This window comes from Lonchura striata, chromosome 2 (assembly GCF_046129695.1).
Source record: "Lonchura striata isolate bLonStr1 chromosome 2, bLonStr1.mat, whole genome shotgun sequence".
Lineage (NCBI taxonomy): Eukaryota > Metazoa > Chordata > Aves > Passeriformes > Estrildidae > Lonchura > Lonchura striata.
Genome location: NC_134604.1, coordinates 17,243,970 through 17,314,787, shown reverse-complemented (window position 1 = coordinate 17,314,787; position 70,818 = coordinate 17,243,970). Strand labels below are relative to the sequence as shown.

Below are 70,818 nucleotides of genomic sequence, written 5' to 3'. Positions count from 1 at the left end.
AGCACCATGTGGTAGAGATCATCATTCTTCACTGTCCAAACCCATTCTATAATTATCTGCAGGAAGACAATGCCATTGAGAACTGGCCTCATCAGCAAAGTCAGGGTCTGCACCTTCTCCAGGAGGGAAAACAGCCCAAGGAGGAGGACAAAGGCTGGTAGGTGTGGGCTCTGCTGGCTCTCAGGGCTTTAGGAAGGGCTCTGAGATGTAAGCTCAGAGTTGCTGTGTCCCATACTAGTGTGCAGCACTGCCCAAGTAAATTTTATGTTTCTTTTGAGCTGCCATGAGCTGTATCACACAGTCAGGTGACAGCACACTGGATTTTTCACCAATGGCTCATCCAAACAGATGAGGTTCTCCACTTTCTTGTCCTATAAATGTGCACGGATTTTTCCTCAGGTGGGCTCGCAGAACTTATTATCACATTGAGCCCGGACAAGTGAAGAGGCAACATGAGGATCTTCAGCTTCCCCCAGCACCAAAAGACTTCGTGTTCTTAGAGATATTCACGAGCAGTCAGCAGCTCTGTGCAGCTAAGGGAAATCCTTTCAGGGCTGAATTCTTTAAAAGCAAAGCCTCAGGGGTCAGACCTAGTCTCTCCTACACTTTCCAGGTAAGTGCTGCTGGTATATATTTTAGTTGATTTCCAGCAGCATTCCTCTGGAGTTAATTATGCAGCTGTTAATTACAGTCAGACCAAATCCTCCACATGCAGCACACCCAAAACATTACCCCATGAAACTGCAGCTTTGCAGTTATTGCACTTCATTTTATGCAGTTTCCCTTATGCTGCCCTGAATGCATTTTAATTCTCTGGCCAGGAGCATTCCAATCCCTCAGTAGCAAACAATAAATGAATCTTAGGAGGCTCTAGTGTACTTAGGAGGCTCTGGTGAACCTATGAAGAGGCAATTTATTTCTGAACTTGGCACTAGGCACAGTGTGCCTTGTAAATGTCAATTTGTGTATGTGTGAGCATATGACACTGCTCAGCAGCACATGGCTGGGGCCAAGAATTTGACTGTCTCTGGCTGATTTGAAAGCCTAAAAATATTCTTTTTTATCAATATCCACCTTTTTGTGCTGATTTGTAGCAAAACCCTAAGCAGGCGGTGGTTTCATGGGAGTGTGGAATGGCCTGCCATAAACAGTGTGATGACACATTTTGCATCACTGCATACTTTGATTTGTCACTGTTTGCTCTAAATCTGCTGGAATCAGAGATATTAACAATCTCTTTTATTGTTTTGTCTTCATTTACATGCAGTGCCCAAAGGGCCACTGGCAAGAAGAGATACAGCTAAATAAGCCAAATGCATTGTTTTTACTACTGTAGTTCCTACTGTGGACCCAGTTCTCCTCCCATTGACGTCAACAGTAAATCTTCCAATGGATTCAGTGAGAGCCAAAAATCTCTGGTCACACCCTATTATGTTTTATACCAGCAGTACTGTGGGCTCCAGCTTCAAATTCTAGCTCTTATTCCAATATGGGAAATGCAAGGGACTTTAAAAGAGGGTTTGATTATAAATGTGTGCATTTACATGGCAAAATGTTTAATTTATCATTGGAGAGTGACAAAGGTTGAGTGCCAAAAGAAAATCTTCAGAAGTACTAAGCAAAAAATTCAAAGTTTCTAACTTTTCTTAGAACAATATGATAATAGTGCACTATGATAAACCAGTAGAATGCTTAAATGACACCCTAAGTGTGCATCTTGGATATACCAATTTTTCTGTCTCTTCAGCCCTTTCCAGCTTGGTGACTCTCAGTGCTACCTTATCACTTTCAGCTTCTGAAATTTCAGCTTCCCACTGAAACAGAATTAATTAACTCTTAATTTCTCTGTTTAGTGTTCATGTTGATCCCTTTTCCTAGTTCTGTCACCCTTTTTCCTTCATTCTTGGCATTTTTCTGCTCACTGCTTTCCTTCTGTGTTTGCTGCCTCTCAAAGACCTCTTTGTTATGAACTCAGCCATTTAGAGTCACCCAGCTCTTCACACCTGAAAAGCTTTTTCTCTCAATTGTCAACTTCCATATTTTCAAGGCCAAAATCACATACTTTCAGGACTGCCCCTTCTCCCTCCCCTTCCTTGATTCAGCTTTGTTTCCCCTTCCTTAGTACTTTGATATGCCCCCCATAAATTAATTGGCTTTCACTGACACCTTCTCCAACAGGAAAGTTCAGTCTGACAGACTCTGCACTGGCCAGACTCTTCCCTGTCCCCACTATTAAGTCAGGCTGCAAACCAGGGAAAAAGGAGATTGCATTAATTTTGCACAGTGATATCTCAGTACACATCACACTTCAAACTTCTCACCTTCAAGGGATGACTCCAACAAGTAAACCAAGCCTACAAAAACATTTGTCATATCAAGAGATTTCAGATGCTGAGCAATGGGGAGTAAGATGATGTCACATTTTTTGTGAGGCTGCAAACTGTAGGGGACAGTCAGCAAGGTGATACTCAGCACATCCCACACCCCATTTTCCTGACAGACTACTCTGTGACACTGAGGAAAAATTATGTCACTCAATGAAAAGCTACAGAATCCACCTTCACCATGTGTTAAATATTCCTGCAAATGCTGGTGCAAGGTTTAAGGGTATCATTAGTGGAAGTCAGCAGTCATGGAAAGTGTACTCCTTCAGCAGGGAGGCTGGACTAGATGCCTTTCAAAAGTCTTTTCCTGCCTGACCCATTCTGTGATCCTGGGACTTGCAAAATCCTGAGGATGCAGGAAACAAACACTTAAAATGCTCTGCAATGTCCCTTGCCTTCAACGGGTCAGCAAGTGAAACCTCCTGTACACAAACCAGAATAATCTCTGGCTATTGAGGATCAACATCCTGCAGATCAAGAAAAATCCCAATATCACACAGACCAACCTGCTGCCTGGAAGGAAACACTTCCAGGAAAACCACCTTTGAAACATGAATTTTGCAATTTCTGCATGATCATCATCATTCTTTTAACAGGTCCTCTGGGAAACTCAACAGAATAAAGGTTATTTGGCATTATAGAAGTGTATAATGAGGTGAGCAAACGTAGTTATTGTGATCCCGTTTTTTGAACCATCCCACCTTAGCCTCTAAATTACATGTGATTGCAATTCTAACATGTAACCAGAGCCCATTTGTGCTCTGGCAAGCAGATCTGTAAAAACCATATATTCCTACTGATATTAAGATTCATAATACTTGTCTCGTCCTGAAATGGATGTTTATTCTTATTTCTGCCCCTTCTGAGTATTGCAAAGCCACATCCATTAAGGAACAATGAGTTCTGCTCTGCATCATGTTTCCATATGTTCTGCTGTTCTGCGTTGTGAGTTAATGGATTTCTGTTCCGCATCACGTATCAATATGTTCCAAATCCAAGGCCATAATCCTGTCTCTCCAGACAGCCTCTGCAAGACAAGGAATGAGAAAGATTAACCAGAAACAGAATCTGTGCTTGCATAAATGCAATACAAGACATGGTTTGGCTGGTGGGAAGTTATCGTGACAAGGAGAAGTCGAGGGGAATGCAGCTTGAATTTCAAGAAGATCAGAAGCTTTGCAGAGCTGGAAGATGGACATATGTGTCTTGTGGACTCAACAAAATGCCATAAAAGTTGCTGTTACATAGCCATGAAACTATATCATGCCATATTTTCTGTGCTATTGTTCAGAGTATGAGTCAGTAATGTAGAAGGCCTTTCAGCACATCTTCCCTTCTGGTAAAAAAAAAAAAAAACTCCAGAGAATAGAATCAATAAAAATTCTGATTGTGCATCAAAATTTTTAAATTGCTCTTTCAATGTCTGGAATCAATTCACCCTTTCACAGTTGCAGGTTTTGGGGCAGAGATGTTTCTTCTGCATGGCTGAGCTTTTAGGACAGCAGCACATCTGAAAAAGCACTGCAGATGGATACCAGCAGTGAGTAGAGCTGGAAAACTGCATTTGAATGGGTGATGTATAGCCTTACTACTGGCACAACATCAGTCCCATGAGAAAGGCAGAAAAATAAACCAGAGTGTTAATAAAAGATGCCAAAATAAGAGAAGCGAGGTCAAGCATTATCCCAAAGCTGTATTGACCTTGAATCCAGCTCCTCCATTAGGGACACTGCGTTTTATTTCAGTGAGGACAGGGGATGGGTGGAAGAAATAAATATTTATTTGTATTATTTACATCCCTTCCTTTCTTTATGAAAACAGTAGGAAACCAGAACAGGCATCCTTCATCTTATGGCAACTGCAAGCAGACTATAAATGGCAATAAACTTTGAGTTAGGGGCTTAGTCAGGAGATTTTAAGGCAGATGCTCAGAGTAAGAGACACTTCAAATCCTTCACAGTCCTGGAGATGTGGAGTTGCCAGCTCCCACCCTGAGAGTAAAGATTTGCTGTTTTTTACAAGCTCATCAAACCATGGTAATATTTTATAAAGATAGCACAGCAATAGGGTAAATTATGTGGAGGTTTTCTTCTGCAAGTAACCACAAATTGCTACACACTACGAATAACCACAAATTTTAAGTGCCATTTGCAAGTACTTACAGTACCAAGAGTTCCTTAGACTAAAATCATCTTTTGCAAAAAAGGAAAAGTAGTTTTTGGACTCAGCCTACAGACACTTAATGTTTTATTATACTTTAATCAAAGCCCAATTAGTCATAAGATAAATTTAAGCAGACTTCAGCAATAAAATGTCTGTCTCAGGCTTGTCTTACGCAACTTGAGAGCAAAAGAATAAGGGTTTTTTAATGGAAAACAGTTTTGTTTGAGTTAAAGAACATTTATAAAATCAGCTGCCAAATCACAGTCCTTGCAAAGGAAAAATATTTTAATTGGCTTTCAAATTTTTCCTGATGAGGCATATTTGTTATCTTTTCCATCTGTGCACCTGAAAGCATCCTCTGGCAAGAAGGACTTCTTCAGGTACTATGTTAGTGCTGTCATTATTATTCTTAGCATAATATCTGGACTATTGTGGTAGGTCTGTAAAATGTTTTCCTGATGGCACACAAATCTTGTCAGCAAATGCACTCCAGTCTGCTCTCAGCTGGTGCGTAGTAAAGATAAATAACTAAAGAATTCTCCATGTGACTTCACGCAATATCCTTGGTAAACTATTTATTATGTCTGGGGCTATACAATGCCCTGTCTCCCACTCTCCACTTTGCACAATTTAGTGATTAATGGTTAAAAAAGGCAAAAGCCCTGCCAGTTTGAACAAAAAGTCCTGAGGACTTGATACAGATGGGCATGGTTCCAAATTGGAGGAGGCGCCAGCAAACCAGTGCAGAACATTACTGATCTGCTCCAGCCATGAGAGATCAGGATTTCATCTTGGACAAATTCCACAGAGTCAAACACGGTCAGCAGCCAGCTCAGGAGTCCTCAGGATGTCCCTGGATGTTGATGATCCAGGTCTGGTCCAGCATCACAGCTTGCTCTTAGGAAGCCCTGTGATGGTAGGGGGGGATATTGTACTCACATAGGACCTCACCCTGGGTGTCCCTTCTGTCCCTGGGTGTCCCTGGGTGTCCCTGGGTGTCCCTTCTGTCCCTGGCTGTCCCTGTGTGCAGGGAGGGCTCAGAACAGGGCAGATTCTGCTCCAGGGCCCAGCAGTGGCACCAGAGGAACAGGCAGGGACTGATCCCAGCAATTCCCCTGCACAGGAGGCAGAACTTCTGCCCTGGGCAGTGCCCAGCCCTGAGCAGAGACCAGAGAGGCTCTGGGGTCTCCTCCCTGGGGATGTTCCAGAACACCTGGACACGCTCCTGTGCCCTGTGCTCTGGGATGCCCCTTCCAGCCTGAGCCATACTGGGATTCTGTAGGCAACATTTGCCAGGGCCCCAATTCAGTAAAAAGTCTTTAAAATGTTGTTAATATGAGTTTGCTGAAGGTTCCTCTGTGCAAACCAAGGCAAAGCTGCTCAGCTGGGATGGGGAATAAACTCTCTCTTCAGCAGGAGACATTTAATAAACTGCAGGCAAGGTCTAGGACCCTACACCTGCAGGATTTTTTTCAACCATTGTGAGATGAAAACTTAATTTGCAAAAACAAATGCTTTTCTTTCACACCTATAAGAGAAATATGGAATTTCTCTGCAGTGTTTCACATGTAAATGAGATGTGGGCCAGAATTCTTGCAGAACAGACTCATAATTCAGAGATATTGAGATTGGCCAGGAAATCTTATGACTGGCACTTCCTAAACAAGGTGCTTAATTTTGCAACTTGATGCCTTAGGATTTTGATAAATATTAGGAATTGCTTTAGGGAGCTTGTTTTGTTGATTTGGACTTTTTGCCATTTTAATAAGAAACGTAAAATACAAACTGCTTTCTTGCATCCCTGCAGAAATTCCTGCCTGAATTCCAGACCCACTTAAAACCATCCTGATTTCAAATTTGTTTCTCTCACCAATCCTGAAACCAAGCCTGTCTAAGAAAATCCAATGCAGATTTGTCTTTTGTTATGAAGTGTCCTGCTCCAGCTCGTCACAGTGCAGAAATATCACAGCACTCTGAGAAAGCAGTGCAATGCACAGGGAGAAACAGGGGGAAAAGCAGTGTTGGAATGATGATAAGAGCAGGCAGCTCTCCAAAGACATGAAAAGAAATAACTGAAAAAACACAAATGCAAGTACAGTCTTTCCCACAAGACAGAGCTCAAAACGAGAACAAGTAAAAGCACTTTATGTTGGAAAGTCCTATTCTGCAAATTCTGTTGTGATCTGCTGTTCACGGGTTGCCCATGTCTTGTCTTGGTAGCATGACAAAAACAAAGGGATGAAGTAGGAGGAAAAGAGTGGGGGTAAAAAAATAGAAGAAAGGTGACTCCAAGGAACTGGGTGTGCAGGTGGGACTGCAGAAATCAGCCAGCAAAGAAGCACAGGAGGCACAAACCACAGCCACTGATGCTGGGGCCCTCATCAGTGCCTGGATGAAAGGGAGGTGGCACCAGCACTACCAACAAGTCCATCTTCATAAGTTCTACAAGCTGACTCCTTTGTTTCCTTGGTTCCTACTAGAGGTGGTCCAGGTAGGAGCACTGTGCCAAATTCTGCTGAAATTTCCAGAGAACATCTGGGGCTTGTTCAGGTTGGAGAAAAAAATCACAGAACTTCATGTTCAATGCAACTCAAGCCATGTTGGCTTCTGAGTTTTCACTTTTTTACTGAATTGGACACTCCAGTACAATTCTTTTAACCATGGAATGAACCTGTTAAAAAAACAAAACAGCTCTCCTCTTTGTACAGCCTCTCAGGAGGCAAGTTCACACTGCACCTGAAACAAGCAGCCTCAGTGCTCCCTCCTTGCTTCAGGAGACTGAAATCTGCCTCCTGTACGTCCATCTGCACACAAACATGTGTGGTTTGGCCCTGATCAAGGTCTGGAGAGAACCTTTTCCCTCAGCAAAAACCCAGGTCAGCTCTACTTAGAAATATGTGGATGAAACACTCTAAAAGCTGAATAAACAAAAACATTCTTGCAGATTTGAGGCAGGACAACTTGGCTACAGGTTTTGAAGGAATTTAAATCTTCAGCTACTCTTGGAATTCCTACAGCACTACCAATTAAATCTACAATTCAATAAATAGCACACTGTGTCTATTAATTAAAGACTACACATCTCTCTGTTGGTATCCTCACTCTAAAGGGTTGCACAAAACCTTTTTGTTATGGATTTTTTTTTTAAGTTCGTTTTCCAAGATAAGCTATCAACAGTTAACAAACCGCATTTTAAAATAAAATAGAAGAAAAGCAAAGATATTCTTTTGTTAAAAAGTAAAAGAATGCTGCATACTTTAAATAAATGCAGTAATTAAAATGCAATCATGGAATGGGGTTCTTGGCTCCCAGAGCACACAGCCAGGGTATATCCAGCCTCCCATCCACCTGCAGATATTTTTAATTTACCCATTTTAAAACAGACTGAACCCTCCATTTATTTTAAATTAACATTGTTACTTTAGCTTCGCTTAAATTCTTGGGGGTTTTCTCCTGAGTTTAATGAGCCTAGCAGTGCTTTTACAGAGTAAGTGTCTAACATGTGCTGACCATACAACTAGCAGGATAATTTCCACTGGAGAAAATTATTTCAAGCTCCATAAATCAGAAGTGAATTTACAATGTTCTCCTCTAATTGCTGGGAATAGTTTTGAATGCAAGAAGAGAACAAAAATTTATTAAAATAAAAAGCATATTTTAACATATTGCAAACAAAAGAATCTACTGTGTCATTGTAGTGACATCAATTCACTCTCTCCTGAGTACCAGGGGAGCCCTAAATTCAGATGTCATATGTGGTAATTACTGCAAGCTCACTGAGCCAATTGGGTAGAAAGGAATAGGAAAATAAAGGAGAGCCTCTTACAGCACAATTGCACAACCCAAATGTCCAGATCAGAAATAAATTATCAGACTTCTTACAGCCTGTCAGGAATTCTTTCCTATAAGAATGCATGTAAAAGCCCTATAAAGGTGAAGGCTGCTGGGATTTCAAGAGATTCATGAAGAATGCTTCCTGCAAGGCCAAGATAAACTACAAAATAAAAGTATGCCTGAGAATTAAAAATCTGCTGAAGCAGCACAGCATCACTGGAATAGGTAGAACCACTCATCTTAAAACAGTAATTGCATCTGGAAACTGAACCAGAAGTTAAACCTTAAACCCCAAATAAGCCTGATTGTAATATGAACAAAATAAATATTTAGGCCAGGAGTGTGGTGGAGAAATAAATCTCGATTTCTTACAGGTGTTAAAAATCAAAATAACATTCAGCATCCAAGGCTTTTGTTTGGAAATCCATCATGGGCCAAAGCTCCACATTTTTATGGATTCATTTATAACCCATTTTGCAATTACTTGCTGCACGCCACATGCAGTGTTCTGTGAAATCAGCTAACTAATTACAACGTGCTGAACTGGACATGCCCAGACCCAGCACAAAATAAAATTCCTACTTCTTTGCTCATTTGAAAGTCAAATTTGGAAAACAGAAAGGAGAAGCAGCAAAGCTGCATTTCTGGGAGACATCAGGGGACTTTCAAGCACAAACCTAGAGCTTCCAGATGTGAAGATGCAAAGCCTGCCTGTTGTTTGGGATATCTTAATGATGTCATCAATGCCTCAGAGGTCCCACTGCAAAAACATTGCCTGGTAGAGCATGGCTGGCAGGCTGTGTTTATAAGGAAGGGGAATATAAGGTCGAAGAGGGTGCTGAACATCAGGATCCATGAGTTAAATGTGCATAGGGGTTGCACAGTGCTTGCTTTCTCCTGGCTCCTCTCTGTCTCTGAGTGGTGCAGTTACATCCACTCGTAGAAAACATCATGTGTGGCTCAAAAAGGCCAGTGAATCTGCCTGAAACTCCTCTGCCTACTTCTAGTAAAGGAAGCACTAGAACCACACTGGTTTCCCAGGCACTTGGGTGATGAAAAGAAATTTTTCAGGAATAGGAGGAGGATGCTGGAAGCATAAGACCCAAGGTCAGCTAGCAAAGGTGACAGTGAGCACTGTGCCTCTAGGGAATGCAGCATCACAAAGTAGCTGCATGCAAATCTCTGTATCAGACAGAGCTGAGAGGAGCAAGAACATCAGGAAAATGCCTTGTGACTTGGCAACTGAAATTCATAACATTTGTGCTTCAAACTGTCTGCCCATTTGCCAAAAATCTGTCTAAGAAAAAACCCAGCCTGTCTCTTTTGCCTTAGTGGTGATCCTTTGATGGGATGTGGGGAGGGAGGTGGCTGGGGGAACGTCAGAGCCATTTAAGGAGTGAATTGTGTGAGGAATACACATGGGAAAAATCACATGGAAACTGCTAAGAGCATGGGGACACACTGGTCCCTACTGGCCCTGTCTCTGAGGCAGGAGAGGCAGTGCCATGTCAGGGCAGTGCATAATTCCCATAAATTCATGACACTTAAAGCACCAACATTATCTAGTGGAAGGCATCCCTGCCCATGGCAGGGGGAGTTGGAACCAGATTATATTTAAGGTTTTTTTCAGCCCAAACCATCCTGTGATTTTATGACTGCATGACAATTTCAACTTCTAGAAGATATAATTGCAGTGACTAGGCTTGTAACAAGTGTGGTTGTGTTTCAGGAGACAGGGATAATTCTCTGGGTGAATCCATCATTTTTACCTGTTATGTATTCTCTGTTCAAATGTTCTGCCAAACAAAGCATCAAGCTGTCTGGTAGTACAGTCTGAGGGTGTGTGGTTTACTGTGCCAGCTTAAAGGCCAAAACTATTACAGGGATAATCTCTATATATTGTGCAGAAGAACAGGACAGCTCATTTAGGGAAATACCTGGTTAATCTGGAATTCTGTGCCTTGCAATGCACCAATTTCTGCTACTGAAACAACCAACTAGGTATTTGATCATGTAATTCTACACTGCTTCTTCTTTTTATTTAGATTTTTTAATGGAAACTTGTTGGCACAACTTTTCAGTCATCACTAATGAGCACAACTGCAGTGGGCTGTAAATAAGGAATCACATTTAAAACATAAAAGGAAACAAACTCATTCTTGTGACTTCAAAACATCAGTTTCTTTTTTTCTTCTAAACATTAACAAGTTCTTACATATTAATCCATATGTGTGATGCTTGAGGCTTCTTAAAGCATGTGCCCTGTTGGTTTATCTGGCTATTAATATTGTCATTAATCAGGAAACACTACTGTAAAAGATACTAAAGATAATTCTTCCTTTAAATTTCAGGAAAAATTTCACTAGCATTTACTCTTCTTTAGACTGGGAATCACTATGAACTATAAAAATCCATAGATAGGACTTATTTAAAGAATAATTCTAGTAGTACTGGTTTACTGATACTAAGATGTGAGTGAAAACAGTCATTTCCAGGGTACAGTAAGAATTACAATATGCCTTCTTCTAGCAAGTAACAGCTGTAAGTTCTTTTAAGTGTTGAAGGGCAAATTGAAATTCATCCATTCATCCATCTAAAGAGAAATGTTAACATTTTTTTCAAGTGTTCCAGTTAAGCAAACGTGTGTAACTTATCTGTTTTCCTTCCACAGACCTCATTCTGTGAGTGCTGAGATCCATGTCCCAACAATGGGAACCAGAACCATCAACAGCTGTCCACTCAGAAGATCCTTTTTCACAATTCCATGCTCTGTTTTACCTGGGTGTTTGAAAGGGCTTGAAAAGTGCTAGATCTAAGCATTGTAGATGCAATGCTTAGATAAAAACAGAGAGGATGTTAAAACAGCTGAAAAACTGTTGAGTTTTCTCCCATTCACCATTAACAGCTGCCCAGGATAAAGCTCAGCTCCTTTTCCTGAAGACTGAAGGAACAGATTCCCAATATCTGACATTGTGAAACAGTAATAAGTTGTTTCATACTCACCTGTCCTAACTGTTATGCAGATAAACCATATTTAGTAGAAATAAACTTTTCTAATCTATTTAAATAGAGAAATATTCTGCACCATCAGAGCTGTCAGAACTTCCAGGCTTGTGGGATAATCCAGTTGCTGTAGAGAGAGGGAACAAAAGCAACGGGTAAGTCCCTATACCATGAAGGAATTCCCTCTCTATCTATTTCAGTGTGGCTAAAGCTAGACTTGCTTGATTAAAAACAATCAGGTTGTGCAATCCTTTGGCTCCGTGGCTTTTGGAACACGGGATGCATGAGAGGCAGGAGGATTCTGAGCTGGTCAAATCAAGCACCACTGTTTGCTGTTACAAGAGCACCTTCTACTGCCTGTGCTGTGGCATTGTGTTAGGAATGCTGAAGCTTAACCCAGCTCCTTCTGAACTCATCAGTGCCCTCCTAAAAAATGTTAAAGGATGATCTCATGTATAGCCTGGCAAAGGAAATTATGCAGATTCCAGACTACTTGTGTTTTTAAAACTATTCTTTGAGCTTCAATTCAAAATCTCATATATTTCCATGCTTATGCTCTGTGACCCATGCAGATGCTTTCCCTGCTTTTTCCCTGCACTTATGTTGAATTTCTAGGTTTTATTGCAGTTCAGGCATAACTGTTGGGACTATTTGCAATTTTGCTGGAGTGGAGGATCACATAGCTCATTAATCAGCCATTAATAAAGAAGTAGTTTTAATTACAGTGTTTCCAACATTGAGGCATTTGAATTCCACGTTCTCAAGGAACAACAGCATCCTGCCAAATTATACACTACAGGGACTATAAACATTATTTAGCAAAATGGTACTACAACCATCAGACACAATTAGTCATTACACATCTCTCTGCCAAGGAATACTGGAACTTTTCCTTCCTTTTTTCCTTCTCCTTTTTTTTTTCCTCTTGGTCCCATATTCTTGATAAATCTTCCCAAAGTAAATTGAGTGTCCTCACTTAAATATCTCTTTCAGGGGAAAAACAGCCACCAGAAAGAAGCTCTGATCTTAACAAACCTTAAGGACACTAAAAGGGATGACTAAGCAATTGAATGGAGAGAAATAGAAGTCATCCATTAAATCATTTATCAGTGACAATCTTTTTTGTCTTAGTAACCTAGTTCTCCACTAATGGAACTAATGGAACCATGACCACCAAAAAACCCAGTACATTGTAGATTCAGATCTCCTTCTCTGCCAGTTTAATTGTGAAGAGCCTACTCTTTTTTTTTTTTTTTAATGGATAAATATAAACAATCTTGAAAAATCCAACTCAGTAATCTGTTCCAAACAATTCCTATTTCAGACACTCTATGCATAAAACCAGCCTCCACAAAAACTCAGACAGCTTAAAAATTAGTATGAGTGGCCACATGCAAACAAAAAGAATTTTTGTTCCCTCAGAAGACCCCCTTGGGACTGGCACTTCAGTACATCTGAATGATTGTAGGTTTATTCTGTCATCTCACAAGATAAGGTTTCCATGAGTTTGCACTCATGGAAGTGCAGAAGCACTTGGAATTTATCCTGGTGCTCAGCTAGGATGCAAGATGTGTATACACTGCTATCATCTCCTTGCTTAGCAGCGTCCCACTCTACATGAGAAGGCTAAAAAAATAGTTTTCAGAGATGAATACTCAGCAGAAATCTAAGCACATCATTTTTGCATTTTTTCCCTAGTAAAAATTCAGCCCAGTTTAGCTTTTCTTCTTTTTCTAAGAGCGTCTGGATAACATCAAGTGCTGTCAGTTAGGCTAATTCTGTTCTTGTGTGAGTGGATCCATTTTGACATCATGCTAGACTTGGCCTCATTTTTGGGTACATACCAGTGGGGACAGGTGGAATTTCAATAATAACTCTTGTCTCCTTGGCTGTGTTATAAAGCTAACCTGTGGAATCCAGGCAGACAAAGCAAAAGGGTGCTGAGATAATTTGTATTTTATTTTGTACAATTTATATTTATATTGAACATTTTAATTATTGAGTATATATCTTAAACCTTATAGACAACACTAGTTTTACCACTTTTCATGAATAGATGACAAAATAGTGATCTGCTTTTAGAACATTTACTTTTTGTACCATTTTCTAAAATTAAGTTGTGGGAGCTCAGTCTGTTTTGGCCCCTGTGTGTTTGGGCATTGTGCATTGATAACTGTAGCATGTTTGTACTGCAAACCGTGCTCTGAACAAGGGCTTAAATCTGTTCAAGTTTCTTCATGTGAAAGGAATGTTGGCAGGGCTAGAGAGAAAAAAGAAACCCTTTGAAAAAAAGTGGTCCTGCATGAAGAAAGGAACTTTTTCTGCACAGTAAATGTGATGTGAATAGAGGAGGACTCATTGTTTTTCTCTTGTTCTGGCACATACAGAGTGAATCAGGTGTGATTGTGTTTAATCTTGATCTATCCAAACAGGTTGCTGCTGCTACTGTGCATTTCCTTGCCCCATTGCTGTTTGCTTTCAGTAAATTATCTCAACTCTCAGTCTGCCTTTGTCCCTCTCGAGCTGAAGGGAGCAGGGAGGAAGGCCAGGAGCTTATTTGGAGTTGAATTTCCAGCTGGTGTTAAACACCACAGTGCCCAAAGTGGCAGTCATGACAACAATCTTTCACTGCAGGACACGCTGCAAAGAGTTATCTTATTTCTTTGGTGGAAACAAGGCGTCCTGAGCTTGAACTGAAAGGAGAGCTGTTTGGGACAGGCATTTTGAAAAGTCCTTTCTAATTTTAAGAAAAGTATTAATGTGTAATAGAGTGCCTAGGAAACTCTGGATCCTCTCTCATGGATATCTTTAAAGACATGTCAGGAATGACCACTGTGGCTTTTTGATTCTTCCTTGCACGTGGGAAAGGACAGTCTCAACGCCTCAGGTGCATGGAAGTGGATGTAATGGTAAATTTTAGCATTTTCTCTATCACCTCACAAGAAAATTAGTCAGAGAAAACCCCTCTGGAGGCCTGTCCAAGACTCAGCTGTGCCAGGTGCTCTGTGTAGCTTTGAATCAGGCCAGCAGTGTGTCCTCACCACTCCCCCCACCCACCGTGGCCCCCAAGTTTGCAGGCTGTGAACCAGAGGGAACCCAAATCTGTCCTTCCATGTGCCAGAGCAGTGATAAAGCTGATGAATGTTGCTTGGTAAGTTTGGGAGATGAGTATATAAAACACTTCCTTCCATGCCTTATACATACTTTAAGACAAAGAACTGTAATGGGAATATCCTCCCACTCCTGCCCTGTTCTGATGTTCTTGTCCTGTTCTGGTGCTCTTGTCCTCATTGTTAATAGCTCTCCATTTCTCAAAATCTTTTCAAGCTGGCTGTTGTTAATCATTAACTAAATATTTGAGGATTCTTGCCTCACTATGGGATATTGGAGCTGGAATAGTGTTGAGAGATGAGCCATCCATAATTTTTTACTCTTAGTTAAATCATTCATGTTTATTACCTACACTGCTATTTCTAAAAATATCAATGTCAGTGTGATACTAGAACAAATATTTGGAAATTAGATAAATTTCATGTTAGTGAAATGCCATAAGGTCAAAAGAGATTTGGAGAACAAAACATTTCAGTTCATGTCAGGGATTGACCAAAACAGTAATGTTCTGTTATTTTCATATTAAGTTCTTTCAATCTCCCTGAAAATCTTCCTTCTTCCTCCCCTCCACTTCAAGATACTAAATTTACACTAAAACTAGAGTTTTGAACAACTGCTGAACTTCTCATTTTATCTCAGTAAAATCCTCTCAGAACTAGAGAAAAGCCAATTGTTTGTAGTTTTGTGTTGTCCAAATGTAGCAGGGGAAGGAAACAATCTATAAAATGCTCACTTTGTAAAGAGTTCACTGTATTTTTGTTACAAGTTATGTTACATGCAAAGAGCTCTGACAGAAAGTTTACAAAGTTATAGATAGTGTGGGAAGAAAGATGACTACTTATTGTCATTAAAAATGTCCAACAGTCTTCATGAAGTCCTTAAAAAGCACTTTGATTCTTTTTATTCTCTAGGGAAAACCACTCTTTCATTTGCTCCATCCACATCTGAACAGTCAGAAATTGCCCTGGAAATAAAACATTTCACAGGAGTTTTATTCCTTCTCTTCAGGTATTTTGCTTCTCAGACTGGCAGATGTGGGAATGCTGGGAAGATTTGAATTGTTTGTGGGGGAAATAAATTCCTGACATTTTTCACTGGTTATCTGCACAGTTGACAGCATTTCCAAGGTTTTCATACAATTTCCCTTAGCCAGAACACAATGCAGAGCCTAGGCTGGTAAAGTCACAAAAGTCACAAAATAAAGACAAGAAAGTCACAAAAAAAATGGAAGATGGATCTGCCAAGGCCTTTAAAGCCATTAATTTTCAAGGAAAAGTGTCTTTGCTTAAATAAATTCCACAGGCATCAACTGACGTGGCTAAAGTAGGATGTCTTCCTACTCAAACTTCTTGTTTGTTCATTTTCAGAAAGAAGATGTTTAGTTTAGATCCAAATTCAACAGTAAGACCTCTGATACAGTTAAGTATTTATTTCTGATTTCAGCCATGGGGTTTGTGTAATTTTTTTCCCCCAGAACTGCCATTCAAACAACTGTAGCAAGGAGGATCACATTTTTCTTCCTATTTGTTTCTGTATCTGGAGATCTGATTAAATCCTTGGTGCTAGGAAAAGTAACTGTGGTTTGTACACTATCATCAGGTATAAACATCACATCCTTAGCACAAAGAAGAAAAAAAGTATTGAGGAATGAACACCAACATCGTTATTAATAAGAAATATCTCATTTTCAAATTATAACACTATATATAGCTTTTTGTAAGGTCTTGTGCAAACTGTCTGCCTCATCATCTCCCTCTGCAAGCTGTAGCTAAGTGCAAGAATTAATTATGTGACTCATGGGTAGTGAAAAATTTTGATGAGCCAAAACCTTTCCATTCATTTCATACCTTCATAAAAGCATTGTTCTGATTAGCAGCATTTCCACTGAAAGGAGGATGGATGGTACTTGGAAGAATTGCATCAAGGCAAAGTATTGTATTTGGCATTTCAATTCAAAGTTGATAGCAGTTGAAATGCCTGATGCTGATAGTCAATGCCAAGGGTTACATTTTTTGCATTCTGTAATACTCCTCAATAATTGCTCCAAGACTCATACAGAGAGAACAGTGCACAGCAAAGGCTGTTACTAATTCTTCGATCAAAATCATTTGATTTGCCTCGCTGATTTTTCAGAGGTTCCAAGCTGTTCTTGCTTTGGTTTTTGCTGTAAGAGTTCTTGATGCAGTGTACAACTTACATGTTTGCCCCAGCTTCTGAGGCTTGTACATGTGTGAACAGCAACAATCAAGGTGCAGTAAATTTCCTGAGGATTAATGTTGGCTGGGAGGGGATGAAGTTCAGCAGCACAGCCAAGGATCCTTAACCAAAACTAGTCACTAAACTCAAGAAACTATTTCATGCCAAGATCAGTATTGTTAGTTTAAACTGGCAATGAAAAAAACATGGCTATAGCAATTTTTATTTTATAGGTTTCATGGTAAAATCTAACATATTTTTTAAAAATTAATTTTACTTGGGAGAATTACATTAATTAATCAGACCACCAGCCTATCTCCCAGTGATTGATTAGTTTTGCTTTCTTTAACATATATAATATCACAAAGGATTTATAACAAATTTTATTTCCATGTGCAATTGCTGTGGACCTAATAAAGAGTGACCTGATTTGTGTATCTATTTACATATTTCTATTCCTATTCCAAATTCTAACTCCTAGAGCTTACTTACATCTCTCTCTAAATCTCTGTTTGACTGAACATCTGCTCAGGGTATTACATTTCGAAGTGATGTTTCAAAAGGCTGTTCTTTGCACAGTGAGGATACTACAGATTTACTCCCTTTAGAAGCAGTACTCCACCTTAGTACTCCCTTCCCTGAAATAAGTCCCAAAAATCCCCTAAATGCTGGCAACCCTGTGTTTAGGCACAAAAGATACCAAAGAGCTCAAATATCCCTCAGATCTTCTGGAATATTTCAAACTACCACTAATATAGGTGACAGCTGATGAAAATCTTTACAGACTCAGAAAAGGACGAAAAAATGCAATTCATCTTACACAATTTGAGAAGTGTTTTGATCTTTCTAAAAAGCATTTTGTTCTTGTTTTCCTTGCTTGTTCTGTGTTTCTTCTTACTAGGAAATTTCTCCCTGTGAGGTGTTCCTCAACTTCTCAGCCTTTGTAATTCGAATACCTCTTGGTGGCGATTTGCTGCCAAAAGGAACAAAAATCTTTGAGTTCAGCCCTCCAAACGTACATACAGCAGATGCAGGTCTCCAGAGCTTTGTCTCAACTCACCACCACATCACAAAACATTTTCCAACTTTTCTTACAAACTTCAGCCCCACACTAAGAGACCAAAGTGAGGGGGAAGGTGCAACAAGGATCCATTGCAGCAATTTTCCTGGATCCAGCTGAGGTCAACCTGCAGTGCTTTGGAGCATGGCTCACCAACCAGGCACCTTGAAAGTTTTAATTCTAAATCACCTCATTCATTCTTCCTGACATATGTTATGTCTCTACTTGTAGCGTATTTTTAGTATTTCCTTTAAAATATATTAACAGGTGTGAGTGTGAAGAACAGACAACTTAAGGAGGTTGTTGTTACTGGACAAAGACTCCATTTGGGTGTAGTCCAATGAAAATGTTACAAGCCAAAAATAAAAAAGTTTCACAAATCTCACATTCTGATTGTAGATCATGCTAACTCAGCCAGGAATATGCTAATCTTCAGGTTCCTTCCCACAATATATTCAGTTTTTTCTTTCGATAATGCTTTTCCATGTATTTTCTTTTACTCTTCCTTTAAAAAAGCTAAGAAAAGTAATTAAAGTATTGATATAAAGTTATGGAAAGCCAAAGAAAGCATGTCCTTCATTCATAGTTCCTTGCACTCAGATCGTGTTGGTAGCAGTTTTCTCCTATCTTGTACTGCCATAAAATCCCTCATTAAGGGCCAAATTTTGCTATTCTATTTTTGACTGAACAATGTATGGTTTCAAAATGTCATTTTTGAACAGCATTTCAAGGGTTGTTTTGAAGCAAAAACCCTTTTTAATATCTGTTTCTTAAGTTTTCACACTAAAGTACAGACAGGAAAAAAACCTTTCTTGTCTTCAATTTTCAGAGTTCCTTAGAATTCACTCATATTTTCAATTTCTTCCTTTCATATGATGTAGTTTTTAACTTTCAGTATTTTAAAAGCTCCAATCACATTTTATTCTTATTCTTCCAATGTCTCCCATCCTAATATATTCTCCAGAAAATCTGAGTCTTTTCCTGGCTTCAACAGCTTCCCATCACCCATTTATGAGCTTATTTACAAAAGTAGGACACAAAAAATATGATATAAAAAAATATACATCATCAGGTAACATATATTACACAAAATACTGTTTTTTAAATTGCCATTGTAAATATAGGTATGCTTATATATCTCAACATCAATATATATAATAGTACAATAATACTTCCAATTTTATTTGATTTCCTTTTAACCTAAGGTACACCTATGGTATCTCAAACAGATTTTCCATGATTTTCCATGATGCTGCTTTATTTTCTGATGGATGACAATAAATTTATCCTGAAATGTAGAAGGACAATTATAACTGTGTTTGCTAGGTTTTCTATTTTACCTTTATGAACACTAGAGTGGTTACAGCTCTGATGAAGCTGATAAATAGTAAATTAAAATAGACAAAGACCTAGTGTGCTGCATTTAAACACACTCAGAGGCCTATGATGAGACAAAATTGGTGTTAATTATTGTTTTCTCTAGCACTGACTGATTGGAATAACCAAGTGACTGTGGGGTTGCTGCTTCTCTGTACAGGCCTGTATAGGACCTAATTTCTTGTGAGTTGAAATCAAACATCATTCCTGCTCACTGAAGGAGGAAATGTTGGTAACCAGTTATGAAAGAAACTCTGCTGCTTTAGGTGCTGCAGCTTAAAATGCAAATGAAAGCCAAAGGATTTGGTCATTGGTGACTTAAAAACCCCAATTTCATTTTTGCCATTAGCTGCAGGCTTTTCCCAGGTTTCTGGCCTAAATCCAGTTAAAATAACTATATATGACTACTTACTAAACATTCCCTTTCTGCTCAGTTGATTATGGCATTATTCACTTTCTCTCCTGAAGTGCTGAAATAGTTCTATGCGCTGTTAAAAATTCCCTGCCTTTCCCCTGAGGCAGCTGCATTTCAGTGTTGGAGTGATGTAATAATTCCTTCAAGAGCTTGCAATTGGTTTTCAAAGCTTAACATGAAGTCCAGGATCTTTTCAGGAAGGGCTGTAAACAAGCATCCAGCATTCCTGCTCTCTAATATGTCATCCCTGGACCATTCCTTAACAGGTCTAAAAATCCCACAGCTGTGCCATGATGTACTGCAGAATGATGGAAGGGCAAGGATTTTCATCAGTCAGCAGGGAAGCAGGGAAATTATAAGAGATTTGAGCTGTTCACCTTAGAAATACAACAGAACTGTGTGTAAGGACAGATTTGACTCATCTGACAGTACCTGTGGAGATTGGGGAGTTTTACTGGAGGATAAACCCCAATGTTTGTTGTTTGGTAGGTTGGGGAACTCAGGTATGATTAGAAAGGGTCCCTGGGGAATTGTGACACTTGGAAAAAGAATGAATTATCCAGAGACTAGAAATGAGTAACATCCAAGTGGTTTTCACAGCAGCAGTAGTTCTTTACATAATAGCCAGGAAAGCAGTAAAAAGATTATGCTATTTTGGCCTTGGTTAAGTGATGAGCATGTCATTTGAGGGATGCCAAGGTCAGAATGAGATGAAAACATTTGATTGAGCTAAGAGATGGAATGAGTGAGAGCAGCAATAGTCTTCAAAGATCATTGGTTAAACAACCACCTAAATCATGAGATAGTGTCAAAAAGAAAGAGGGTAAAAGATTGATCACTACTAAAGCTATGTCTTAAAAACTAAAATAAATAATGTAAAATAAGAATTAAAAATTGAAGCATTCAGGGCCAGGTTGGACAGATATTGGAGTAACCTGCTCTCATGGAAGATGTTCCTGCCCATGGAAGGGTGCTGGATTGCGGTGATCTTTAAATTTCCTTCTAACACAAACCATTTAATGATTCTATATTTCCATTGAAGATATTAAATACTACAGCAAAAAAGTTAGGACGTGTGTGCAAGAGGACAAGAAGGAAAACAGCAGGACCTCTGTACCACTGACCTGGGATAACAATTAGGAGTAACAGCTGAGTGATGATTTTGGCCATGGAGCAGAGGCTGGACACCTTGCTACTCTACTGCAGAGCCTGTCTCAATTTTTAAACACCAAAAATGAATCTGCTTAGGCTCCCATGCAGCTTAAGATGTGATATTATGTGGAAAAGAATGAACTAAGCTGGAATTGGCAGCAGGAGCATGAAGTGATCAAGAAATTCAATATAAATTAGTCATGTACTATACTGAAAAGGAATAGTGACAGATTCAGTCACTGCTGGTGACTCCTGAAATTTCAGTCCTGGGGCTGATTGTGCTTAGTGTTTTTATCAGGATCCTTGGCATCACTATGACAACAAGAAATCAGGAGACATCAATTGAAAATGAAATTATCAGACTGTGAGCAATAGGCATGCAAAAAGGGAACTATTTAAACCAATAAAATGCTACAGAATTCTCGCTTTACAGTCAGTCATTTGTAAATTACTGAGGAAAACTTAGGAAGGCCAGCTGATCACAAAAGGGCAAAATACATTTCTGCAAAGCAAGTGCAACCATGAGCCTGGCATGAACCACAAAAGTTCTACAAGAGATAATGAAGCTTGTAAATGATTCAAAGCATCCAAAAGATATTAACTGTAATATTTGTGCCAGTTTCATTCAGGGTGAAGTCAGACTTGAATCCATATGCAGAAAGTCTAGAAATGTGGTAAGAGAAATGAAAATAATGTCTTGTGACAGGAACATTTTAAGAGCATGTTTTATTTAGTCAAGCAGAACAAGGGCTGATGAGAACTTCTCTTTGCCTGCAAATCCACCAAGAAAACCTGTGAAAAGAATCGCTTAAGTTTACATACTTGCCAGAAGACTGAGTGTAAAACTTACCCCCTCTGTATTTATGCTAGGATCCACAAGGTTTCTAATTATTAGAGCACTAAAGTGTTATCTTTTAATTAGAAATTCTGATGAAAAAAATGATCTACTTTTAGGAAGATACTTGTTCAGCTGAAGAAAGAAATTATGAGGTTTCTTCCAGCCTTCTCTTAGCAGTTCTCTCTTTGCAGTTATCCTGGTGGTTCTACTTCCTCAATGCAACAAACAGGAGAATTCCCAGGTCCAGCACGGGCCTGGGGCTCTTCCAGGAGATGCTTCTGTGAAATGTTTGTGAATTTTACAGAGGAAGCCTTTGAGGGCTGATAGGAAATAATGGGTTAAGGATTCTGCATGAGAGGCATGGCACTGAATTCCAGATGGGATGAAGCCATACAGCTTAGTGTAAACAAATGGTTATGATTCCTGTCAAGGTCAATTTTTCATCTCCATAAAGCCCAGTTTAATAACATGGCACAGGTACCACTGAAAAATGGGAATATCAGCTTTCCAACAATTTCCCAAAATTGAAATAGAATCTGTTTTGGCAAAAACAGTACAGTTGTCTACCAAGAAAAACATTTTAGGTAGGTAGTTATATAAGCAGTAAAAATAAATGTTTTATAAAATGCACCCACAAGGACTTAGAAGTATTTTAAAAAGCCCCCAATAAGAATTAACCAGATTTCATGAAGTATGAAACAGCCAAAAATAATAAGTAGTACAGCTGAAGGAGGTGAAGTCATTTCTCGTACTGCACTCCAAAGCTTGACCACCTGGAGAGATTAAAAAAATATATCCAAAGAATTAATTTTCCTAATATGGGCACAGTGCAAAATTCTGCCTCTTAACATGACTTCATTTGGCCAGAGGAATGGAATTTTATGGAAGCCTAATATGTTTTACAAGTACTTGTTTCTCTGGCACAGCAGCAAAACTTTGGGAAGACAGATGAAATGAAGGACCATCTACCAGATTTCTTTTGGAGCCAAAAAAAGCTGGCATTGTCTCCTGAAGAGAAAGTAACATCTTACATTAAAAGGTAATATTAGTACAAGATCAGGTGCCTGAATAAATTTACTTTGGAAACTGACATTTTCTGAACTTTTGAATTTCTATAATTGCATTTTTAAGATAGTGGAGCAATAAGCCTATTTTAAGATAAAGCTTGGTGGTTTCATTTCCATGTCAAGATAAAATCAATCCTTGAGTCAAAGCCTCATCTTTGGATCTGTAAATATTAATCTCTGGAAATCTGATTGTACAGACTTTGTTAACATCACCTTTTTCCTTCATTGACCAAGACAGTCACTCAGAATTTGAGTGTTCAGGGCATTAATAATCCAACACAGACATTTAATGGGAATTAGAATCTGTTCAGCTGTTTCTTCTGCTTTTGATCAGAATGTCTGAGGGTTTTGCTGAGTAGAGAAAATTATTAACTCGAACTGTGGCCTGAAATTTTCCCTTAATTGTTAATTTTGCAGAGCCTCATTTCTCTTAGACTACTGCCTCCAGCTCTGGGGTCCCAGCATGGGAAGGGCCTGGAGCTGTTGGAGAGAGCCCAGAGGAGGCACCAGGATGGTCAGCGGGATGGAGCAGCTCTGCTGGGAGGAAAGGCTGAGTGAATTTGGATTGTTCAGCCAGGAAAAGAAAAGGCTTCAGAATAATCTAATTGCAGCCTTCCAGTATTTGAAGGGAGCCTGCAAGGAAGATGGAGAGAGACTATTTACAAGGGGTCAGAGGGATAACACAATGAGGAATTGTTTCAAATTGATAGAGAATAGCTTTAGAGTGAATATAAGGAAGAAATTATTTTACTGAGTGAGGGTGGGCAGGCCCTGGCACAGTGTACCCAGAGCAGCTGTGGCTGCCCCTGGATCCCTGGCAGTGTCCCAGGCCAGGCTGGATGGGGCTTGGAGCAGCCTGGGATAGTGGAAGGTGTCCCTGGCATGGCAGGGATGGAATGAGATAAGCTTTAAGGTCCCGCCCAAGCCCAACCAATCTGTGTTTCTGTGGCGCTGAAGTTCAGATCCTTGGTCCATAAGGATGCTGTCTAGTCTTGCTGGCCAACAATCACAGAAATATAGTCCTTTAATTAATAGAGAACAGAGCTTTTTTGTATATCAATGTCAGGGTTTCAAAAGCTTCCTCAGCAGCTCTTTCCTTCGGGTTTGTGCTGACTCCCTGTGGTCGTTTCCGTGACGGGAACACAATTTGTGAAGCCGGCACCGAAATCGGGAGCAGGAGCAGTACCGCCCCTCTCCCTCCGCCCTCAGGGGCACCGGCGGCGGGGATCGCACACTAAACACAACGAGGGGCTAAATGTCGGATCGAGGCCACCAGGCGCTGCAGCTCCGCGCCGAGACACCCGAGACACCCAGAGACGCCGCCGGAGCGCGGGCTCGTCCCGCCCCGTTCCTGCCCTTGTCCCTCCCCTTCCCCCGGATGCGGGCCGGGATGGCGCTGCCCACCCCGCGGTGCGGGCCCCTGGGCCCGCGGGGGCCCTTTCGGGACGTCTACGAGCCGGCCGAGGACACCTTCCTGCTGCTGGATGCGCTGGAGCGGGACGCGGGCAGCCTGCGGGGGGCTCGGTGCGGCAGGGCGGGCAGGGGGGCCGGGAGGGGCGAGCCGAGGGGCATTGCTGGCACCAGGGTGTTAAAGCTGGAGGGAGCTCCAGAGGGGCTGCGGGGGAAGCTGAGGGGCATTGCTGGCACCAGGGTGTTAAAGCTGTGAGGGAGCTCCAGAGGGGCTGCAGGGGAAGCTGAGGGGCATTGCTGGCACCAGGGTGTTAAAGCTGTGAGGGAGCTCCAGAGGGGCTGCAGGGGAAGCTGAGGGGCATTGCTGGCACCAGGGTGTTAAAGCTGTGAGGGAGCTCCAGAGGGGCTGCAGGGAAAGCTGAGGGGCATTGCTGGCACCAGGGTGTTAAAGCTGTGAGGGAGCTCCAGAGGGGCTGCGGGGGAAGCTGAGGGGGATTGCTGGCACCAGGGTGTTAAAGCTGTGAGGGAGCTCCAGAGGGGCTGCAGGGGAAGCTGAGGACGCTTACCTCCCCAGCCTGGTCGCTCCCTGCAGCTTTCTCACGAGACGCAGCGGTGGGGCCAGCAATGGTCCTGCTCCCCGCGACCTGAAGGAATGGCCTGAATTTGTGTCTGGAAGGGTTAGGGTGGATATCAGGGAAAGGTTCTTCTCCCAGAGGCTGGTGGGGTGCTGGAAAAGGCTCCCCAGAGAATGGTCACAGCACCATCCTGACGGAGCTCAGAAAGGCTTTGGACAGTGCGCCCAGGGATGCACAGGGTGAGATTGTTGGGGTGTCTGTGCAGGGCCAGCAGTTGAACTGGATGATCCTTGGGGGTCCCTTCCAGCTCAGGATATTTTGTGATTCTGTACTTCAGCGTTTTTGGGAGGACAGCATGTTCTATTATGCTGTCTTGACCCATTCTGTATCTGTTACAAACAAAAGTCATCCAGAGTGTTCTCGCTTTAGAGTCAACATCTGCCTTGAAATAGGATCTGGATCTGGTGTGGTTTCAACATTTCTGGCTTCTTCCATCCTTGGACCCAGTGCACTGTACATGTAAGTATAACAGCATCTAAACTGTTGCATGCAATAATAAAGGATGTTTGGCCCAGGATGCTTAGCTCTCTCATACATATTTATAATTTTCACATTTTAAAAACTATTATTTTCTCAATTCTATAGATACATAAATCAAAGGAGAGAGCCTGTTGAGTATTTCTGAGCTTATGATGCAGCCTGAATTATTTACTTCAAGTTGAATAACAAATGAGTAGTGCTATGACTAGAAATCCATTTTCCCATTTCCTAGACACATTACTAAGCCTACACTTGTGTTTGCTGGGTTTAATCCTTGTGGGTTCCTTTTAATTCAGAATATTTTGTGATTCTGTAAACTAGCTTGTGGTTCATGGGGTTAAACTTCCAGGTACAGTAGCCTATAACTTATGCTTTGTAATATTTCCCTTTCAGATGCACAGATATCAATCCCATGGCAGCTTACTGTACCCAGGAGACAGCTCTCCTTAACAATGTTCACCTGCAGCCTGTCATCACTGACTTGGTAAGAGGGAGGTTTCAATAGTATCTCCTTCATAGTTTGTGTAATTTTTTAATACTTACTGCAGATCATGGAGTCATGCAATAGCTAGGGTTGGAAGGGACTTCTGAACATCACCCACTGCCAAAAAAACCCCAACCAACTACTCAAGCTCTAAAATTCAAAATTAAACTCTAAGAATTCATTGTATTTATTAAATAAATCTGTAGATACAGTTTGGAAAGGCTGGACAAAGAATTCTATAGTGGCCTGAGATTATCATAGCCCTTTGTCTAAAGTTATGCAGTTCTTCATTCTCAACCTTTTCTGATTTAATTAGAACTTTTTTACTGTTGTTACCTTTAGTTTCTTACAAAATTTGATATGGAGAAAAGCTAATTTTTCTCATCTCTTTAACCCTTTTATATGTTTATAAAAGATGATGTAGGCAGGCCACAATAAATGGGATTTAAAATGGCTGAGGAACTGTACTATGTAACTGTATTTTTACGAAACATTTGCATTATTCATGTTCCCAAAAAGAAACCCCACACAATCATCAACTTCACCTACAGGTCAAAGGATTATCCCCAAGATTAAATGGGAAGGTTGATCTACTGCTGTTTAACCCACCATATGTGGTAACACCTTCTGAAGAGGTAGGAAAGTTTTCAAAAACACAGTAAAAATAGTAATGCTACTGTCTGTTGTTGTGACAATTCTGTCATTCTGTATTATGACAATCTTTGCTTTCCTTCTTCCTAGGTGAAAAGCTGTGGAATAGAGGCATCCTGGGCTGGGGGCAAACAGGGGAGAGAAGTAATGGATAGGGTTTTCCCATTAGTACCAGACCTGCTCTCACCAGGAGGATTATTCTACTTGGTCACAATTAAAGAAAATAATCCAGGTGATCACTGTCCTTTAACATTCCAATGGGCAAACCAGGTTTATATGGTAGAAATCAAAATGCTGATCACAGCTAGACCAAAAATGCAAGCAAATGTATCAAAACTAAGAACTCCCCAGGCTAGTTTGGAAAGTGAAAGTGTGTGGGACCCCAGTGGGTCTGCAGGAGTTCAGTTCCAGGTCTGAAAGGTGGATTAATTAATCTGAATTAATTAATGATGCCAGGCCAGTTCTTTCTTATGGAAGAGAATGGTGGTGTTAACCAAAAAGCTTAGTGGGAAATGTGATGTCTTTCATTTTACAAGTGCAGAGAAAAGATTTGGACTTACTCCTTCTGATCTAATGCTTCATGGCCACAAATGGTCATTTAATGTCAAGATTATTTTTCACACCTGATTTATTAGGCAGCTTTTCTGAGAAGATGCTACAAATTTCACTTCCTCCTAAGTTTAGGAGGATTCATACATTAGAATTCAGACAGAATTCTAGAAAAATACTGAACCTCAGTTTGTAACTTGTGAGCTTTATTTGTGCTTGGTGGGAGATGATTTTGCATAAAAGTTTTTGTCTGAAAGAGTAGGAGGACAGTTTTTAAACTTTGCTTTACAGCTTGACAGATATTTTAGAACTATCTTCTATAACCAATTTCAACTCATTTGTAAACACTGCACTTTCCATTGCAGATGAAATTCTGGAAATTATGAAGAAAAGTGGCTTAAAAGGCACACAAGTACTTTCCAGGCAAGCAGGACAAGAGATGCTGACAATCCTCAGATTTAGGAAATCTTGATAACGTCTCTTCACCTGACAGGTAGTAAGCATGAAGAAAATTGAACACAGAGCTGTCAGTTGGTAAACACCGAAGTGAATGCAATCTGCCCTCTGTTAATGGCAGGAACTTACTCATACAAGCAAAACATCAAGAAAGATATGAACCCAAGACCTGAACTAGAGAACATATTATCAGTGGGTTCATTATATGATCTAATATCCTTTGACATAACCAATGTCACACACCAGAGAGTCTCACTTCTACAAGCCAAGCACACATATCACTTTTAATTTGTAGTCTTCAGTTGTCATTGGTCAGGACCAGGATCATTGTACATCATCAGCACTCACAACAAACTGCAAGTTTACAAGCAGCAGTGTTAAGGTGTCCTGTTGGCTTAAAAAGTTCTTTCCTCTCCCAGGATCAGCGTTCTCAGCACGGATCACTTTGGCCTTGATTAAGGAACAGTCTTCCACATCCCTCTGACCTTCAGAGAAGAAGAAAGAGCCTGGTTAAAATACACAGATGCTCAGAGTTCACCACAAAAGCATTGGAGGAAGTTCAGATCAGTGCATAGATGGATATACAGTGGCACTTTATACAATGGAAAATGTGAAGGCAGAGTTAGGAGTTGTTTCACTTGTTCTCACATAGCTGTCAAATATTTTGCTGCTGTGCTACTCAGGGTACTGAGCTTCTCATCTCTTCCAACATATGAAGATGTTCCAGCAGCAGCTAAGGAGGAATCTCTAATTCTTCAATCCCTTGTAATGAGCACAACAGTTCTGCAGTTCATTAAACACCTTCCATGAACTTCAGAGATGGCTTCTCAAGGAATGATGGAAAATTTTATTTTAGTAATTGTATGTATTTATATTGCCATTGGGAATTTTTGAGGAATGCAACTTTGCAAATAGAAATTGAATTTTAGTAGTTTTCACTTTCCCCCCCCCAGTTTAAAGAAACACTAGTGTAGTTTTTCTGGTGTATACTGGAGGGTTTTCTGAGGCTCTAATAACTTTGTCTGTGGACACAAAGCTTAAATAAGTTGGCTTCAATTCCCAGCTTACTTTTGACCAAAATAAAAACCAAACAAGCTTAGAAGGAATAAGATGGAATTACATTTAAAAAAAAAAATTATTTCCATCATGGTTCTGTAGAGACTGACATGCAAAAATTTTGTTTGTGTAATGCTCCTATAAACATTATTTTGATATTTGTGGTAATTTGTGTGATTTTAGCAGTGCTTTATCACAGGAGGATACTGGGCATAGTATAGTCCTCACATCAGTCCAAATTAGCAGAGCCTCTTCCTCAAAAACTGTGACCATTCAAAGATGAAAGTGGGCTGGGTATTAGATGTGGTTAAGCTAAATAATTGCAGATACACTGTCAAATGAAGGATAATTTGACTGCCTACTGGATCTAGAGCTAGTAGGATTTTCAGATTTCAAGCTCAGGGTTGAATGCTACCAAAAAAATTCGCCATGGTTCAAAAGTAGTTTGTCCTCAGGTGCTGGAGTTCTTATCTAGTCAGTTACTGAATATTTCTCAGTTATTATCATCCTCTTCAGTCAAATTAGGAGGGTCTGCTATAGTAATAAAATAAGACCCATTATTTCCAGGGTGCACTGAGCACTGCTTTGGTTTCTGTTCTCCACCTGTAATGTTTAATAGCTACAGACAGGTTTAATTATGAGGCCACATCATATTGTAAACTTGACAATTGCTCTGAGCCAACGTTACCTGAAGAATCTACAGGAATATTCTTTTTTTATCAACGTAACTGGAGAAATCTTTATTGTCCGGGCATTGGAAAGAGAAGGTGATCCTAAGGGTTTAAAAAACATCTCCCCTTCTCTGGGTCCTGGCTCCCTTCATAGACTAATGAACAAAGCTGCAGATTTTTTTGTTTCTTGAAAGATGCTCCTGCAGGTGAGGATTTGATTTTACAAGAAGCAAGATAGCAGAGAGCAGGGATGCAAAGCAGGATTTTAAACACTAAGAAGTTGAAAATATTCACTGTTCACACAACAGTCTGCACTGTAAGGGATGATTTTTTTCTGCTGCTTGTTCTCAGCATCTTCATAAGGACAAATAATTCAGATTTTGTCTGTTCCTTTCTCAGCATGTCTTTGGGATTTTTTTTTTTTCATAAGTATTTTTAAGACATTGAAGCACTTACCTGAACCTTCCCAAAAACTTTTGCCTGTGCAAAATTTCTTCATAAACTTAGAACTAAATCGAAGGTAAACAGGAATTTCATATATAGCAATTGTCACCTCTGCTTATGATGGAAATGCTTACCAAAGCCTAAATTACCAGGATTTTTTCCCTAGATTAATATTTTGGAGAAAATAATGGAACAACTTTCTGAAATGTTGTGTTTGGATTTCTTTTTTCTATCAAAAATGTTGTGTTTGATTGGAGTGTATGATTATCAGAAGAATCCTACTGATGTTTGTGAGGAACTGAAAAAGCCTGACAAGAATTCCAATCCAGTGTAAATGGAAAATATTTATGGAAGAAAACTCCTTGAGTGGAACTGCACACACAGCAGGGCTCCACTGGAGCGAAAACACTCCTACTACAAATTGCATTTTTTTGCACTGAAGACACCTGGTGGTTGCATCCATAGCCAGCTCTGAGAGAAAAGTTGGTTATTCAGGGAAGCTTTTCTCTTGATGAGACATAATTACCACCTTGAGCCATTCTATTTTTATGATATTATTAAGATATAAATGAGATCTTTTCGATCTCCAAATGGTAATTGAGATTTCTAAATTTTGTTTTTTTAACTCAGTCCATGGACTTGAGACACTGCAAGAGTATAGTTTTGCTTTAAATGCATGTTTCAAGGGACAGTAAATGCTAAATAAATATAAAATAAGTATTTGTTAAAGTAAGGACTGAGAGTCCTAATCCTAAACTGTATAATTAGGAAAGGGAGATGGCAGAAAAAGATGTCACCAGATGAGCACTGATTTGCACTGTCTGTAGTAACTCATTAACTTAATAATTTAAAAACTCTCATTCAGTGCAATTGAATTCAAAGAACTTAATCTATTTAAACACAACTAGCATAGTTCTCGGTATTAGATATGATTATTTTGGAGGAAAAAGCTCCAAAAACATGGGATGAAATTCAGACCTGAGGACTGCTATAAATAGAAACTTTCTTTACCTGATTCAGTCCCCTTTGTCACTGCTGTTGCTATTTTACTGAATGCAAGTGAAAAGAAAATCCCAACCATAATCTATGCAATGTTCTTTCTGTCCCACTTCAGTTTTTTCTTCTCACAAGACCAATGTTCTATTTTGGGGCCGCATTTTCCTCTTTGCAGGAAACCACAGAGTGACACACAACGATCCAAGAGTGGGCTCCAGGAAGTCTGCTGAAAATTTTAACACTGTGTAAAGGAGGTTTTAGTGCCTTAAAGGAACAGCAGTGTTCCAGTGTCCCATCAGCTCCTTGCCTGTCACTGGTGATTACAGAGCTCAGGATTTGCTGCTGCACCAGCCAAGGTGGCCCCTGCAGCTTTACTCCTGTAATTCCCTATAAGAGGAGGGGTCAGCTCCTTCATTTTGATGGAACTCCTTCACAACATGAGAATCTTTGCCTCTCCCTTTTCATTCAGCAGTTTCAGTTTCAGGAGGTGAACTGAGCCTTCACACTTCTTGAGCCAAGTCCTGAATTGTTGGCTGAGCTTGGGTGCTCTCACAAGGAGGTTCAGTTCACTGTGTCCAGAGCTGGTTAAAGCTCCACTTGGGGGTTTCTTGTTGGATTTGTTCTGAGGTAATGACAGGCTTCAGAAATAAGGGAAGGGAGGAAGCATTTAAAGCTAATTATAGAAGAATTAAGGTGAGAAGATGTCAGTTACTGCAGTGAAATCAAATGCTGAATTGGAGCTATTTTGTACACTGAGGACAGGTTAAAAAAAACCACTTGAGGAAAACCAATATACAAACCCCTCCTAATGAGCTCTGAAATCCCTAAATACTTTTCTCCCAGCTCTGAACAGAACTACTGAACAGTATTTTCAGCTGAGCTGCAGTAGCTCTCTGTATTCCAACTCTCATCCTGCACTTTCTGCTTCTACCTGAGATGTGCTTCTAGATTTGAAAGTGGTGGCCACACAAGCCACAGATTCCAAACCCCTTGTAAAAAAAGTGGTGGGATAAGGAAAAAAAAAAAGCAGAACTGTCAGAGATTGTCTCTCCTTCAGCCTATGCAAATAACAAATGTCAGACCTAATCATCAGTATCACTGTGGCCTGAAAGCTGTGTGTACTTGATCCTACTGCATCCTGGATATGGATTGAACTACCTTGATTCAGTTAAAAAGGTAAAATGGTACCATCAGAATTTAGCATGGCCTAATTACTGAACTTTAAATATTTGCTTCACCCTGTTCTGCATCAGCTTCCACAGAAATCCTGGCTGGTACATTTATTTTGCAAGTGTGCATGTGCTGTTTCACACGAATTGTCCACACAAGATAATTTTACAAAGGGTATGTTTATTTCTATTCTGCTTTTCCATTTCACAACAGAAAGCACTTGATCTTAATGTGCTGTGACCTGGAAACTACTGAAAATGAGAAAATAATAGTTCATAAATTCATCAGTCGAGAGGTTGCCTGAATTTATCATTGATCATCCTGAGATGTCAAGACAGGTCAGAATTCAGGAAAAGAAATGTGTAAACAAACAAACCCACACTTGGTGCTAATTTTTGATGGGTTGATGTTATTTGCTCAATTTTCATGAGGTCCCCAAGGGAGAGGGATCAAACTGTGACCCTTTTGGATTCTTCCATATTGCAGAAGCCCTTCCTGAAAAGATCTGAGGCCTTGGGTAGCTACAAGATCCTGTACTTACAAATGGTTTACTGCAGTGTCAAAATGCACAACAATCTTTCCACCTGGTATTCACTTGGAGCAGAAGGCATTATTAGGGAATTTCTGTCACCATGAAGAAAATCAGGAATTGACAGGAAACAGGTTTTGTATAACCAGTCCTGAAACAGACTTCAGTGTCATTGCAGAGGTAAATCAACCAAATGCTTCAATATCTGATGTTACTTTAAGCTACAGCAGCAGCTCCTTAAATTTTCCTGTCCCCATCCATTTCTTACACCACTCTATGGGAACTACCACAGGTTCTTAATCCACTTGATTGGTAAAATAAGAGATTATGCATAAATTCTATAAAAAAGGAATACCTTTATTTCTTTTTTAAAGAGACCTTTTTTTCATTACCAAGTGAAAACTTTACAATGTAAAGTATTTCTCTTCAGTATTGTTTTAATATAAAAATGTAAATCACTTACTCTGGTCTTACTGTTCCTACAGGAAGTCTTATGGCACTGCAGGACCCAGGTATCTTCAGCCTCACTCTAGTATCTAATCATAAGTTCATGACTTGTTTTTTTAAAACCATTTCTGCGGCCACTCATCATCAACAAAACATCCCTACCATCAAAACAAAAATAAAGCATCTTCATTAGACCAAAAAAGACTAAACTCTTAACAGCACTATTACAGTGAGAAACTTTGTTAAAATAAAAATATTTTGAAAGTTAGACACGACTTTAAAATTGTACAAAGACAACAAGCACTCAAATTACACGGAGTAAGTAGCAGTCAGTACAATGTGAATGCAACAGTAGTGAGCCTTGCCTCTTTTTATATGTAAATATAAATAGAGATTTTCCTCACCAAACTTCCAGCTTTTTTTTTTTTTTTTTTTTCCTTTTTCCTGAAAATCAGTTCATTATTCTGCAAAACCCAACAGGGAGCATCTCACTCTTCAGTTCAACAGAATTACTAAAGTGGGCTCTGGCTAAAGCCAGCCCTTCTATCATAAGAATATCCCATACTGTTCAGAACTAGTTTCTCTCTCCACTGAAAATCAATTCCCTTTTATTATGCTGAATGCTTCACCTTCCCGTGGGACCTGCCAATCGACAGGCTTCAAAATGATTAAACATTTTGAAGTTTGCTCCTGCTTTTTCAAGAACCTGCAAGCTGAAACTAGCATGGTATGTCTGTGTAACGAGTCACACAACAGAGAATGCTCCTGCTTGTATTTTACTCTTTGCAAGTGTTGTTTCAAGAAAAATGCTTGGGAGTAATTTTAGCTAATTTGGCTAAATTAGATTAAGTATTGGTCAGAGAAGAAAATATTTCTTGTTTTTTTCCTATTACCTTTAGAGTTCAAATATATTCCTAAAACCACATGGCAGAAAGCTCCCTTAGAGCTTGTCCTTACAATTGGATGTAAAGTGAAAAACTGACACTATTACCACCCTCCCTTTACTTCTGAGAGTTTTCTTCTGTACAGGAAATACATTCTTGCACAAGAAATTAATCCCCTATGGTGGCTGTTCAGACAACTCCATCACAGCCTCAAAACTAGGATTTAGTTATTCTTTAGGTTTAGATTGATGAGAAAACTTCTGCTGTAAATCTTCCCTGAGATCAACAGCAATTAAAAGAAAGTTATGTTTTATCCAACTGCAGCCATACTGGCAAAATTATGTTCTGAATTTGAGTGTTTGCAGGACTCTGTTTCATGACAGAATGCAACCACTTGCTCATACTTTCTTTAAAAGTGTCTTGATGATTTGGGTTAAGTTCATGATTTTAAACTTATTCATTCTTTCTAGACTACCTGGAAGTGCTTTATTTTTCATAGCTTTACTCCATTACTAATGTTTGTTTCAATGGATCAATGTCCTGATTTTTAAAAAAGCCTGAGAAATACTGTGGCTTTATTTTTAAATGAAAATATACTATTAAGACAGCAATGTCCTGAAAATTGAGTAAATTACACTTGAACATTGTTTCATTTTAATGTAAAACTGTAAATTTGAAAGCAACTTGATTTTTTTTCTTTTTTCAATTATTCAGGAGCCTCTTTAATGTTGCCATGAAGCATTTCAAAATGTCTGTCAGTCAAAGCATTTCAAAATGTCTGTCAGTCAAGGGAAGAACAAACAGTATCTATTCATATATAAAATTGTTACAGGGTGCAACCTGAAAAATCCCATGTTAGCAAAAACTGAGTGAACTAGCCAAAATTCCTACCTTTTGATCATCCCACTTCTCTAGCTGCTTTTGTTTTCTCAATATCCCATTATTCTCCATTTGCTTCAATTCTAAGCTAGCATTGCTGAGGTTTCAAGAAAGATTAAAAATTAAAGCAAGGATGTTGTTTCACTGTAAGGAAAAAGCAGCTGTGAGAAAATACTTTCAGTTCTTGTCAGGACAGAAAAGGCTATTGGCAGTTACCTTTCACTTGGCTTCAGAAGATTTATTAAACAGTTCTAGCCCAAGGCAGTTAAGGATTTTAAGCTAAACCCAAGCTTGTGCAATAAAAAATTATATTTAGGAAGGCATATTTTGATCTCTAGGATTAGATTAAAAAGTTGCTACTGTTTTTTCTGTCTCAAGTCCTAGACCAGCAGTGGGCTGAGTACCCCTGGATTGATGCACATAGGTAAGAAACCTTCTGCTTTTTAACTTTGTACATTCATTCCAGCAGGTTTCATAGCAGAACATGGAACAGAAGTGCATTTCTGCAGACTAATTGCACAAAAAATTAGTCGTTACTAAGTATGTAAGTCTCAGCCAGCAAAGGAGACTGTTGGGGAAATAGCTCCAAACCCCAAACAATCTGGTTATTTTGTGTCTTTTCAGCAATTCCTTGGTATTGCTGTAAATTAACTGCTGCGAAACCCTGCTGGGGAAGGGAACCTGCACAACTGGCTCCACCCTCATGAGTTAAAGCATCTTTATGCATTCGTACCAATGGAGAGGGAGGATTCCTGTGCCCCCAGGAGATGCTTGGCACCTGTCTAAAGCCAGAGCATCTCCAGGAGATCTAGAACAGGCAGAGCTCAATTTATTCCAGCACCTTGCACAGTACTCCCTCATGTCATTCCAAACCTTTATGGAACATTTGTGTTAGGTGAACTATTTGGCATCATAGTTTGGAATAGCTTAGTAACTGTTTACTAGATTTTGGAGAGGGTATTACTGAAATTCTTCAATTTCCCATTTTGCTCTTTGCCAGTCCAACAGATATGGCCATGGCACAGAGTAAGAAATACAGCCCAGTTCTGTAATTCAATTATAAGTTCAAAGTGTATCTGCCTCCCTACCTGTGTTTACAAGTACTGAAGAGTCTTTGCAGTAAATGATTTAAAAACTATTTTAATCACTTCACCTCCTTTGACTGAAAGGCTGATGACAAGGCCAGAGGTGTAAAGGACCTTCAGTGAAAGATGGAGCAGCCTCTTCTCCTGTGCACAAAGAAAAACCTTCCCAACTCCTCAATTTAGTGCCTCTGCCATGCTCAATTTATATTTAGCTTAGTCCTGCTAGTAGGAAAAAGACATTAACGTTCTCTGCTAAGAACTTGGTCCAGCATAAGTTTCACTTGATAGCAGCTGCACTGCAAGTCACACTCAGTTACTGGTTTGTCTACTCAGCTTTCAAATATTGGCACTGAAATTGAAGGGGGCATGTGAAACCAAGACAAAGGAACGGTGATTTTAGAAAAGCACATGGCAAACCTGCAGAACTCCCAGCCTTATGAGAATAGTGGAGTTCAGAGATCAGTACAAGAGACTGGCTGGTTAAGCTGGATAATGAATACATCCACAGTTGCACCAAACAGCATAAGAGAGAGTTCTAGAAGAAAAAAGTTTCCCGTTTCAAAACGTAAACCAAGCTTGAATAGAAAGTTGCAATAGTCCTCCCCCAACAGAGCAGTGATATTTTAACTAACCATCCTAGAGCTTCTTGTATTTCAAAGCTGGAGCACCTCTTCTTGGTCACTCAGGGACACAGCAATCCACTGCCACGAGTAGCAATCCCTATCACACTGTCTTCTTAGATGCACTGTGAAGTGGGGTCCTCTATTCAAGTGCCTTTTTCTCAGCCTCATTTACAGCTGGACTGAACAGAGATCAGGTGTATGCCAGGGATGCTCCCTATATTCCTCACGAGCTCTACTGTCAGTGTAGCTCTGAAGTCTACAGCAGGGTTAGCACACCGCTAAGTTCAGGAGTAGATTGTCATTTCTACAAGAATACAAAATAGCTTGTAAAATCAATATGTAACACTGTATATATGCATGGATATAAAAATAAACCACACCATCAATATGTAAAACTTCACGACGAGGATGAAAACAGTTCTCTTCTCAACGGTCTTCAGTGTTGATGAGCTGGTTCTCATTGTCATAGCCATCAGGCAGATAGGCTTTCCTTAGCTGCTCTGACTTGGGTATGGAGCTGCCGTTCTTGACGTAGCGGGACAGGAAGGCTCGCACAGAGGGGTGATCAGCCTTCTCCAGGGGGATATTGGCTTCCAGGCACATTTTCACAAAGTCCTGGATCACACTGCTTTTCTCTGTCTGGGCAGTGCTGTTGCACTGCAGGGAGGCAGTCAGAGTCCTTTGCTTCTTTCTGACATTCTGCTCCTCGAACTCTGCCTTCCTCTTGGTGTGCGTTTTGGACTTGAGGTGGTCGTTGATGGCGGATTTGCGAACGTGGTTCAGCACCACGTTGCAGGAGGTGCAGAAGAGCTTCCCGCCGTCCTCGTGCAGCTCGCTGCCGAACTCCGTCACGCGGTCTTGGGGGGTCACGTACAGAGCGGTCTTGGAGCGGTTCCGCGACGGCGCCGACTTCACCCCGAACCGCTCCATCACTGCCTCCGGCCCGCAAAGCTGGGAAACAAAGCAAGAGTCCGTTCAACATCCAGCCTGGTGTTGCCTTGATTCTTAAGATTTTCTAAAGCCTTCTGAGTTTGCATTCTTGTAGAGAACTTTCTCACACAACTTTCTGTAAACAATCTATTGTTTTACATTCCTCCATAGAAGTGGAGAAACTTGATGTACTAGTAGTTTGTCCAATGTCATTGGAGAGGTGGCACATTCACCCTCCAATCCACTGTCACCTTTGGAAAAGTATTAATGCTAGAGTCAGAAAATAAACTTCCTCTTTTCCACCTTTGCAATAGCAACAGTTCATGTCGTGCTCTCACGTGTCCTATAGCAACAGCCTGGCACCTGCTGACTCCTAGAATACCACACGCTAGACATGTTTGTGACACTGCTGGTAAAAGGCTTTTCATCAGTTCATTGGGAGAATGAAGTTCCTTGTAGGTCAGAGTAAAACACTTTTGGTTTGGGTTTTAGGTTTATTATGAGGAGAGTTTTTTGTTATTTGGGTTATTGTAAGAGTTTTGTTAATGTGGTGAGAGGTTTTTTCTGTTTGATTTTTTTATACTATGTACTGTTAATCTGTTAAGATTGTGGTGGACATGTATGTCTCTTTATAAGGTATTAGATTGTAAGTGTAGAACGTGTTTTTTAATAAATGTTTGAAGTTATCCTCATGCCACCAATATTGTGGTGACTCAACAGAACCCACAGAACTCACTCTGTTAATCACTTAAACAAAAATACTTTTTGCTTTTCATGAAGACCCTTTTTTATCCTTTACACTTTAGGACAAAGGGTACTTTCTTCTTAGCATTTTCAACATATTTCAGTTTCTTAATTGTTGAGTCAGTGTTTTTCTGTGTATTATAGCAAGCAAGAAAACCATTACTGTCTTTTTACGGGTACTTTTAAAAGCCAGTAACCCCCAACAAAAAACAACTCCAAACCAAAACCAAACCAAAGCTTTGCCGGCATTTGTTTGGAAACAGCCCTGGTTTTTAAACCACAGCTACTAGATTGAACCTGGAGCTTAAAGCAAATAATTTTGTCACTGCAATTACTGCTGGAACAGCCTAATGGGAACACAGAATTGCATCTATGCAAAATAAGAAACTGTATTTTCAAAAAGGTTTAACATCACTTTAAACTAGACCATGTCACCAAAGCAGGCAATAACCCAGTTAAGTGCTCTGAAATCACACACGACCTGTGTCCTTTTGTTGTTGAGGTATGAAGTAGCTACTGCAAATTTCAACTAAAGATAATTTAACGCCTTTTTAAAGTAAAGTTGAATTCAAGTAATAGCTCTGTTCAGGTTTGAGGATTTCTGAGCAAAATTAATGGTCATCACATTAACTACCCCTTTCCTTAAAAAAAAGTTCAAACAAAAAAAACCCAAAAGGCAAGAATGTTTCTTCTAAGTATCCAGATACCTCCGGGTGTACTCTTCTCCATATTTATTTTTATTTTTACCCAGTTTGCTGTTGCAGCATTAAAAAAAAACAAAAAAAAAGGTTGAATACAGTTTCTGCTGTCCAGAATGGTTTTTACTCACCCTGGAACTAAAGAAATAGAGAATTCTGTCTTCAACACTATCTTTTTTTTCTTAAGCTATTGCTACATGAAGAGATTACAAGCCTCTGCAAAAAAATGGAAACAAAGATACTGGTATTAGCTACTTTCCTAGCCAATTTCTATTTGTCCTCACTGAGGCTTTGCAGACCTGTAAGTCTTAGGCTGATCCAAAGATAAACAATCTTTATCCAGCATCGATGTAACCTTCGTCATTCTAAGCAACCATTTCCTGAAATCAAGCGGAAAACAAGTCCTAACCGAACACAAACTTGTTGCTTCGGCTTCTGAAAGGCCAAAAAAATATTCCCCCACCAGACCAGGAATTTGTAGTGCTATTGCAGCAAAATCTCTCAGGATTCTGAGAGCAGCAGAACACAGAATTTTTTTTTTTTTTTGGAGGGGTGGGGGGGTGGGACTGTCAAATTTTGGCGTGGTTTCCTAGCAGAGGCCTGCTGCCTCCCCACCTCGGGGCTCCGCTCTCCGGGGCGCTCCGGGCGAGGCGGCGGCCCCGGGGCTCCGGCCGTGAGCGCTGTCACCGCACCGGAGCCGCGGGGAGAGGAGCGCAGCGAGTCTGCACCTCCGCGCAGCGGGCGGGACCAGCACTCGGTGCGTTCCTTGCCGGGTTCGTGCCCCGGGCTGCCGGCGCCCTGTGCCCCGCGCGGTTCAACGCGCACGGCACGGCACGGCACAGCACAGCCCAGGCCCCGCGGCTGCGGCCCCTCCCCGCAGCGCGGCTGTTTCCTCGGGAGGCCCCGCAGCCTCCTTCCCCCGCGCGGATCCGCGGTGCCGGGCACCATTACCCGCCCGCGCCCGGGGCCGCCCCGGGGCTCTGCCGCCGCCGCTCCGCGCTGGGCCCCGCCGGGCCGGGCCGGACGCGCCGCTCCGCCGCAGCCGCACGGCCCCGCCCACCCCACCGGAAGTCACTCGCCGATTGGTTCGCCGCGGAGATGGGCGAGGCTTGCGCCCAATTAAAAGTGGGGGGCGGGCGCGAGTGCGCTGATAGAGGCGTGCGCCGGCCAATCGGAGCGCGGGCGGTGGCGCTCAGCGGACAGCGCATCGGGCAGGCGGCTGCGGAGGGGGGCGTTGACAGACGGGGAGAGTAGCCAGTGGAGAGACGGGGATGAAGTAACGACGAGACTTTTCCACCAATGGCAGCGCGCTCCTTCGAAGGGGCGGAGCCAGAGGTGAGAGGCGCGTTGATGGGCAGGGCAGGCGGGCCAATGGGAGCGCGGAGCGGCGGGGGCGTGGCCGGACGCTCGGCGGCGCGGCGGGGGTGGCTCTTCCGGCGCGGCGGGGCGGGGCGGGGGCGCTCGGTACGCGCGGGGCGGCGGGGCCGCCATGGCGGAAGACGAGAGCGACCAGGAGTCGGAGCGGCTCAGCGAGGAGCTGGAGGCGCTGGCAGCGCCGGGGCTCCCGGCCGGGCTGCCCGCTCTGCTCCGCAGCCAGTACTACTGCCGTCGCTTCTGCCAGGTGAGCGCCGCGGCGCGGGGGACAGCGCCGGGGCAGCGGCGGAGGGAGCCGGGCCGGGCCCGCCGGGCCGAGCAGCGGGGAGCGGGGCGCGGCTCGGGGCAGCGGGGCCGGGCGGGCGGGCAGGGAGGCTCCGGGGGAAGGGAAGGAAGGCGAGGCGGGTCCCGGCCGGAGCGGGAGCGGGAGCAGGCAGGGAGAGCCGGGGGCGGCTGCGGGACACGCGTGGTGCCCCCGGTGCTGCGGGCAGAACCATCCCGGGCGGCCTCGCCTGCGTGGCGGAGGGAGGCAGAGGGGCAAGAAGGGCCTCAGGAACAGTTCTCGTCTCGCTGACCGCATTAGACCAGGGTGTTCTAGGATTTTTAGGGGTTTGTCCCTTGAAAAGCAGCGTTTTGTCGATGCGGGCCCGGAATTCTTGTGCTCCTCGCAAGCCCTTTAGGTGTGCCTTGCAAAGTGACAAGCACCAACAGGTTGCTTTTCCTGGCTGCTTTCATCGGCAGGTGTGGAGGGAACATTAGTTACCTTTGGTGTATTCCGGCCACGCCACTTGCTGCTGCCTAAAAGACAGCCCAGAGGTTATTTTATATAGAACTGCTTCATTTCACCAACTTTTTTACTTACCACTACAGTTGTCTTCTGCCATCTTACAGAGTTGTGATGCCCGGTTGTCACTTTGTTCCTGTTTCATCGTTCAGTGAAACGTCCTGTTTGAAGTATTATTTACTGTCAGACATTCTTACAATAATCTCTCTGTTTCATGATCTCTCAAAAATTGTGGAGCCAGTAAAAGATGAAGCAAATGTTTCTGGAAGTCTGGCATTTTCTACAACTGTAAGGAATGACAACCATGTTTGATTACGTTGACTGGTTGAAAAGACATTTACTTTTGCTCAACCCTTGAGTTTTTATCTTAACTTGTTGTCTCTGTCCTTACTGTATGTTGAATTTATTGTGTTAAGTGCAGACAAGGTGATAGCTTCATGTTCCATGGGGAAGGTATGAATTAGTAGGAAATGGAAGAGGACAAGAGCAGATGAAGAATTTTCCTGTGCAATAGTTGTATCACATGTGTTTTATGTGTTAGATATCTAGTGTTGACTTCTGCAGATTTTATTATTTTGGGTAGGGAGATTGCCAAAACCTCTCCCCTACTTTGAGCTGATGAACCCTCCAGAAAAGCAGACAATGTTCTGAGTATGTAAAGGGCTCTGCTCCTTTTCTCTTAAACTTTCTTTTCAACAATGCATAGTTTAAATAATCTTGATGAGAGTAAGTTAATATATTAACAGTTTGTCCCCAGGGTTTCTTTTTTTTTTACTTGTTTTGTGTAAATTTGGCCTGGTGTGAACAGCAGTCATGTGCTCAAGGTAATCAGCATTTTGTTTAAGCATGTTTTTTAGCAATGGGTTTTTTTCTGCTGCTTTAACTATGCAAACACAAGATCATAAGGGTTGTACTGGTTTCAAAAGCCTGTAGCTCTATGACATTTATGGGTTGACAACAAATGAAGTTGTGTGTTCTCCACATGATCTCATTTTTCCTCCTGGGATTGATACTGTGTAATTATACATGTAATATATATCTGTACTTTTCTATCCAGATCTCCTGAAGGACATGTTTGGCTGCTGTGCAGACTGAGCCTTCCCACCCCACTCCACTTTGCACTGCTAACACAGTTTTGCTTATCTTCATACTCATTTGGCCCTTCTGAAGGTCCTAGTTTGCCTCCTGTGCTCCTTGTTTTGTGTCCTAGGTAGATAGCAGTTGTAGAAATAGTTGCTTAGCGATGGTGCTGTGAATTTGGACTCCCCAAAAGAAACACTGTTATTTTCAGAATAACAACCTATCAAAACACTTGGCTGTGCTTCAGAGTGGTGCTGGAGCTTGCTGTCACCTGAAAATAATGTTGTTTGGATTACTTGTAGTTAAGCTGATGAAGTATGTGACCATCTCTCACTAAGAAGTACAGGAGAAAATAAGCAAGGTGTAAATAAAACCTTTTTCAGTTTGTAGATCTGTTTTCTGTACACAGAAAAACCTGCTGGTCTTTAAGGGAATGGCTTAGAGCTTGAAATGCATTGGTGTGCACATCTTTTATCCTTAAGTAATGTTTGAAAGGTAAAAAACCTGCTGTAAATAGCCAGATTCAGTTCTCTTGAGGCCTGTAGTATTGTAGCTCAACTTGACTTTTGGATCAGTTAAGTACCAGTTAAAAAAGATGAGGTGTGAGGATTATGAGAACATTTTCCATAAATTTCTGGGTAATCACAATTTAGGGATACAAGATGCAGCTGGAATGTGGCATCATGAAGCCCATTTATCATTTTGGGATCTGTGTAGGTGTTTGTGGTCGTAGAGAGTCATTGCACCTGAATCCTTCAAGGCAGTATGGAATAAAATGCTTTTTTGGAAAGTTATTTGAGATTGATGACATGGACAGAGCAGAAATCAAGCTTTCTATGGCTGGAAGGGGAAAAAAGACAGTTGGAAGATGAGTCAAGTGCCCAGCTTATGCATCTCACCAGCTGTTTCTGTGTTACTTTCTTCAATTTGCTGATGTGGCTTTTCTTCTTATTTGTGGAGTTCCAAGCCCACTTGGATGTTGGGAAAAGCAAATCTGCTGTTCCCAGCTTTGGCAGGCAAAAGAACAACGCATCTGTAACTACTTTGTAAGTTAAAGACATTTGAAAGGTGGTACCTAGAAGAAACTCCCTCAGCCTAAACATTTGCAGGAGTTTCAGCTTGTGTTTGTTTGCAAAATTTGAAATTCTTTCATGAGGTTTCTCAGCCATTGAGAGGTTATTGTGAGACAGAAATACAGATGGTGAAGGTCAGTGAAAACAACATAGATGGTGACTTTTTGGTATGAGGGTTAAGGGAATACTTTTGTAACTGGAAGGGCAAATTTCCAATCTTATTTGCCTTAAAAACAAACTTTAATGGCAAGCTGGAAGATGGATGTAGCTTCCTTCATTGCACTGGAAGTGGGTAGAGTTTTATTAACTAGAGAAAGAAATAAATTTCTTTTTATGATCTTTTCTCATAACTTTAAATGCTATCCAAATATTACAAGTTGCTTGCAGCATTTCTGTAGTTGTCCTCAGGGCTGCATAACTGTACTAGATGTTATTTTATTTTGTTGATACTGACTGGAATAAACACACCAGGTGAGTTCATCTCAAGTAACAAGGTAATGCTGTGAGGGGTAAGCACTCCTTCATCTGTTCTTTCTGTGGCATCAGTTTACAGCCTTCCAGCATGATCCCACTCCTGAAAGAAAGATTACCTCCTTTGCTTATATTAATTGGTGGAAAAACAATTCTTGGGCTTATAAAAAAGTTAAGTAGTAAAATATAGTAACACACCAGAGAAGATAGTGCTTCCTGGATTTGTTTTAGCAGGCAAAAAAAAGGCAGGGAAGGGTGTGTGACTCAACTGTTGTTCCTCTTGCTTCGTGGTGATGGAAGTAAAAACACAATTTTAGATGTTTGTTCTTCTGACTTTGGGGTTAATGTAGTTTCACACTTTTTGTGCCTAAATTTGAAAGTATTTGCTTTTGTCTCCTACTCTGGACTTCAGATCAATAGTGGTTAAATTGTTTTTATATTAAAAAAGAAAACAAGTGCAAAGAAAACCTCCCCAAACCTTTAGGTTATGCCAGACTTTTATTTTATCAAATTTTGGACCTTTGGGATCCATATTTAATCTACATACACCATTTTAAGGCTCAGCTACACAAGTCTTGTTCACATGAATGCTACTAGTGAAAAATGATTTCTTCAATATCCTTGAAACTTATTTCTCTGAAAAGGCACAATCTGTAATTTTTCATCACCTATTTGTTTGTGTAATAATTTGTGGTGTTGATGTTTTGGGGTTTTTGTACCTTTCTGAACAAATATGCTTTATCCTTGTTAATGGCTCAAATTTTAAGAGCACCATTGTAAGTAATATTTTACTTTTTCATGGTTTTGAATGTTGATCCTGCTTGTTACGTGAAAGCTTGCGATGGGCCTATCATACATTCCAGTAACTAAATTTCAAAGAGTACCATAACTGCTTGAAACTATTTAAATTTAAAAATTAACCTGTCGTGGTGTTTTTTACATGTGGGACTGGTGGAAATCAGTGTGTTCAGTTTATTTATTGGTAGTTTAGTATTATGCTGCTTGAGTTTCAAATGAATTCATGTCTTAAAGGAAATCCTTATGAAACAGATGTGGCAAGGCCATGTGGTTTTTGATGCCAAGGTGAGCTTCCAGTTGTGGTGAGGATTTAACTGTGTGTGCAGAAGGGTGTCTTTGGCCTGGGTTAGGTGGTGTCACTCTGACACTTGATGGGAAAACTGATAAGGGTCTGTCCTGCAGAAGTGGGCTCTGGTGGGTGAAGTGCACTTGACTCCTTAGTCAGTTCAGGAGAATTGACAATAGCAGTTGATTAACAGCCTCTTTATCTGAAGATTGACTCCTCCAGGTTCTCAGTCTCTGGCAAGCACATTTCTCTCCCTCTCAGGAGTTTTCATAGAGGTGCACAGAGAGAAATGAAAGCGAAAATAATTTCTATTTCTGCTCCTTGTTTTTCCTATGTGGAATGTGTTTGGAGAATTGTTTACCTGGAGTGAGTGCTTGGTTGGATTCTGGTGAGGATTGTTTGAGCCTGATGGCCAATCCAACCCACCTGGGGCTGGACTCTGGAGAGAGGGTCACGAGTTGTGTGTTAGAGAAAGTAGTATGTAGTTTTAGTATTTTTTTTAATATGGTATATTAATATATTTTAGCATAGTTAAAATAAAGAAATCGTTCAGCCTTCTGAATTGAGTCAGCCATCATCATCTCTTCCCATTGGGTTTGCTTGCATTTACAATACCAGTCTTCAGTGCTCTTGTCATTAACATCATAAAATTTTTTCTTATTCACATACTCTGGGTAGTTCTCATCAGCTTTTGTGCCTGCTGTCCTTTAAGCTTTATCCTGAGAAATGATCTCCCTGTTTTACAAGTAGGATTAAGGAGTTACTATTTTCCAAAAGAAACATTTGTGCAATACATTGTAGGCTTTTCTTGATCTTTGTAATATCTTCTTCCTTTTCTAAAACTTTCCTCTTCGACACTTTCAAACCTCTTGGTATTGCTGCTTCTCCAGGTTTTAATGCCTTTTCATAAAGTATCACTTTTGTGTGGAAAAAGCTTCTCCAGGTTTTAATGCCTTTTCATTAAATATGGCTTTTGTATGCTTGTTATTTTTCCTTGGAAAAATGCATCAGGATTATAACTTTAGAAAGGAGTTGCAGGTTTTTATACCTAAGGGGAGGATCTTCTCCACTGAGTAATGCTTTACTCCATGGAGCTTTGCTCCATGAGCTTCTTCAGTTAGAGAAGACACATTTACTGCAAGAGGTAATGCAAAAATCCAAAAGTTCTGTCCTTTTGTTTAGATGAGGAGAAGTAGTAATTGTGCTTTTTCACTGATACACCTAATAAATTGTATTTTACTGGTTACCAGTGATGTGGATGTGAGCATTTGTGTGTTCCCAAGATTGGCAGTTCTTGCTCATATGTGAGCAAAACAATTCCTTTAGTTAGTTGACTTTCATTTGGGAGGGGCGAGGTGCTTATGAAAAGATGAGTAGGAATATTTCTACTTTTCAATATATATATGTATCAGCCATAAATCACTACTCCAATCAGCCCAAACTGCTTTTCTAGAATTGATGTATAGTTTTCACTGTTGTGCAAGTGACAGAATATAAACACACATGACTTTTTGGCTGGCTAAATGTAACGGGCATATGGTACCCAATCTTGGGAATTGTTCTTGCCTCAAGCAGGCTGAGGAGATGGATGAGATTTTGGTCATTAAGAGTAGGGGGAAAGCATTTAGCTTTAAGGGTAGAAACTTCTCATGGATGTGTCATGCTGCTGCTGGGTGATGTGTTTTCTTTTGTCAGAAGTGTGATTGTTTGGTTACTCCTTATGTAATATTCACATGTGAATTGCAGTAAAGCCATTGCTTACATATTTTAGTATAAAGCCATTTTCAAGTTTTACATGTCAAGTAATATTTCGTATTATCCTAAAATCATTAGGCTTTTCCTACTCTCTATTTGAATAGTAAAATCCTTATTTGTAAGGACATGGTTGGCTTGTTTGTATTTGGAAACAAAACACTCTTCATCCACTGAACAGCTTCAAAAGATAGTTAAAAAGCTGTGATTGTTTTTATGATGTTTCCAGCAATAGTAAATGTAGCATTACTCAAGTTCTAGAGCTGAACTTTGGTATCTGAGCTGCTCTGGTATTTCTGCTGATTAGGCAACTGTGGTGGTTCCTTTTAATTACAAATTTTAATTTTCAGGCAACTTTGGTTTTTCCAAGCTTGCCCTTTTTGTGTTTGTCCTCTCATGTGACAACCCTTACATATGTTTATTTTAATGAATGACAACCACTATATTTGCCAAGAAGCTTTCTATGTCTGAAAACTATAAAGAGAAAAACTCTCAGAATTGTTGTGAGCTTAATCCTTTTAGTGACTTTACTGTTAAATCTCACAAGAAGCTATTGGAGTAACCTTGTTTGAAATCCTAGTAATGATAAACTTTTAAAATGGGCAGGGTTTTTTGTTTGTGGGTTTTTTGTTTGTTTGGGGTTTTTTTGTTGTGTTTTTTTTTTGTTTTATTGGGGTTTTTGGTTTTTTTTTTGGTTTTGTTTTGTTGGTTTTTTTTTTGGTTGTTGTGTGGAGGTATAGGAAAAGCTGTAGCAACTTCCAGCCTAGCACTGCAATAAAACATTTGGGATTTGTGTCCTGTGTATTTGCAAATCTAATTATTTGCAATGCTGTTTATCGAAAGTCTTTGAAATACAGCCAAATAACTTTATATGTGCATATTTAATCAGTTAAAATATATGTATAGAATTAATCAGTTATAACATAATTTTATATGTGTATATATAATCACTTAAAATATATGCCTATAATTAAACGGTTAAACATAATATTCCAAGAAAAGCTATTGTTTCACTGGTCTAGTTCAGATTTTTAATTACTGTCTTGTTATTTTTGGGGTAAGCTGCCTTAGCTGTGTGCTCAGAAATTGTTGGCAAGTCCAATTTTGATTTTTTTAATGGGACACATCTGAGTCTTGGATTTTCCTCTGAGTTATTAAAACCTATTAAAGGAAGGGAAGCAGTATAATGGTGTGGGAGAAAAGTGGAGCTGAATGGGGGGTTTGGTGTCAGGAAGGTGCTTCAGCCTCCTTTCAGTGCCTTGATCTTCTGTGAATTAGAGAGGGAAAACAAAAAGGTCCCATCCCTTTGTGGTTATTAGCAATGGCAGGTAGATACAGACTGGGGGATGATGCTTTAAGGATATTAAAAACTCTAACAGAGACTTGGAAAGCACCTGTTGCAGAAATTTACATAAAAAGGGTTGCTTCCCTTCTGATTTTCTTTCCTGTGTATTGAACAAGGCCGCTGTGCTTTGCCAATGTTATGTTCTTCATTGTATTGAAATTGGTGTGCCTGTTCAAAATGTGTTGATAAACTTTTATTTATGTTTTGCTTTGCAGTCCTGTTTCAAAGCGTGGCGTCTTGAGTATTTTGTGCAAAAAAAGAGCTTGGTTTCTATTACAGAAAAAGTTATTCTATAAGATTACTTAAAAACAGACATTGAAATATACATTATTCCCTACCCCTCCTTTGGTATCAAATGTGTGTGAAGTGTGGTTTGGAATTTAGTATTTTATACTTAGTTTAGCTTTTTGTCCACACACTCCCCACACCTCCATCTTTTCCTAATTGTTGCGAGTCTTCTGAGAATTGACCATGTAGATTTCTTTTTTCCTGTGGCTGATGAATTCATGATTTCAGCTTATCTATATTCATGCAAAATTTGCTATTGGTATTTTTCCTGAGCAGTTTGGGATGGAGAGACTGTTGCTGTGAGTGTGTTTTGGTACATTTGAGTTGCAGACCAAGTGCCAGGCCAACGTGGTGTTGCTGCTGTGTTCCTTTCTCTGCTGGCTCTGGTATTTGTGTGGCAGAGGAGCTGGTGCAGGCTGGGACTGATGGCTTTTTCTGTGGAGAGGCTGCTCCCTGCCCATTAATTCCTAATTGAGCTTACATTACTTCAGATGAGTGCTGGAGGTGCAGTGAGGGCTGTACAGTAGGACACAAAATGTTGTTTTATTGCTTGAAATAATTTATGAATATACCTATACTTTGCCCATCAGGTGCAAGCATTGTGAAATATCCTGGTGGGAAGTGATGCTTTATTTCCACCTTTGTTTGACCTTTTGGAGGCTCACACCTCTAAAGGATGTTTTTTCTTTCTGTCTGCTTTGTTTTTCTAAGGCTTTTGTGGTTTTCTATAAAAGGGACTTGGCTAAAACTATTTCAGGGAACTCTTAATAGATCTGTGAGGCAGAAGTATCTTAAAAAATGTTTAGTCTCCTTAAGAGGAAGAGTATTTATCTACAAGTCTGATAATTCTTCAGTTGACTTAGATATTTGCTGCACTAAGCTAATAGTTTTTCAAACAAATTACAAGAAGTTTGGAAAACTTAGAATCTACATACAAGCATGGATCGTCTCAGCTGCTGTTGCCTTAGATCCATCCTAGGTCTAAATAAAGCCAAATTTACTCAATTGATCAGATAAGGAAGAGTGGCTGGAATGCTTGTGACTCTGACATAAAGGCTGGAAGAGTGCAGGTTACTCTTTCCCATCTTGGAAAGCTTTTAGACAAGAATGTTTAGATGTTGTTACAGACTCTAATTTGCATCCCCTTGCAAAACAAAAACTTGTATTTAAATGCAAAGAGCAATATCTACTGTGGTGCTGCATAAGAAGGTGGTATTTCCTGTCTTACCCTCTGAAAAGAATAGCTGAAGGTCCCTTGTGATATTCCTTTCACGATATAGGTCATAAAGAGAAAACAGTCACATTTTTTTAGGTTACAAACTCTGCTCCTGAGGGAGAATGCAAGGAGCTAAAGCAGGTATAGCATTAACTGCTTATTTCTGATCAAGGGGAATGTTTCGCATAATAATCTGTATTTCCATGGTTTTGCCTAGGTTGTTGAAGACTATGCTGGGAGGTGGCAGGTCCCTCTGCCTCAGCTGCAGGTGCTGCAGACGGCGCTGTGCTGCTTCACGTCTGCCTGTGTGTCCTTCCCAGCCGAATGTGAGCACGTGCAGTATGTGCTGAGTAGCCTTGCTTTGTGAGTACTTCTTTTTTGTTATTCCTTCCTTTACAATAGCATAGCAAAAGCATTTCAGATCCTCAGAGCTCCCCAGAGGGCTTTTGCAGGTGGTGTAGCTACACAGAATCAAGAATTGCTGACTAGAATTTGGTTTTGTCTTTTTTGTGTCCTTGTTTAATATTCAAGTTGGCTATGACAGTGTTTTGTCATAACTGATGTCTGGCAAAATGAATAATGTAAGAAATAAGTGATCATCATAACCTTATTTTGGAGTATTTGAACACCAGCCTTTGCCAGTAGATAATTTAAAATAATTTATCTCAAACTTTACTTCTGTACTTTTTGTGATGCAATAAGCTAAGTACTTCTTAAGATAAATTTCTTAAGAAAGAAGTCAATTACTTAAAATTGTATGGATTTTTATGTTTGAGTCATCAAAATGCTTGTGGGAAATTACTTATCATGCAGTTAAATGTCCCAAAGTCACATTCAGCTTCAAGAATTGCAGGATGTTGTGTATCAATTTTGCTCTAATTTCAAGTTTCTTGATGCATTGGTCATTTTCCCACATGAAGGTGGGAAGTGTCAGGGTAATAAGTACATAAGGAAAAAGAAATGCTGCCTTGAGGTGCTGGTGGAGCTTCTCCGTGGGCATTTCCTGTTTTATGTGTGTGAAACAGTTTGACAGAGGACTATCATATTATGCCATAAATTTTTTGGCATAATATGACCACAATTTTTTAAGGAAAAAACCTAAAATTTTTTAAGGAAACAAACTACAGAGTTCAAACCATGCTTATATGTATTTGTAAATAGCAAAGCTTGGGAGGTAAAAAGCTGGAAATTCGGGTATTGTTTTGGATGGATACATTCTGATAATCAAGAAGTAAATTGGCCACTGAGTTCCTGTCACCCTTGTCTATTTTGATTTTTGAGACTGGGTTTACTCCATGAGATTTGCTTCCATTCTAGGATGTCCCATTATTTATTCTTCTGTCTGGTTGGCACAGTTTTGCATGTGATGTGATATAAAGGGATCGCAGGGCTTAGTAGCTGCAGTTACCTGGGCAACCTTGCTCGAATCTCTTGAAAATTCACTGTATATTAGGTCTTAGTTCTTGGAGAGCAAAACTCTGCCTGACTGTATTGTCATCTTTAGTGAGATTTCCTTGGTAACCAGACAATAAACTGTTAACAGGAGCAACTGGTTTATTTCCTATACTTAATAACCTTGCTATTCATATCAAATGAAGCAGCATCTGCATTAATATCTGGGGGTCCTATAATGGTTCCACACTTTTGGTTTTAGGCAATCTTCTGATGTCAAAGCAGTGATGTGATCAATCTGGATGGATATAAATGTGGATATGCAGTGCTGCAAACAGTTTTGAAATAAAGATGGAACTGACTGTAGTAATTTTAACTGGGGACTAGTGATGAGGAAATAAAAATATTTTGATGGTTTCCTTTATGTAGGCTGTGAGTAACTGCATTGATAAAGCAGAAAATCGTAGTTTAGACTTATTCACTATTGATTTCAGATTTTTTTTTTGCAAGATCCTCTTCTTTTTAAATCAGTCAAAGCAAATTTAAATGCAGGCATGCATCATTTACTCTAACTAGTTTTGTCTTATTATTTAAGTTCCAGTTTGGTTGCTTGCCAGATCATGATGTGACTCATGGCTGACCTTTCCTGAGAGTCAAATATGCTGCAGAATTTTGTTTAACATGAAATAAGCTAATGTTTTTTCAGAACCATGTACTTATTTGGGTAGGGATTGTTTTTTCATTGCATATTTGAATTGAGATTCACAGACTTAGCCTTGAGAGAAATTCTGTCACTGAACATAATAAGTTTGTATCTATTTCTCTAAGCCTGTTTTTGGCATAGCTAATCATTGGTTAGAAAAAAAAAATTACTTCAGCATAATCTATTGGAAATCTAATTTTATGGTACTTTTCCATTATTCCTATGGAAAACTTCATTTTGTCTGTGAGCATTAAGACTTTTTTTCATGCACTGTATTCCTGAAAATGGTACTGAGGAGAAAAAAATGCCTTTAATTTGCACAATATTTTTTGAAGTCCTGCCTGTCCCTCGAAGAGTTGCTCAGTTCTTGTCTGCTGCTGTTGACTTTCTCAATCAGCAATTGCAGCTCATTAGTGTAGTGTCTGCCTGGTACTTTTTCCAAGTAGAAAGGAAATTTCTCAGAATCTTCAGGCAGAGCAGTAACTGCACATCCACAACTGCCAAGTTTTTGATTGGATTCACTCAACTGCATTATCTGGAAGGAAGCTTTTATAAACAAAAACCTGAATTGAAAGGAGATCTGGATAGCTGCTTTTTAACAACCTCTCTGATTCTGTAACAGGATTTAAAAGAAATAAAATGCTAGACCAATATTTTAAGATTATAAAAACAATGAAGGCCACAAATCAGTTTGAATCTAAGCATCCGTTGAAAGTATTTGTCCTTTCTTTGCCCATTTCTGCCACCTCTTTTTGGGGTAACGTGTGAGTTCATCTTGCTGGACAGAGACCTGATCAGCTTAAAAACTTGATGGTGGTAACATTCAAGTTGTATGAATTTGAGTGCCACACAGAAGGTGAATGTAGTTTTGTTGCATATTTGCACAAAAGCTGTCCTTTTCTAAATAATCTAAAAAAGCTTTTTTTGAAAAGATAAAATAATTAATACCTTTAAACCAGCATCTTAATAGAGAGTCTTCAGTTATGGCACAGCAGGCTGAAATTAGATAAAGTGTGTTTGTAGAAAGTGCCTGAAAACAGGACTTGTTTGCCACCAAAAACCTTTGAGTGACTCCACATGGCACAAGCCTAGAATTCACAGAATTTCTAATTTTAGTTTGAGTGCTGCTAAAAGTAAGAGACTTAGAGTAGCTTCATTTTTTGAATGTGTTTAGTTTGACTTGTCACTACTTCTGTTTTTTAGGAGTTTTTTTGAATTGCTGCTGTTCTTTGGAAAGGATGAGTTCTATGAAGATCCTTTGAAAGATATTTTAGGTTCAATCCAGGTAGTGTTGCCTACTTTCATATAAACTTTTAACATTATTTTAGTAGATATAAAGGTAGTTTTTGTGAATATATGACCTGGAGAAAATGTGCCATTATAGTGAAAGAAACTCCGCTTGTTTATGTCTTTTTAGAACTTCATGTCATTCAGTTAATGACATGATATCTCATGTTTCTCCTCTGCTTTTAAACACTAAATTTGAAATTGAAGCTTCATCTCAAGCCAGCATAAAAATGGATAGTTTAAATTGTTCTATTCTTAGATAGATTGGGACAGAGTTTTCTATGTCTGTGTACAACTGCATAAAGATAAATGACCTTGAATTAAAAACTTGTTTTGCCAGATAAGTGTGGGGTTTTGTTTGTGTGGGGTTTTTTTAATACCCAAAGGGATTTTTAGAGTTGTGCCACCATGAAAGGAAACTTTGTAGGGAAAGGAAGGCTGAAAGCCTGGATTGTGTCTCTGTTAATACTGCTTATGGAACTGCAGTTTGAGTAAAAACTCTTCCTTTGCTGTTTTTATGTTGATACCTGTCTATTACTGCTTCTCCAAATTAATGTGCCAACACTGTTTCTGCATCAGTTGTGTAACACGTGGATGGAAGCCATTCTAGAGAACACTCTCATCAATAAAATTTTCTGTTGATTAATGGTGTTGTTGACACTTTTACAGCAAATAATGCGTGGGGATTAAAGGGAGTTTGACATGTGAAAATCATGGCTGGCTAAAGCATTCCATGATATTACAGGCAAGCATAATTCCTGTTATGTAGAGATCTGGAGAAAAATGGTTGCTTGAGGGCTGGTGACTCATGGCTTAATTCAGTTTTTCCCTCAGAAATCACAAATCCAGCTCAACATGTCTAAATCTGTGTAGGCTACCATGAGGTGAAGGCTTGTCTCGGTGTGTGCCAGTAATACCTCCAATCCAAGTTAGTTTTGCTTTGTTATACAAATGGAAGGCTCTTTCTGAGGACTGTAGAAGCCATGAATTTGACCTTCAACAGTTCTGTATTGCTATTTGTAGATAATATCAGTTGTTGCTTTAAGGGTTTCTGTATAATCAATGAAAGACTTTTTAGCTGAAATTATTGAGTGAGAAAATACTCAGCCATACATGGATTTCTCCGTTTGTATCTTTGTGACTTGGTTTGTATCTTTCTGTTTTTAGACAGCATCTTTTTATTCTTTCTAATTGTTTCTCTTTTTACTCTTAGGAATGTCAGAACCTTCTAAATAAATACAGGAATCTGAACCTGGAACTAGTGACTCGAATCATTCGAGATGGTGGACCATGGGAGGATCCAGTATTACAAGCAATTCTTAAAGCAAAGCCTGTGTCGCAGGAATTAGGTACTTCATTTATCACAGTAATTTTCTAGAGTACTGAAAAATGTGTTCAGTTATGCTTTTGTAAAATATATAGGGTCAGGTGTTATCTGCTGGCATTGCACAGTGTTTTAAATATTCTTTCTGTAGTAAAATAGTTCCCTTTTTTGTTTGAAAGGAAGCTGAATTTCTTTGCTAACTTAAGTCTGCTCTTACAATGTAGAGATCATATTGGTCAGACACAGGCAACTATGGAGTAGTTAATAAAATTCATAGGGTGGATTTCCCAAATCTAAGTGTACATTTAAAGCATGGAGACCAACTTGACTTCAGTTAGCCTCCTGAAATGACATGTTTGGAGAGGATCTGATGTGTATTTGTCTCCTGGCACACTGACTCATTTTTCTCTTCAGTTGTAAATAGTTGTGGCTTTTCTTGGTTCTGTTTCCAATGATGCCCATGGCTATATGTGACAGCTGCTTTCTTTTTATGGATATGTAATTCCTGGAGCTGGGAAAGGTGCAGTGCATAGGAACAAAATCACTGGAATGTTAATGAAAGTTCCTAAGAGGAGAAATACCCAAGCTACAGTAAAGTCTTTGCTAACATGTTAAGCAGCAGTGTTCACAGGGGAGCTCTTAAAAAGTTGTTTTTAGTTTGATAGCAATGGGAAATGCCAGCTTTTCTCTAGTTATTATGATGTAGTGCCTGATAGAAACTCATCACTGTGTTTGTGACAGCATGCTCATTGAGAGAAAGGAAGAGCATGAAAGTCAGAACAGCACAGTGAGCTGCTTCCTTAACCAGAACAAGGGTTTTGATGGCAAATTAACATCATCATGCCTTTGTTGTTCTGTCTCTTTTGTGAAACAACTGCTTGAGCAACAGATTTACCCATGATTTTTATTAGATATTTCAAAGTTATGGTCAAATACCTACAGAAATAAAGTGAAAACCAAGATGAACCTTGTTTTGTTCTGCATTGCATGATTTTGGTGATTATGATGGGGAATTAAGTCTTGATCTCCCTCTCTCCAGCAAAGAATTAGTTTAGTCCTTTGCTGTAATGATTCTCTTGGTCATCATGAGTCCTCTGTGATGGGTCATACTTTGAGGATGTTTGTTTTTAACCTGGCAGAGCAAGAATGAGACCTGTTGTCACTAGATGAGCACTTTGTTCCCTTTTGTTTCAGGCTGCGTCTCCTTCCCCTCTGCTGAGAGATTTTCTCTCCTTTTACCTTGATATCCTCACACACACCCTTGACACCTCTCATCTGTGCTGACAAACGTTTTATTTTAGATAATTTATATTTTGAAAGCCTGTTGTTTCTTCCTTTCGCTTCCTCTAAAATTTGATTCTTGTGAAGTCTTACACAAAGCAAACATCCTGTGCTGCTTTATAGGCTAGCAGTGTTTAGTGTGTATTTTGAAACTTGGTCATGTAGCTCCCTCAGGGGTTATTTAAATAGGAAAAACTGCCTATTATTGCTGAATCACCAACCATTTCTTGCAAAAATCAGTTTGTGTGAACTACATAATCCTGTCCTGGATTCAATAACTCTATAGACAAGCTTAGGCCAAGACAAACCTCTCTGTGACTGTCTTTACAGGAGTTGTAGTAAACTTTCAGATGTCACAATCTCTTCGGAGATGGCTGGAAACAAAGCAGTCATTGAGTTTAAAGAAAAATAGTAGGGTTGAAATATAGGAACAATCAGCTTGTAATAAACTAGGGAGAATAAGGTGGGCATCTAGAAGAGAACATGACAGTGCAGTCAGATGGAGCAGTTAATGAGTTTCTGAGGTTGATATCTGTTGCTCTAAAGCAAAGCATCACTGCCTGGGTAAGAATAAATGTTGTTTCTTAGTGTCTCTCAGGCTTGGCCAGACACTGCTGTAGCTGGCAGTTGTCTCTGGTTTGGGGGGTTAGGAGAGCTCTGTGTGCTGCCCTGGAAAAATAGGATGTTCCAGGACAGGGAGGGAGCACTGCCCTGCCAGCAGCATCAGTGAAACTTTGCAAACAAAGGAGGCTGTAGGAACCCCCATCCTCGGAGAGCTCCTGCTGGCAGTGGTGTAGGCTGTGGAGATGCCCTTCCCTGGGAGAGGAGGCTGTCAGACTCTCATTTCCGGAGCAGAAGTCACCTGAGAGTTCCCCACACCAGATGGGAATGGTAGAGCAGGGTGAGCTGTGCTGTGCAGTTCTCCCTGGGAAAAGGATGTTACAGCCACTGGGCAGATTTCCTTACCAGTAACACTTACCAAAGCTGAGTATTTCCAGCCTTATTTTTCACTAATGCTTGCATACAAACCAGAGGGATGTAGTTTATTATCCTAAGGGTGGTAATTCAAAAAACCAGAGACCTTTACTTGACTCTAAGGACTTTTCCATATAATGACTTTTTCTTGCAGTTCATTACCCCCATTGGACACTGGCTTGCCTTTTAGTCCTCTTGTTTTCTGAGCTTGTTCTCAAAAGTGCTAATGGATAATGGGAATGAGATATTTCTTTCTTACAGTGCATCTGTTAACAAATCAGATTGAAACCTGACACCTTGAATTACACTGCTTAAATGTTCATTAGCATGGAACTCTGCTAGCTTGCATAAAAATAAAGATGCTAGAGAAATCGTGGGTTTGAGGGTAAGGCATTATTTCAATCCTTAAAAAAACCCCTTTTAATTGAAAGCTTATTGTACAAATAATCTCTTCATTTTGGGGAAAAAATTCTTTGTTCTGATTGTAGATTTTAGTAACCATTTCTTAAGTATCATTTTAAGTTGCTTGTAATTAATACAGATTCCTTCTAAGGGATGAACTATCAATCTTCACTGACTTTAAAATTAATAATCTCATTTTCTTTCTTTAAAACATGAAACACTAAAGTTGTAGCCTTGTAGCTAGTGATATTTTAATTTTTAATCCACAGAGATACTACAATCTGTATGATCCTTTATAATAAAGATGCAAGGCATGTCTTCTAGGTATTTCAGAATTTCCAGTTACTTCAATATTGAGTATTTTCAGTATCTCACTTGAAATTATTTTCTTCAAATATTATTGTTTATATTATTTTTGAGAGCTGAAAAAGATTTCCAGAAATTAGGAGTCAGAATTTAAAGTTATTTAGATAGGAATTGTGCCTAGCAGCACTTTCAGAGGAAGATATATTTTCCAAGCAAGCGAAATCAAGGCATTCAAAGCTTCTTAAGGCACTAGCATGTGAATTGTAGTTAACTTTTTTCACCACTTTGAGGTCTTATATTTTAAAGGATAATAAGTCTCTTGAGGTTTTTTAAATTATTTATAATTATAGCTTCAATCTTATGCTTCTGACAGTCACATGGATTCTACTGCTGAGAAAGGAGGGAATTTTTTTCCTTTAAAATGCTCACATCTGCTTCTATATAATATAAATTTTACCAATCCTTTGCAGCACCTTGTGTTAACTTGTTAGAAACAAAATACTGAATTAGATTACTGGTTTAAGAAAAATAACAATTTCTGTTTCCAAGCAGAAAGACAGATTTCTTATGTTGTTTAATTTAATATTTGACAGACTTTTTTAGCAGAGCCTTTATTTTTTCTTGATATTATTTGTTTTTAAAAACATTACATTTAGATATATTTGTTGTTTGGACTTCATATTCTAATTGCCGTTAAATCTTTCTTTTCTGTGCAGTTAACAAATATTTAAGCTCTGAAAATCCACTGTTCTTTGAACTCCGTGCCAGATACCTTATTGCCTGTGAACGCATCCCTGAGGCAATGGCTCTTATCAAATCTTGCATAAATCATCCAGATATCAGTAAAGATCTGTATTTCCATCAAGCTCTTTTCACCTGTCTTTATATGTCACCATTAGAAGATCAGCTATTCCAGGAGGTATTGTTTGTCAGTATACATTTCTTTTTTAAAATGAAGTGGTGCTTTATACTTGCTGTGTACGAGTTGTCAAGAGGAGCATGTGGAACTCTGATTTTGTGCAACCAAATGTCATAAAATCAGGCAGCCCCACTGGTGTTGCTCAACTTAGTGCTGGCTTAAGCTTGGGAAAGTTGAATGTGAAGTGCCTACAAATCTTGTTGACCTAAATGCAGTTTTTTGATCAAGTATTCTTGTAGATATAGTTCCTAAATATTTTGTAATTTCAGTGTATTGAGTATTTTGCTATTGACAATTTTAGTAAAAGCACTTGAGCCTAATTGATGTTAATCATACATTAATAGCTTTGTTAAAGTTTTTAATGATGCCCCAATATGTAAAATGACATTTGAGCTGAATGTGGCCCTATTTTATCACTGATAGCACTTAGTAGATAACAGTGCTTTTCTTAACCTTGTTTTAAGAACAAGCCACCAGAAAGTGGCAAGAATGAACAAAAAAGTGCTTTTGTGTTCAATTGTAATTTCTCAGACAATTATTTTGCTGGTCGTTACTTTAAGAAATATGAAAGAGCTCGAAATACCTCCAAATTCTTTACTTGTAGATGTACACAAAAGCCATTCCAAAGACATCCTGTGTTAATAGCAATTCCTGAAGTTTTTAGTAGAGCAAGGTCTGATTGGTTTTGATTTCATGTCAGCAAATTGATCTAAATCGATTTTATTTTAATTGTATAGCACTTGTTGAGGACTGATTGCAAGAGTGGAATTGAGATCATCTGCAACACTGAAAAAGAAGGGAAGACTACCTTAGCCTTACAGCTTTGTGAATCCTTCCTAGTCCCACAGCTCCAAAATGGGGACATGTATTGTATATGGTAAATACCTTATTTCTGGGGAAGCAGCTGAGCAGAAAATACATGCTTATTGCCAAGATGAAAATCACCTAACTTAAAAATACAGATAAAAATTATTTTTAAATGTTCCTGGTGCTTCTGTTGTGCCTGTTTGCCCTTGTACACACAGTCATAGACAGGGTAGCCTAATAGCTCATAACTCAATATTTGCTGTTTCCAAGTAACAGAAAAGTGAACCTTTACATACCTTACCTAGAAATGTAGCATTTATTATTAACAAAACTGTAATGTGTCACCAGTGTGCCTAAAAAGAGAATGTGTGATGCTGGAAATGTGCTGTTAATTATGGAAACTTGGATGTCATGAACAGAGGTATATCACCTCGTTGGGCTTCTCTAGAAAACATTGAAGATGTCCTCACACACATTCAATTATCTTGATACCTGGACTTGTTTTTAGTGCTAAGAAGTGTTTTCTAGAGTGTTGCCAACAAATTTCATCATTCCAAGGACTGAAAGATAGCTAAGGAATATAATCCTTCAGTTGAGCCTGTATAATTTCTGTACCCAAATGAACATCTGCATTCCTTGATAAAATGTGCTTTGCTTATGTAGTTAAAGCAACACATCCTAGCAAGGTTTTGATAGAGATCAAATTATTAATCTGTGTAAATAACATTTATATTAAATTCAGGAGCTGCCTTGAATTTCTGTGTTCAGATTCCAGGAAATCAAAAAGCTTTTGTTGTCTTGAGAAACTAATGGAAGTTAATAAGATAATGTTTACTTTGATATTAATATTTTTCCTTAACTACTGGACTGTAGGAGGAGTAATTTCTCAATCAAAACCATTTGGATTATGATAATGACATCCATTTACAGTGCAATGTGTTGGTAATAGCTACTGACATTTTTCATCCAGTCTGTCCAGGAAAAGAGGTACAGGACTCTCCCCATAGGAAAGATGAAGTTGAATCAAAAAGGTAGAGTTTGTGTGAGCTCAGTGGGAATTGAATCCATCTTTGCTGATTCCAAAAGTTTCATCTCCCTATTTCTTACTAGGAAATTACAGGTGTAACCTCCATGGATTAATGCTTTCTGTTTGGGGCAGTCAGTTTTTGAAGAAGTGCATTTTCAATTAAAACTCCCTTTTGCTGTAATAACATGTTGACATTGCTCTTGCCCAGCTGATTGAGTTTTGCATCATCCATTTTTGAAATTGCTGTTCAAAGCAAGATGTATCTTTTTTTGTTCTGGCAAATCAGATGTCAAAGATGAAATTCCAGTAGGGGCTCGAGTACTGTATGATACCTGGTTTTCAGGGAAATAATCTTGGCATCTCTCAGTACTTTAATTTATTCAGAATGTAGAACATGAGGATCTTTGGAAGAGAGTTCAGAAGAGTTCTGTCTGTGCAGCTCAAACAGATGTATCATTCTTCACAGATGCTGAGCCTTAACAATTGTGTTCCCAACAAGAACTCTGTGTAATACTTAATAGCTCATGGAAACTGCAGCAAAGCTTGTGAAGATATGACTATACTGTAGTCCAATTTTTTGAAGAAATTGGAGCCAGGTTAAATTAACCTACGGAGTCTATTTTTCCCTAGGGGAGATTTTAGTGTCTCCAGCAGAGTATAAATCATCTCACCTTGTCTGGAACTGAGGTCCTTGCAGATCTAACAGAGATCCAGCTGCTAACACTACAAGCAAAGATAAGACAACAAAACAGATTAGAAAGCTGTAAATAGCAGATATTTGCTACAGTCTAAATGAAATCTTCAAGCTAAAGCCATTAGCTGTCATCTTGGAGGAAGATGAACTTTAAGGAGCTTGGTCACAAAATTCAGATTTTCACTGATGTTAAGAATAAATTCTATATTCAGGTGAAGAAATAATTTTTCTGAAGTGAAATCATCAAGCAAGCTGTGCTTGGTCATACTAAAAATATTTTTTGTGCAAAGTAATGGTAAGAAATCAATTCATAATACTTTGTATCAAAGTGTTGTCTCTTCAAGAAAACACACAGTATTTTGATGGAGCAGGCATAGATGGCCTTCCTTCTCTGACAGAAGATTTTTAAATGCTATTTTGGCTGTTTTCAGGTGATTCCTATGCAGTAAATTCAGTAAGTCAAAGAATCTTTACCACAGGCTTGATCAGTTTTTTGGTAAAGCATGTTCCCTACTTATTAAGAGTAGCAAAGGGTTTAGATCCAGCTAAGTTAGGGAGGGTTTAACCATCATTTCATGTTGCTGCTGGAGGCACACAGTGGTTTTGGTATTTTGTAGGTAGTTAAGAGGCTGGAATGCATGATTGCCTCTGGTAAAGAGGTGCTGGGTTGTGTGATCTCCCAGTAACAATTTAAGTTGTCCCAAAAAAGTCAAATGGACTTGAAAAAGAGAAGCCATTGTATTGACACAGAAAAATAAAAAATACTGCTTCATGTCAGGGTCTAGGTAAATGGTGGTTAACACCTTTTTCTTCAGCCATGCAGCTCTTCCTTCTACTTCCAGTTTTCTGCTTTCCTTTTACAGCTCTTTCCTTGTGCCAGCCTAGCATTTGTCTGAACACACAGCAAGCCCCTTTAACCACTAATGTATCAAGAATTTTATTTTTCTCACATTCTCTGGGATTAGTATTGAAATGGCTTGCTCTGAAATGGTGTGAGACAAAACAGAGAATGAGATGGATTATTGAATTGTAACATATAACAGCAAAACTACTTAGTTCTTACGTCTGTACTTCAGGTTGAGACTTCTACTGAGTTGTTAAGAAAGGTTTAGTGCATGAAGACACTAATTTCAAACTTGCATATGAAGTTTGCAAATATGTAGGATTCAGGTTTCCAGCCTGGTAAAGGCAGAGGTGAGCAGTTTGTATCTTTAGAAAACCAGAAAGACTTTGTGTGTAGTGCTTCTTATAGGTCTCCCTTTTCAGTTTCCCCCATAAGCTTGATCTCTTTTAACTTTAGTTATCTTGGGTTCTGAATGAAAGAAAACAATCAAGGTCTCAATGTCAAGCAGAATTCTAGAGCTGGTCTGAACTTAAAAGTAGAGTTGGTTTTGTCATAGGCAGTTCTGTCATTTCCCTTCCTTCAGGCTCGGAGGTCACTAAGATAAGCTTAACCTCAAAAGGTTTGTCTGACTCTGGAAATCTGCCAAATATTTTGTCAGTAATCAGGTTTGTTTTTTGAGGGAGGAGCCTGCTGGAGTAGCAAATGTTTTCCTTCAGAAAATGCAAGTCAGTGGGTCCTGCTTTCATTGTAATGCTGTGGTGGGATTTCTCCAGAGTCCTAGCTAGACCTAGCCTTTGTGTGAGATCTTAGTGCTGGCAAAAATCTTCTTGTGACTAAAAGTTAGCCCAGTTGCCTTCGTAAGTCTCTGAAATAAAGTGCACAGAACTTTGATGCTCTAAGTTTCAATCAGCTTTATTTTATAGGCTGGCACATCACTTGAGCAGAGTTCAGCACTAATCTGTTCTTACATTTCCTTTTCTCAGACAGGAATGTTATTTAACTGCAGATCATAAAGATGTAGCATAGCTGTAGAGCCTGAAAGTTTGGTGTAACTGCTCTAGGCAGAAAATTGTGCTGTAATAAGTGGAGAACATCACTATTTCCTGCCACATCAGGATCTTCCTGTGCTGCTTCCATTTTTCACATTCAAAAGCTTCTTTTTCTGAAGGACTCTTCATCCTTGTACTGGAGGTGACTTAATGCCAAGAACATACAGTTGTTTATTGCCTGTGGTGTTGAGGGCTAGGTGCTGTTCTATCTGATTTTATTGTGCACTTCTCTGAAACTGAGCTGAATACATGAATGTTTTGTTGCATATTTAATTGGCTGGTGATAGGAGATACCCTGAATGCTTTAACAAAGTAATTAAGTTGCATTTTCCATTGTGCACATTGTGTACAGGTGTGGTGTTAATTAGGTCAGTATTACACCCTCAAATATGATTTTAATCACAGAATTTACAAATAATTTGCTTTAGTAATGCATTGTACTTAAGAGAGAGTTCTAAAACTCAGTGTAACTGGAATATTTTATTCTCTACCTAATAGGGACCTGATCTTCATTTGGAGTAAACTGCAGCTCAAATCTAACCCATCCAAACAAGTATTTGTGGACCAGTGCTACCAGCTTCTAAGAATTGCTACAAATGTCAGAGTAATTTTCCCTTTCATGAAAGTCATTAAGGATGAAGTAAGTTGTGTTTGTTTTCACCTCATCACCATTCTTTTGGTAACCAGTTAAAGTAAAAAGAAGTGATGTTTATATTGTGTAATGACTACTTCTGGTGACAAGTTAAAAAAGAGGGGTTAGAGAAGGACACAATATTATCTTTAAAATTTTGTCAGCTTCCAGAATGGGCTTCAATATTATGATTGCTTGTGTGGTTTTAAGGTTTATTTATTTAAACTGATTTGAGTTTTTCTGTTTCTGCAGCAAGTTTGAGGAATAAGTCCATGGAATAAATGTGAATGATTTTTTAGTTGGGTTTTTTTTCAGCCTGACCTCTTAAGGAAATAGGATCTGTGTAATTGTATGTACCCTTCATCCCTGTTAAATTCTGACTCTCTTTACCAATTGTAATCAAATCTGGAAAAAATTGCTTAATATAACATAAAGGAAAACACAGAATAATACAGGTGAAAACATTATTTTGCTGCAGAAAATTGTTCCGTATTTCATGCTTCATATCTCAGTCTTGTTCTGCCCCATCTGCAAAAATTGTCACGTGCAATGCTTTGCACACAGGCCTGAGAGTTGTTTTCCAGCAAATGTTGCTATTTATCTTTGACCTGACTTAACAGAGCTCCTTCATATTTTATGCCCTAAATGAATTCTAAATTATTTTGTCAGATCTCACTGCATTAATTTGTTGCTGTTCAAGGGTATGTGTTCTAAAATGCTTGTGGTGATATTACTAATTCTATCTGCATCTTAATAGTCTTGTTATTTTAATAATCTCCTACTTGTGAAGCATTGTCCGTATTTGTTAAAACCCAAATTCAGGAGGTATTAATTATTTCTAAATTTTCTGTACCTCTTTTGACTTTAATCTCGTGCCTGTTGGGCAGTGTATTTCTGATCTTTCCTCTGAGTTCCATGTTCATGCCACGCCCCCAACTGGAAGTATGGGATACAAATTCTTCTCATTGGAAGGATGTGTCATCAATTTTGGAAAATGAAGCCTTTTAGACTTCTTGGCCATGGGTTGTTCAAAACTGTGAGCAATATTACCATGGTTTCCATGTAATTCAAGCTACAAAAGTTACAACGGCTAAAATATAGAGGAACTGTCCAATTACAGTGTGAAGCAGCCTAGGTAATGAAGAGGCAGGCAGAAGATACTGATAGATCAGCTATGATCTCTTGCATTTCTGGTTTATATCCCCAAAAAGTTGTCTTTACAGGGCTGCATGGGTCAGAGCTGAAGCTTTGTAGCTATACAGCTTTCAGTGCAAACCATTTTTGTATCTGTATTTATAGCCTTGCTTGAGCAATATTTAAGTGTTCATGCCCTTGGGTGAAGTTCAGTAGCAGGATGCTTTCCTGCTTGGCAATAGACTAATATAAATATGTGGGATGTTTGGGAATTGTTGATGTACACTGTAATTTCCTTCCTGCAGGTTGGTGAAGATGGCCTTCAGATCTGTGTTGAGATATGTGGATGTGCCCTACAGCTGGACCTCCGTGAAGATCCCAACATGAAAAGTCTTATTTATAAAGCAATTGCTCATTTTCTGCCAAATGACTTGGAGATCCTCAGAATTTGTGCTCTCTCCATCTTTTTCCTGGAGCGCACCTTGGAATCTTACTACACTGTTGAGCACTTGTACAAATGTGCAGATGAAGAATACAATGAGTGCACTAGTTCTGTTCAGAACCGCGTGCGGTTTGAGCTGCTGCCCATCCTGAAGAAAGGATTGTTTTTTGATCCCGAGTTCTGGAATTTCTTGATGATCAAGCAGAATTGTTTAGCCTTGTTGGGGGATAAAGCCTTGGATGGCTTGAGTGAAAGTACACTGGAAAACTCTCCTGCAAACACAGAGAAAACAGCAGAGTACAGGGCTCTGGGTGAGGAACACGGCTGTTTAACAAATGTCAGCAATGGGGAGCTTGACCCTGGAAACTGCTCTGGAACCCGCTCCAAAGGGAATGCCAAAAAGAACCACCAAGCTCTTGAGGCATCCAAAACGTTGGATCAGACTGAACCAAGGCACCGCTGTGTGATCTGCAACAAGGAGTTCCTTGGGGATCACATAGTGAAACACGCACAAGCTCACCAAAAAAAGGGCAGCTTCTCCTGTGTGCTTTGCACCAGGAAGTTCAGGCAGAAAGGACTCATGCTGAAGCACTTAAGGAATCATGTCAGGAAGATAGAAAGGCAACATCTTGCTGCAGCTCTTGAGGCTGGTCAGGAGGCTCCTGTTCTTCATGAAGTGCAATGTTCAGGTGTTTCTGTGTCTCTTGAAAATGGGAATTCTGAGGGTTCCAAAGATACTGAACCAGAGGCTATAGTAGCTGCAGTAGCTCTGAGTTCTGATCAGGTCCAAGAGGAGGCTGAGACTGCAGAACAGGTTTTTGAGGCAGTGGAAAACCATCTAAGTGACCAGGATGATGCTACTGAAAACAGTAGTGACAGCTGTTTTAATAATGTTCCTGATGCTTTAAGTACAGAGAGTTTGCCTGAGGATGATGAGAGCTCCAATAAAGAGTCACCCATTCTGCATAAAGTGAATGGAGTGTTTTGCCCTCAAAAAGATATTGATTCTTTGGATGAGGAAGGAATCTTTAAGTGCCCTGCTAATGGTTGTGCTAGAGTGTTTAAAAAAATAAGATTCCTCAACAAACACGCCAGAAAAACTCACCCAACTGATCTGAAGGTGCAGCAGCATATAATGAAATGGAATAAAGGAAAATGCCGCTTCTGCCAGAGGAAGTTCGCTGATTCCCAACATTTTATAGACCACCTGAAGAGACATGTGTATCCAAATGTTTACTTTTGTTTACACTTTAATTGTAATCAGAGATTTAAGCTGTCGACTGAGCTTGCAGAACATACGAAAAGTCACAGTGTGTTTAAAGCTCAGTGCAATTTCTCAAACTGCTGTGAGCTATTTGAGGAGCTTCCTTTGCTGTATGAACACGAGGCTCAGCATTATTTAAATAAAACCCCAGAATATTCGGAAGATGCAAGTGAAAAAGATTCTTCAGATGATCCTTCAGAACTTTGTAGTTACCAAGATGATGATGAATCTGTTAATGAAAAAGAAACTGTAGATTTACCAATTCCAACCTGGAAGTCAAGGAAGGATTCTGCAGAACCAAAGACATATATTCAAAGTGTGGAGAAGAAAGCAAATAATGTAATTCACAATGGAAATGAAAGCTCATCCGAGGGTAGTGCTCCAGTTTTAAGTTTGATAGACCAAAAGACACCTGTGTTACAGCCAAATCCTGAAAACTGTAATGTTGTTAGTGACCAACTGGTCAATGGGCACAGTGACTCAGATCAGACATCATCTAAGGCAGCCCAGGTACCTTTGGACAGAGTAGCAGATGAAACAAGGACAGAAAATGGGTCAGTGTTACCAGTTTTACAGAATTGTCACGATGCACCACAAAATAATGCTCCTGCAGCCTCACAAGTACCTTCTAAACCAAATCAGACAACAGAGACTACTTCATATGGTGTCATCTTAACAAAACCCTACGTCAGACCATTGCCTCCCAGTTACCTTGATGAACGTTACATTAGCATGCCAAAACGGAGAAAAATTTTGGCTGATGAAGTAGATGCTTACTCTGAACAAGACAAAATTTGTAGCAAATCAACAGAAAGATTTAGATGTGGCAACTGCTTGACCATCTACTGTAATTCAGAAGCACTCGAGGCTCACCTTGCACAAAAGAAGTGTCAGACGCTCTTTGGATTCGATTCAGATGATGAAAGTAAGTCCTGCAGTCCTTCCATGCTGGTTTCTTTGGCAGTCAATAGCAATCAGAAAATGGTCTTTGAAAACAGGAATAGGTAAGACGCACTAACTAAATCACTGTACTCTGCTAAATTGGAAGCTGAAATTGGACATGCTGTTCAGAATCAGAAAGTGGTGAGAATTTGTAGGCAAACTAATGGAAAAGATTTCTGATAAAACAAAATGGGGTTAATTCAATCTGTCTTTCCTTGCGTGTTTGAAACTAAACATGGTGAAAAACATAAGCAGTGTTCTAGATTTAGGAATTATTTACATTCTGATCTTTTGTCTTTTACAGGTGCCTGATTCAATGTTGTGGAAAAGTATCAGATGAGAAGTGGTGTAAGGAAACACTACATGAAGCAGCATCAGTTTGTTTCCCAGTTGGCCTTAATAATGAAGCAGTCTCAAATTCCTATAGAAAAACATGACCTTGATAAGGAGAAAGCACATTTTCTAGACAAAACTCACAAAGAAGTAATAGGAGCTCTGCAGGTCTTGAGTCCAGAAAAGTTGCTACAAAACCCCCAAAGTACCAGTTATCCAAAAAAGCCATGTTCATTCCAAAAATATGATTGAAGCTTAATGGCACAGCTTTTCTATCATGAAGGTTGCAGGACAATGAGGCATAGAGGTGAGCAGGCAGAGGAAGCAGAGGTGTTCATTGCCTTGTGGAAATCCAACCAGCCAGTTCTGAAAGCTGCTTTAGTTTGTGTGGTTAATGGCTATCTTTCCACACAGCTGAGAAGGAATCATTCAAGGAGGTGTTGCATTCTTACCTTATGGATAAATGCATAAAGAAACCATGCATTATTTTTTTTTTTCTCCAAGTCTGAGTGTGTAAGTCCATTATCTGCTCAAAAGCATGGAGCTTGTTTCATAAACTTCTACTCAGAATCCAAAGAGGAATGTGGAAGGAAATCTTGAAGTAGATGGGATGCTGGAATAGCCAAAAACTTGAAATACAGAACAAGCAGGAAAAAGTGAGTTAATGTGATATTTTATGAGACTTGCACACAGTGGAAATCAGATGCGTGCAAGAGAAGCCTTTTGCAAGGCTGAGGTAAAAGTGACTCCTGTAAAACATCTGCTGTAGGTGTGGGAAGACCAACACAAGTGATAGATTGCGTGGATATTAACAGCAGCTGATGGAAGCAAATCTGGAATGCTGGGAGGGTCAAGCTTGCAGAGTTAAACTAATATTCTGCAAGCACAGAGGTCCCTCAGCTGTTGGTAGGAAAGACAAGAGCTTGAGAAGGCAAAACAGAAGCAGAGCACATCAGGTTGGGGTGAACAGAAAGGTCAGGAAGAGCCTGTTTCACATCTGTTATGTTGCTTAATGGTGGTGGGCCACAACTCAGTACTGTCACTAATTATTCATTGTCTAGAAGGGAGAAAACAGGGATCCTCTCAATTCCGAAGACATGTTACAATCCTATTTAGTAGCATCCCTTGAAAGGAGAGCCTTTCCCAGAGGCTGGTGAAGGAGTTACTTAAATGTTAAGCACTTTATTTACAATTCACTGTTCATAGAAACAATCACAATGTGAAGACAGGAAATAGGAGTTCTTCAATTCTATATGGAAAACTGAAATACAGAAGAATTTTGAAACCAAAAAGATGCTGTTGTAGATTTTGGTCTTCCTACCCTAAGGCAGAGGTGTGGCAAACATGCATATTGTCCAGTTACTATGCTAATTTATCCTCTAATTTATCTCACACTGTCTTGCCATGTAATATTTTTTTTATTTGGGATCCTGGTCTATGAAAATGGTAGTGGGATTGCAGGCAGGGGAGGCAGAGGGGTGAGAACTGATGTTCAGAGTCATTTCAGAAATGTAGGACAGCACAGAAACAACTGTTCCTGCTCAGCTGTCGCTGAAGAGTTTGTTACAGTGTATGCAGGGCTTAAATCAACAGCTGGGTGAAAATTATTGAGGAAAAAATCAGGGGTTGCATTAAACCCCTGTTCATTGTAGCAATGGCTGACTCTTGCAAACCCAAGGGTTTCTCTGTAAGATTGGCTGTGAAGTAGTTCTGGAACATAAACTCAGTAGTTCAGTAATGCCTCTGCTAATAATCCTCTGTGGGAGTAAACAGGTATTTGCATTAATTCTGCTTTCTTTCCCCTTCCTGCAAGGTAAAAAGGATGCTAATTCAAAATCATGCTCTTGAGTTCTAGAAGAGTTTTGCCTTAACTTTGAGTTGGATTAACATAAAAGGTTATAAAATTATGATCACAGGTATGTGTGCATTACATGAATCCCAGTTATGGCCCACTTCCAGAGATTTGTATGATATTTGAGGCACCAAAGAATTTTTTTTTTTTGCAGTTGCAAAATACCTACTTTAAATGCATCATTCATTATATATACATATATACACACTATATATATATTTACATGTATAAATACATTAAAAGTTTTAAACATGAAGTTAACAGGGTCCTTATCAGACAAATGCACTTTCACATTTTTTACTTTCAAGATACCAACTAACTTTTAAGGACCCGGGTACTGTGCTGAATGTTCCCAGTCTCTCCCTTCTTTGCTTGACATGGCTTAAATATATTTGGGGGGGAAAAAGATAATTTTCAAGTATTACAGTTCTGAAAATCTAAAAAGTGAGTCAACAAAAAATACAACAAAGATGTTTGTGTCAAATCTTTTTAATGTATCTTTTTTCTTTGGTGCTTTTTTGCCTTTTCCCTTGAGCTCCTTATGTCTGAAGATGCTTTAAAAACATGATTGAGATTTGTATTATCTTTGGTTTAAGTCTGTAGATAAACACATCTGTGTACATACATAAACTGTGACCATAATTTTTTGTACCTTCATTAAAGTCATTTTTGTTCCAAGATGGTTTTCTGGGACACCACCATTTGTTTCTCTCATGTATTTAGTGTGTACACTAAGCCTGCAACTTCTAAGGCTGAAAACAGATTACAGGTCTTGAAAGTTGGAGGTTTTTCAGTTGATTTTTTTTTCCCCAGGCATTAAGCATTGTGTGATATAATTGGAAATCCTTGAAGATGTAGCACTTTGATTCAATAAATCCTGAAGTACATGTGTAATGTAAACCTCCAGCTACCCTAAAGCTGTCTGAAGTTATCCATGATCTTAGGAGCCTTGTTGGATCAAAGTTAGTGCAATTCAGTGCTCATAACTGTATTTAATAACATTCCTCCAGTTGGATTTGGACTTTGCTTTTAAGAGTGTCTCCTCTAACCCCATTATGTTTTACTGTAAAGGTCATGTAATTTCTAATTCCAAAAAGCTGCCACTTGGTATAGGCACCTTTTCACAAAAAAAAAGGAATACTGAAAGTAGGTTGCAAGTGGTCATATCTGTGGGACAAGGTCACTGGTACTTTGGTTATTTAGCCATATTCATAAAAATTATATGAATTGTATAGTTTGGATAATTTATAACATTAAACTTTGTGATTTTACTATCACATGGAAGGTTCAGCTGTACTCATTTCTTTTATTGTTTAACACCAGTGCTATGGACAAAAGACCCAACAGGGGTGGTAGTGTTACTATTTTCTTAATTTATTTGGTACTGTATAACACCTTTCTGATTAAATGCAGTGTATGCATTTTGGGACTCTTAATTTGTAAAAGCTGTTACAGGTTCAGCAAGAAAGGAAATTTGTGCTTCCTTGTTGAATGTTAAATTATTTTACTTTGCATTTTATATAAGAGTACAAATTAAAACTGAGCCATCAAACTGCAATAAATCTACAGTAGTGTTTCATTTTAAAGACCTTTTGTACTGTACATAGATTTGTTCAATAAAACATTGTCTTTGTTGTTGATAGAAACTGATCTTGTCTTTTGGAGAATCACTCTGGAAATGCTACTGTGAAGTTCAGAGCTACTGTGTTATGTTTAGTACGTGATGGTTGCATGGCACCTGTGTGAAGATGCCAGGTCTTGATGTTCCAGGTCTGTGGATATTTGGATTTGAACAGACCAAGCTTCAAAATGGGGGCATCAGTTAATTTCTAGGACTCAAAATCCAAATTTGGGTCCACAGACAAGTCTGGTTGCAGCTATTTTAAGATACTTCTGCTTCTGGTTGGTTGTTGGGTCCAGACGGAAAGACAGTGTAGCTGCTTTTTGCTTTTGCTTCAGGAAGCTCAATACTGCCACCTGAAATAATTTAGATTTATTATTCACACCCCTGTAATTTCCTAGGGTATTTTTGACTGTATTTTGTGTGTGTAACTTCAGACTTACCTTTGTTTTCTACTGTGGATAATTTTGACAAGGTCCTTGCCCTGAGGAATTGAATTTGTGGGTATGAGGCTGAGGGACCTCAGTACATTCTGCCAGCAAAAATATTTATCAAAATGGCAATGTGTACATAAGACATTTAATAAATTAATTGTTAAATATATTAACACCAAGTATAAACTACTTTGCTCCTCCTCAGATGGACAGGAGACAGGAAATACAACAAAAGCCCTTGTAGTAACTCCTTGAATTACAACAGCA

At 39.6% G+C, this 70,818-nt stretch overlaps 3 protein-coding genes across 7 annotated transcripts; 2 read left to right on the top strand and 1 right to left on the bottom strand.

Annotated features, from left to right (window-relative positions):
• Window positions 1–23,840: 23,840 nt before the first annotated feature.
• HEMK2 (HemK methyltransferase 2, ETF1 glutamine and histone H4 lysine) lies at window positions 23,841–30,519 on the top strand. 4 transcript variants are annotated; one of them, XM_021550197.2, is made up of 7 exons: window positions 23,841–24,124; window positions 25,015–25,104; window positions 25,519–25,609; window positions 26,161–26,244; window positions 26,351–26,492; window positions 27,175–27,302; window positions 27,685–30,519. In XM_021550197.2, exons 1-6 carry the CDS (start codon window positions 23,856–23,858, stop codon window positions 27,279–27,281), a joined length of 783 nt encoding a protein of 260 aa, XP_021405872.2. In that variant the 5' UTR covers window positions 23,841–23,855; the 3' UTR covers window positions 27,282–27,302; window positions 27,685–30,519. The 4 variants fall into 4 exon arrangements, with proteins under 4 accessions (XP_021405872.2, XP_021405871.2, XP_021405867.3 ...); XM_021550196.2 differs by having other exon boundaries at window positions 27,175–30,519; XM_021550192.3 differs by having other exon boundaries at window positions 23,980–24,124; window positions 24,991–25,104; window positions 27,175–29,642.
• Window positions 30,520–31,762: 1,243 nt separating this feature from the next.
• Window positions 31,763–39,444, bottom strand: CGGBP1 (CGG triplet repeat binding protein 1). Its single transcript, XM_021550201.3, has 3 exons — window positions 39,373–39,444; window positions 38,553–38,637; window positions 31,763–37,000 (listed from the first exon to the last, which is right to left on the bottom strand). Exon 3 carries the CDS (start codon window positions 36,977–36,979, stop codon window positions 36,476–36,478), a length of 504 nt encoding a protein of 167 aa, XP_021405876.1. The 5' UTR covers window positions 36,980–37,000; window positions 38,553–38,637; window positions 39,373–39,444; the 3' UTR covers window positions 31,763–36,475.
• Window positions 39,445–39,883: 439 nt separating this feature from the next.
• Window positions 39,884–70,142, top strand: ZNF654 (zinc finger protein 654). Of its 2 annotated transcripts, XM_021550206.1 has the most exons (9): window positions 39,884–40,042; window positions 49,106–49,251; window positions 52,187–52,268; window positions 53,484–53,619; window positions 57,275–57,477; window positions 58,215–58,354; window positions 62,397–62,538; window positions 63,969–66,294; window positions 66,616–70,142. In XM_021550206.1, the coding sequence occupies exons 1-9, from the start codon at window positions 39,911–39,913 to the stop codon at window positions 66,621–66,623; spliced, it is 3,315 nt and encodes a 1,104-aa protein (XP_021405881.1). In that variant the 5' UTR covers window positions 39,884–39,910; the 3' UTR covers window positions 66,624–70,142. The 2 variants fall into 2 exon arrangements, with proteins under 2 accessions (XP_021405881.1, XP_021405882.1); XM_021550207.3 differs by lacking the exons at window positions 39,884–40,042; window positions 49,106–49,251; window positions 52,187–52,268; window positions 53,484–53,619 and adding an exon at window positions 53,628–56,235.
• Window positions 70,143–70,818: the final 676 nt, after the last annotated feature.

Excerpts from the sequence above, each read along its gene's own strand:
- ZNF654 (XM_021550206.1), top strand. The coding sequence starts at position 39,911 with ATGGCGGAAGACGAGAGCGACCAGGAGTCGGAGCGGCTCAGCGAGGAG. Across the intron at positions 40,043-49,105 it reads ACTGCCGTCGCTTCTGCCAG|GTTGTTGAAGACTATGCTGG; the intron begins GTGAGCGCCGCG and ends GGTTTTGCCTAG. Across the intron at positions 62,539-63,968 it reads TGAAAGTCATTAAGGATGAA|GTTGGTGAAGATGGCCTTCA; the intron begins GTAAGTTGTGTT and ends TCCTTCCTGCAG.
- CGGBP1 (XM_021550201.3), bottom strand. The coding sequence starts at position 36,979 with ATGGAGCGGTTCGGGGTGAAGTCGGCGCCGTCGCGGAACCGCTCCAAG.
- HEMK2 (XM_021550197.2), top strand. The coding sequence starts at position 23,856 with ATGTCGGATCGAGGCCACCAGGCGCTGCAGCTCCGCGCCGAGACACCC. Across the intron at positions 25,105-25,518 it reads GGACCCAGTGCACTGTACAT|ATGCACAGATATCAATCCCA; the intron begins GTAAGTATAACA and ends TTTCCCTTTCAG. Across the intron at positions 25,610-26,160 it reads AGCCTGTCATCACTGACTTG|GTCAAAGGATTATCCCCAAG; the intron begins GTAAGAGGGAGG and ends CTTCACCTACAG.